General features: G+C 37.7%; 1 protein-coding gene across 6 annotated transcripts; it reads right to left on the reverse strand.

Moving 5' to 3' along the window:
• Positions 1-566: 566 nt before the first annotated feature.
• Positions 567-42,652, reverse strand: HERPUD2 (HERPUD family member 2). Of its 6 annotated transcripts, none has more exons than XM_082846678.1 (9): positions 42,332-42,652; positions 41,710-42,127; positions 19,665-19,742; positions 16,978-17,091; positions 14,361-14,515; positions 5,811-5,933; positions 2,703-3,026; positions 1,879-1,996; positions 567-1,421 (listed from the first exon to the last, which is right to left on the reverse strand). In XM_082846678.1, exons 2-9 carry the CDS (start codon positions 41,854-41,856, stop codon positions 1,260-1,262), a joined length of 1,221 nt encoding a protein of 406 aa, XP_082702804.1. In that variant the 5' UTR covers positions 41,857-42,127; positions 42,332-42,652; the 3' UTR covers positions 567-1,259. The 6 variants fall into 6 exon arrangements, with proteins under 6 accessions (XP_082702804.1, XP_082702803.1, XP_082702805.1 ...); XM_082846677.1 differs by lacking the exon at positions 42,332-42,652 and adding an exon at positions 20,680-20,840 and having other exon boundaries at positions 41,710-41,823; XM_082846679.1 differs by lacking the exons at positions 41,710-42,127; positions 42,332-42,652 and adding exons at positions 20,680-20,840; positions 21,281-27,735 and having other exon boundaries at positions 2,766-3,026.
• Positions 42,653-72,089: the final 29,437 nt, after the last annotated feature.

Here is a 72,089-nt window from a genome sequence, read left to right on the forward strand (position 1 = left end):
TATAAGTATTCATCTATATTTTTATTAGTAATTTCATGGTTGAACTGCTCGTATTCAATCATGATGTTTTGACTGACATCTATAAACAGAAATCTAATTTTACTTTTCAAAGGGTTAACCAGTTACCCTTGAAATGTCACCTTTAACACTGGAAGTAAAAAACTTAGAGAATAATTCATGGAGTCTTCTTAATTTTATATTTTGTTCCATTATCTAATCATATATTACTGTACCAGTACCATATATTACTTTAAAAAACATATCATGTGAGATAAAAGTTCTTCCATAGTAAGCTCTCCTATCCTCATTTATTCAATTTTAAGCTACCCTATAAGAGACTTACTCCTTTCTTAAGAAATACTGAATTAACTTTCACAGGGATTTTTAAATAAACTAATAAGGTTTCAGACTACCTGAGAACTAGAAGATATCCATCTGGAATGGAAAGAGGTGAAAATGACCTTGAAGACTTTAGCAACCCAAAAAACTACTGAAATTTACATAGATTTTTGCATGTAATGGGTACATTATGGAAGAGTTTGAATAAATAGCCCATAAGACAGTTTACCATAATTGACCTTTTATTTTAAAAAATTACAGGGAGCAATTTCCAGAATCTTATTTTATAAAAGTACTGCCTATATCAAACATTTTATATCACTATTAATTCCATTGAAGAGCTGCCTTTTTTTTTTAAGGTACTAATTCCAATCGATGGGATATGCCCTTAAAATAGAAAGTTTCCATTTATTCAAATGTCAAAATTAAGATTATTGAGAAGTTTATTGCTTTATGGCTGGGCAAGATGCTACTAGCACATTTTAGGTAAATAATATTCTTTGTTAAAAACTATGAGGTCATTCTGTTTAAAATTTTCAGGATAATTCACAGAAAATAGATATATGTATTCAAATTATACATTGAAGGGCTGAGATATTAGCTAGACATTTATATGTGAAGCAGCTCTTTAAAGAAGACACACAAACAGGTCTGTCTTGGTATAATATACATAATTGAAATTAATAAAACCTGGAAGACCAATATTATGCTATGTTCTGTTAAGATCTTTAAAAAAAATCACACATTTAGTAGTCCATTTGTGCTTAAAATATTCATATGCATGAGAAGCTTAAAGAAAAAAGAACACCTCTATACATGATGATGAAAAGAAAGTAATAAATTTTTTTGAAATTGCACTGTTATTTAGAACACTTTCCTAAATTCAGACCCTCCTTTGCAACTGGCACAGTTTTTCAGGTCTAATTGGCAACCTGGGGAGGCCCCTCTGGTATTAGTGAAGTAAAGAAGGTGGTGATAAAAGACCAAGCTGATGCCATTAATCCAGGCCTTTGAATTGCACTGGCATCTTCACCTGCATCTTCTCCACTCTCATCTTCAAGCCCTTCATCCATAAGACGCTCCTTTCAAACAAAAGAAGAAACATGTTCCTAAGTGATCTGAACAGCTACCATTAACTCATGACAGAAAAGGAGAGAGCTAAATTCTTCCCAAAGGAGGAATATGAGCATATAATAAGGAAGTGGAACTTCATGGTCATTAGAAATCTTCATTAAATCCAAAATTGATAAATTCCTCGTTCAAGTTCAAAGGGATAACTGCCAGTTTAATATAATAAATTCTCACTGTGTGCATAATTTTCTTTTTAGACTATTTTTGGGAAGAATGATATTAGTTCTTTCCACTTAATTCTAATATATGACTGACAGTATTATAAGTTCTCCTAGATGAAACCACACATTTACATGTTAACTTTCCTTCAATACTATGGAATACCCCAAGAGTCTTTTATTATGTTGATCTCATACAGTGCTGAAGAAACATCTATATTTAAAGGATATGAAAACCTCATTAGCATACCATTTCTTCAAGTTCTAGATTGTTTGCATTCTGCACATCATTGTTGACTTCGGCATTATTGTTGGGAGCCTGTTGCTGACCTCCTTCTTGCCTAAAAGGAAACCATCCAGCTTGGTGTCTGCTCAGTAAAATAAAGAGAAAAGAAAATAAGTCACAACTGTTTTTATTTGTAACACTATCAAACATTAGTGTCCTACAAGAGAAAAATGATTAGAACTATGATAAATGAAAAGACCAAATCTCCTACTTCAGGCCAAGAACTACCCCTCTCAAAGCAGTGACAGGAAAACAGGAATCAATTTAAGTCTAAAGTTTATCATGAGCTTAACTGACTCTATGCTAGATATTAAGACAAGTCAGGAGTCATAAAATCATTTTTTGGTATTTTTCAAAATGAAATTCAACTAGATACTTGTTTGCCTCTTGGGAAAAAGGGGGGGCAAGGGACAGTTAGTCTGCTTATGAAAAAAAATCTGACCTATACCTATAGGACTTACTATTGATAACTATAATTAATTAAAAAGCATATCCTCTGCAAGACTGCATCATACACACCTCAAGTTTTAAATAATTGATAGAGCATGTCTAACTGAACTAACAATTTTTATAAAAGACAGTAAAGGAAAAAATCTGCTTCTAGACAATTCTGATAAATGTTCTTACGTTACATAACCTGCTTTGCTTCTGATGCCAGATATCTGAAGGCCAACATTGATATTCCTTGACTCAGCATTCACAACAGACTACCACATGCCAGATTCCGTGCTGAACAGTTTTAGAAAGTAATTAAAAGAAACCACACAAAGTGAATGAACATCACTCACAAATAAACCAGTAGCATGGCTCCCATTACCATGATAAACCGACTAAAAGAAGAATAGAAGTACACAATGCTAAGGAGAATTGCAGCTCGTGAGAACGTGTACATCCAGTCTAGCCAGTCTCGATTGAAGTCTTCTTCGTTTAGCACTGGACCTCCCTGTGCATTCATTTGAACATTCTCATTCATGGGTCGATTTTCTTGGGCCACTAGGTTTGGAGCTGGTGGGGGTTCTTCTCCGGGAACGTGTGCCAGATTTAGAGGCTGTGAAGCAGCAGGCTGGGCTGGGTTGGCATTTGATGTGGCCTGAGCTGAAACTGCAGCTTGACTGAAATATTCACCAAAATAAATATTAAAAAAACCCAAACATTTATATACTATATTTTTCAAAACTTCCTGGGAAGTCATATGTATTTGTCATAAACCTAATATAGAATATCACAACTCCCGCACCTCATTTCCTAGGTAAGCCTAACTCCCAGTGGAAAAGTGGAGCCAACATGGATGGCAGGAGTAGCTCAGGAAAGGATGTTCTCCCAGCCTGGTAGTCTAGGTTAGCAGGGGAGAGGTGGAAGAGATAAGAACAGCCATGTGATCACTACTGTTTCTCTCTTTCACTAAATTATAAGGTAATGACCAGATCTTTTTCCAAAACTTTTCACTAATGGCCTCTTTTGCTCTTCTACAGAGGATAAATGACCCCCACACCCACCCCCTGTTCCTTAGACCCGTGTTTTGAAAGATTTGTCTAAAAAAGTACATTAATCAGGGCTTCCCTGGTGGCACAGTGGTTGAGAGTCTGTCTGCCGATGCAGGGGACGCGGGTTCGTGCCCCAGTCTGGGAAGATCCCACATGCCGCGGAGCGGCTGGGCCCGTGAGCCATGGCCGCTGAGCCTGCGCATATGGAGCCTGTGCTCCGCAACGGGAGAGGCCACAACAGTGAGAGGCCCGTGTACCACAAAAAAAAAAAAAAAAAGGACATTAATCATTACCCTGTGTGTCCACTCTAAGTGATAAATGATTTGTATTAGTATTTTAAAATATTAACGAGATCCAGGTAACAATCCCTCAACCCCAATCCTGACTTTTGGGAACTCCATCTGGAGAACACTGGTGTAGGTCCTTATCAAGTTATGAAGAACTGTGGTCCTAAAGTTTGCTTATAATTTGATTGCTTAAAAGTCAGAATAAATTTTCCTTTAAAAGACTCCCGGTAAAATGATAATATATCTGAAATTTGCTTTAAATTATTTAGCAAAGGGGGGAAAGTTGTAGAACCAGACTGTCATGAATTGATAAATGTTGAAAAGCTGGGTGATGAGAACACGGATTCATTTCACTCTTCTATCTTTTTATATGTTGAAATTTTTCTACAATAAAGTTTTAAAATCAAGATAGCAATATAAAATAGAAGTTTTCTAGGGTACAAAAGCCTATATTTAAGCCAGTTATCTAATACATTGTATATGTAGAGGGGTCTTTCATTTCCAAAACACTTCCTATCTCATGGACATTCTGATTCATAGGTGAGTTATTTCATTAAATGTGAAAACTTGAGGCTCAGAAGTTAAATGATGTACATAAGGTTATATGATTCAGTAGCAAACTACGATAAGCCCCACTTATCTTACACAGTTCTTTTGAGGTTATAAACAAGACAAGGGGTGTAAAGCATCTAGTGGAGTACTAAGGACAAAGCAGTCACTCAAATGATAACCATTACTATGGCGACAGGTAAGGTATAAAGAGCCTTCCTGTAGCCAAGGGGTTATACAGGAGAGCATTAGGATATGAAGTTAATAAAGCAGGTAGCTTCCTGGGGTAAGGTCTAGAGGAAGGATAAGGATACAGACTTCACACTGTAGGCAAGAGAGCCATCAGATGTTTTAGGGGATGGAGAATGACAGACTCAATTATGTGTTACGCAAATTAACCTGGCAGTAGTACAATGAAATATAGTAAAGAGCCTAAAAGGAGAAAAAGTGATTGCAGTAAAGTGGGTCTAACATTAGAAAAGATCTTCACAAAATATTGAAAGTAAGATATAGGGAAGGACGGAAGCTAGAAACAACATACTAACTCATCTTGGTAAGTTGCTGGATTCAGGGATAACAGAAGCCAGAATCAAAGCTGACTAAGGCTAAGAGCTTGGAGGATGATTAAGAAGAGACAGTATCACTGACAAGGAAGTCAAGAAGGAAAATGCACTTAAGAGGATGGTGCAGTTAAATTTCAGACATGCTGCATTTAAGGGAAAGGCAAATTTCTCTATGGAAATCTCCAACAATTAAGTGGAGACACAAGAGGAGGCACAGAAGATGAAGAACGGGAGTCATCACAGAGAGCTAACAACTAAGGCCATGGAAAAAGGAAATCCAAGATGACTGGCCCAGGACTGAATCCTATCTTCCCTACCAGACTATCACAAGGCACATGGTAGGTATACAAATACCTAACTGAACAAGAAATGTTACCATTTAGAAAAAGGGAAAAAACAAAGGACACAAAATGAGTGATCAGAAAGAGAAAAAGAATGAAGAGGATGACAGAATCACAGAAACAAGGACAGGAAAACATTAAAGAGAAGCTAGAAATGTTAAATGAACACACAGGAAGTCCAGAAGAAAGAAAACCGAGAAACTGTATTTGGTACTAAGATTGTTCCATGCCGATCAGAAGCAAGACTTACTAAAATACCAACAGTCCAGAGAGCATATTAGCCACAACTGAGCCCTACATCAATATGAGCCTCCCTGACATATGGTTCTTTCTATTCCCTTTTTTATTCGACATCCTACCTTCATGTAGATTTGCTGCCTTCCAGTGAAACTTTCCTAAGTTTTCTCCTCTTAAATAGATAAAATGTTCTATTAAAGAAAGCACCTGAATACTGCTAAATATAATTAGGGGAGAGAGAGAGAAGCAAAGAATAGGTTTAGTTGATGTGAACAGGATGTGAACCCTTTTTCCTTTAGCCAAATACTTTAAAATAATTTTTAAAAACCAATGAAACACATCAGTAAATGAAATCCCAAATCAACTTACTTAGAATCAGAAAGAAAATAAAGCAAACACCACAATGAGTAAAAAAATAAACTCAAATTAACTTACTATTGCATATAATACTGATGCACATACATCTGTTGCCACCATAGCATCTGCAGTGGGCTGAAAGCGGGATACACAGGGAATCCAGCCGGAACAGCCTGCCCAGGAAGCTGGTTGTCTACATTTCTAAAATCGAGTAATAAAGAAATGTCTTTTAATGCTCCAGAAGAAGTTGAAAGCATTTCTCTACATTTTTATTTCTGGACTACAAGTAATCCATTGACAAACGTATTAAATCTTAATGAAAAATACTTATTTTCAGCATTCCTCAAGTAAGACATTATAGCTTATGTAAGATGACCCTGACCCCAAGTATACAGAACAAGTAACATCACAGCCCAATTTTAATGGAAAAATAAAGCAAATGTGCGGCCAGATTAAACATCTGCTATCTTCTCATTTCAGCACAGAAGTCAAAAAATACTTTCATTACATTTTTAGTACATTCTTCTTGAGAACCAAAACCCTAAATTTGGGGGAATTAGCAAAAGGATATTTTACATTAGTAATAAAATATTATTTAAAACATAGCACCTATCAACTGTAAAATAAAAAATGAACATTATTAAAATCTGTAAAATATTTTTTAGTTAAATAACCAAGATTAGCAGACATATTTATACATGCATTCCTAAAGTAGATTAAAATTCTATTAATTCAGTAAAATTTGTGGGTGGTCACATTTAACTTTTCTTTTTTTTTTTTTTTTTTTTGTGGTACGTGGGCCTCTCACTGTTGTGGCCTCTCCAGTTGCAGAGCACAGGCTCCAGACGCACAGGCTCAGCGGCCATGGCTCACGGTCCCAGCCGCTCCACGGCATGTGGGATCATCCCGGACCGGGGCACGAACCCGTGTCCCCTGCATCAGCAGACGGACCCTCAACCACTGTGCCACCAGGGAAGCCCACATTTAACTTTTCTATGCCTCAGTTTTCTCATCTCTAAAATGGGGCTAATAATAGAATCTTCCTCACAGGGTTGCTAGTCCGTACTCAGTAAATGTTAGCTGTTTTTATTTTTACTCTCCCCTACCACTAACTCTGAATATGACTTCAAAGTGTGTAATGTGAGGTTTGCAGAAATTCGCATACCTCAAGACAACTACAGGGATAAACATATAAGTAAATGCAGAATTTGTGAATTTTGTAACTCTCCTTTTCTTCCTATTACTTGAATTTTATCTTAGCTAATATTAGTTTGATCTATCCAGAGTGAGACAAGAATAATTAACAAATTCATGAACTTTAATTTTATATTCTAAAGAATGTTAACATACAATTAGTAAAAATTGATTATAGAAACCTAATTTAGAAGAGCTTGGGAGGCTAAGACTTATCAACAAACTGTACTAAAGGCAACTTGGTGCTAGATTAAGGCATCAACTCTCCTGCATGTAACCTGAAATTTCCTCATCCTTGGAGGAATAATAGGAGCCATACAGTGGCTCCCATCCTCAGAAGATCCTCCTGCCTCCTGAATGCAGCCCTCCCCACTACTTCCCAAGCCTTCCCACATACTGAATGAAGAAGGAAAAGCAGAGAATCCTCCATGAGAGTTCCTCCCAGCTCGTGATAAACAAGTCCTGTATAAGAAGAGGAAAAGAACCTTACCCCACCTATACATTTAAAAAGATATCAATTAGTGATCAAATCTGGAGAGAAAGCCATACCACTGGAGCAGAGACGTATTATAAAACATTTATATAAATGTTTTGGCATTTGTATAAATGCTGTTAGCATTTCCCCCAGTGAACTGATGCATCTGAGCAAAATGAAAACTATCTAAATCAAGTATTAGCCATAATATTAGTCAGTATCTAGGTATATATTTAAATTTTCTTAGTATTTCCAACTAAGAAAAAACTCATCCCCCTAAAAGTAGAACTCAACCGATCTCTACCACTAAGAGGAAATATAACCTCACACAAGTCCATTACTTCAACTGTTAAATGTGAAGGCTGGACTTTGTCACTGTTTTTAAAGGTCAAGGGAAGAAAAGGCCTCTAACAATCACTTAGAAAAAATTACTATAGCTTCCCACCTCACCTTCCTGCAGCCAAAAACATAAATGTGATTACTGAAACTATGTTGTCAAGAAAATAAATTAATAAATTCCCCTAGATGATTCCCATATGCTTCTTCCCTTTCTCACCAATAAGTTAAAAACTACTGGACTGTATAATTGCTAAGGTACATTCCAGGCCCAGGTTGGTATACTACAATTTTCCATTGTGTTAATTATCCTTCAGACAAGATGTTATATATTTGGTACTCTACAGAAAACAAGAAAAAAGAGTTTATTTGATATGAAATTATAAAGTTACTGTTAAAGCACATAATAATAGAGTAGTGAAACATATTACATAAGAATTTAATATATTCTAGAGGATGCATCATTAAATAACACAATAGAGAATTATTATTTGGAGCTGGGAAAAGTGATGACCAAATTGGTGGTTGGGGGAAGGGAGTTTAAAGGTTCACCTCATTCCATATTCAAATGAGTTTCAAGTAGACTAAAATAAAGTATTGAGTTAAACCACAGAAAATCTAGATGCAATTAGAATTGACTATTTACCAAAACTATGGAAGGAGGAAGACTTTCCTAACTTATAAACAATAGAAGAAAGCACAAAAAAGATAACGTATTTGACAACATAAAATTTAAAGATACTGAGCTTAGAAAAAAATGTTTACAATAAATATTAGTTAATATCTTTTCTATATAAAGAACTCATAGAAATTGAAATAATCATTAGGACACCAAATAAATGCAAATAAAATAAAGATAGGGATTTTTTATCTGCCAATATCCAGTGTTGGCAAGGGGTATAAGTGAAACCCAACTCTTTCATCGCCAGGAGGATAAATTGGAATAAGGCTTTAAAAAACAATTTCATAAAATTAAATACCTTTAAAAATGTTCACTTATACTCAACTGCCCAAGTAATTCTGCTCCTGAGAATTGCTTAAAGAAATATGAAATATGGAAAAAATTTTCACATGTCTGCCCTTTTAAGCCTTTGTACGTACTCATCCCTCTTAGGAACCACACACTCAGCCTACTCCCACTCCCGGCCTCCTTTCCCCTAATAACAGAGAGAAACTGAAAACAAGGACAGTAGCTCATGATTGAAAAGAGAGAACCTTATCATAGCACTTATCAGCATGCTTACGTCACCTGTTTTTAATTCCAGTCCTATGAAGGCATTTATTCTCTGATCTATCTACTTTGACCTACTTCTACTTCTAGGAGTCTATCCTAAATATAAATGGCAAAAATCTGAAATGATATATGCACAAAGCTATTCATTACAACACTATTTGTAAAAGTAAAGATGGAAAATAACTCAAATATTCATCAATAGGAGAGTGGATTTCACAATTTATGCAGTCAGTGAATTGGTGTGCAGATGTAAAAAGGAATGAAAATCTCCATATCCTCCCACAGAATGACCTCCTGTATATTCTGTTATGTGATATTTTGTTAAAAAGCAAGGTGCAGAATATGTATAATATGCTATCTTTCATGTTAGAATGAAAAGGATATATTTATATGTGTGTATACACATTGTGTGTACGTGTGTGTATACACACTTTCTTAAATTTTCACTATGAAACAGTGGAAGGATAAACCAAAACCAAAAAGTCATAAAAGTAGTTACGTATTATGGGGAGAGAGAGAACAGGAAAAGGGAATAAAACGAAAGCAGGGCTCTTAATGTATCTTGTTTTATAGATTTGAGACTGGAACCATAGAAATGTTTTATGCAATTAAGAAAAAAGCTAAAGAAAAAATAACAAGACATAAAAAAAATTCAAAGATACGGAAACAAATGAACTCGTGTATCAAGTCTGCAGCATATCACACAGAGAAGATTTATTCTACTGACTTCAAAACATAGTATTTTAACTGTAATAGGATAAATTCTAAAGACAAAAGAGAACCATACTTGGGGGAAGGGAAACACTCAACTCCAATCCCCTCTGCCCATCCTGTCCACCTAAGGGGAAGGAATACTGAGAAGCACCAAGTAGGTTAGGCTCTGATAAACCCTAGCATGTGATGTTCTGGTAAAATCGTTTCTCCTGAGGGCAGACCTTGTTAAGAAGAACAGAAAGGTCTGGCGTTATTTCAAAATCATTTTCTTTTCTCCTCTGCTTGCTAGAAACGCGAAGGAATTCCTCTCTGGTATTTACTGTGAGGACCTGGTCAAGCTCCTAGAAGCATCTCAAGTCTTACATTCAAGTCAAATTCATTTTGAGGTAACTTTTTTTTTTTTTGGCCATGCCCCACAGCTTGCAGGATCTTAGTTCCCTGACCAGGGATTGAACCTGTGCTCTTGGCGGTGGAAGCACGGAGTCCTAACCACTGGACTGCCAAGGAATTCCCATTTTGAGTTAATTTTTAAGTATGGTATAAAATAGTAGTCTAGATTCATTCTTTTGCATGTGGCTGTTCAGTTTTCCCAACACCATTTATTGAAGAGACTGTCTTTTCCTCATTATATATTATTGCCTCCTTTGTCATAAATTAATTGACTATATATGTATGGGTTTATTTCTGGGTTCTCTATTCTGTTCCATTGATCTATGTGTCTGTTTTTATGCCAATACCATATTGTTTTAATTACTGTTACTTTATAATACCGTTTGAAATCAGGGAGTGTGATGCCTTTAGCTTTGCTCTTCTTTCTCAAGATTGCTTTGGCTATTTGAGGTCTTTTGTGGTTCCACACAAACTTTAGGATTGTTTGTGAAAAATATCATTTGGAATAATGATAGGGATTGACTGAATCTACAGATTGCTTTGAGTAGTATGGACATTTTAACAACACTAATTCTTCTAATCCATGAGCATGGAATATCTTTCCATTTATTTGTGTCTTCAATTTCTTTCATCATTGTCTTATACTTTTCAGTGCATGGCTCTTTCACCTCCTTGGCTAAACTTATTGCTAATACACCCTTTAAATGTTGTAGATTTATATTTGATCTGGAACTATGTCCAGGCTACACTATGCTTTTTTAAATGGCTTATAAAATAAAATAGTATGATATTTCTATTTAAAAAGCATACTTAGAAAATTATTTGGAAGGAAACTACAAAAATGTTAGCAACAGTTATTTCTGGGTGGTGGGTTATAAGCGATTTTTACTATTAAAAAATCGGATAACACAGAAGGGTACAATGAGTAGGTTTTCAGTTTTAGTAATTATAAAACAAGGTTGTTACTATTTCGGGGGGGAAATTGAGTGTACATAACAGTGGGTATTCTATAAACCAGTCAGCAGTTTTTGGAGTTAAATATGACAGCACAGCACACTGAGTCCAAAACAGTCAGTCAAGATTTATAAATGTGACATTATAAATGGATAGCCAATGTGGTGATATACATGTACTGTTTGGTCTTCTCATGTTTCCTCAGGATCTTGATGGGCAAATTATCACCTGCATTAGAGCTTCTTAAAAAGTGAGGTTCCCAGAATGCTGTTAAGTTGGCAGATTCCTAAGCACTACCCTAAACCTAGTGATTCAAAAACTCAGGGAGTAGGGATCACAGTTTAGCAATTTTAACAAGTTCACTAAAGATTGAGACCTACATGGTGGAAAACACATGTGACTAGTTAAACATAAGCTGTACTGAAGTCTAAAAAAGGTGTGCAGAGATTATATTTTGTTGGTGAATTCTTCAAGGTCACTAAATTACTGCTCTTGTACATTTAAGGCTAAGGCTATGTTCAATAAAATTTACTTAAGGACAGATGTAAAGTCTTCATTAGTAAAAAATTACAACTATAAGATGAAACTAAATCACGTTCATTGTTGAACTGAATAACCTATTTACTGAACTTTCACTTAAATTGTTTTGTAAATCACAAAGTGCTCTTTCCAAATATAGATTCATTTTCCAGCACCTAGCACTGGCATTCATGCAAATGTTCAGTGTATCAGACTCACAGATGACTATAAATCTGTTTGCTGAATGAATGTACAACATTCATTTATAAATATGAATGAATTTATAAATAACTGCTAACACATCAGTAAACACTTTACATACATGAACTCTTAATCCACACAGAAATCCTGTATGATAAGTACCGTTATCTCCAGATCATGAGCAAACCGAAACAAAGTAGAGAAGAGACTTGCCCAAGTTAGTCATGGTTAGGGCCACTGGTTAGGGCCACAAACCAAGGCAGGATGGCTCCTGAATCTGTACATCCACTAAGCTATACTGCCCTCCTGATTTAAAACATTATTCATCTAGTAATAGACTCCCTAAGTGAAGCTCAAATCTTTAAAGATTTTATTGCTTATCATCTTAATACTCATTTTTAGCAAAATAAACACTATTTCAGATTTTCTAATCTGTTTTATATACTTCTAAGAGCTAAATGCCTTTGTCTCCAAAGTTTGTTGATTTTCTCAACAGCCTAAAGAAATTATTAATCTTTTCCCAAGATAACCATGGTCTTATTCTGAAGATATGCAACTTTACATACTTTGTTTTGTTTATTACAAAATATATTCACTGTAAGTATGAGAAAGAGTTAAAAATCTTACTGTGCAGAGAGTTAAAAATCTTATTGTGCAGAGATAACTATTATTAACATGTCATTACATATTCTTCCAGGTTTATTATATCCATAATTTTCTCACTTTCTATCACTACCACCGTATTTGGTAAAATATTAGTAAAATCACTCTGTATAAATTAAGAGGAACTGAACTGTCTTACTCTGCAAAAAAGACAGGAAAGGAATCACTGTCATAAGACAGAAAGTATTTTAAGCCATTATTCTATAATGTAAACCGTGACAACACTGTTTTTTATAAATAACTAAATTTTGCTTTGTAATAATCATTTTCTGAAAACAAAAATATTGATAGTTTCATAGGATGCTTCATAAAAGTCTACAATCAGCCTAATCTAAACACTTATTTTTAGAAGAAAAACTCAAGAATATGAGACAGATGAGTCTTTTAAATATTTTGCTATATACTCCGCTTTGTTTTTCTGCATTAAGAATTGAATTAAGTTTAAAGTTCTAAGTAGAAAGTACCTGTATGTTATTACATCCTGTTTGGCATAACAATCAGTGGCTACTCCTTGGTTATATCACTTACTACCATTCTGAGGGGTCCTAGCCATTTCCTTATTTCCAGCCTCACCATCATGGATCTGGAGCACTGTCACACACTGCAGTCCCACAGCATGATATGCAACACAAAACAACTATCGCTACCTATTATTCATGTTTCCTTTACTTCAGAAGTACTCTGGTTTCAGACATAACCCAGGTCTAAACTGTATTCTCCAAGATCCTCCTTTCTGAGCTGTCTGAAAGATATGCTGTGGCTGTCGACTGCATTCCCCCCTGGAACTGCCTAACCCAAGAGGCCTGCTGTAATTGCTAAATATAAGGTAGCCATAGCAAGCTTCTTGAGTAAACTCCTCCAAGAAAGACTCTGGATAACATGCAATGGTTAGCATATCTTCATAATACATCACAGTTTTATTCTACCTCAGTTGTTACCTGGCTGATCATAAACACCAGTGGAAGTTTTTAAAAGCATATTACTGGGCCCTATACTCTTCCAAGAACACTCTTATTCACCCATCTGCTCCCCAGAAGACTAATTTGCATAGACCTATAGTGAGACTGAGTAAAAACAAAAATTTTAGTTACCTAGATCCTTGTTATTCAAAGTATGTTCTAAGCATCAGAAGCATCAGCATCACAGGGGAGCTTGCTGGAAATACGGAATCTCAGGCCCCATAAGACCTACTGAATCAGAACCAGCATCTTAATAAGATCCCCAGGTGATTAGCACAAACATTAAAGACTGAAAAGTACTGCCCTAGACAATTCTAATGTACAACCAGCTTTCAACAGCACTGCTCCTGGGCTTCCCTGGTGGTGCAGTGGTTAAGAATCTGCCTGCCAATGCAGGGGACATGGGTTTGAGCCCGAGTCCGGGAAGATCCCACATGCCGCAGAACAACTAAGCCCGTGCGCTACATCTACTAAGCCTGCACTCTAGAGCCTGTGGGCCACAACTACTGAGCCCTCACGCCTAGAGTCCGTGCTCCACAAAAAGAGAAGCCATCGCAATGAGAAGCCCGTGCACTGCAACGAAGAGTAGCACCCGCTCGCCTAAACTAGAGAAAAGCCCACGTGCAGCAACAAAGACCCAGCACAGCCAAAAATAAAATAAATAAATTAAAAAAACAAAACACCATTCACTTAAAAAAAAAAAAAGCACTGCTCCTGGGAATTCCCTGGCGGTCCAGTGGTTAGGACTCCATGCTCTCACTGCAGAGGGCCCGGGGTTTAGTTCCTGATCAGTGAACTAAAATCCCACAAACCGTGTGAGACAGCCAAAAATAAAAACAAAACACTGCTCCACCTAACCCTCTAATTCTCAAAACATATAATTAGGTATATGAGTAAATTTCAAACGTACTTTGATTACTGAAGGGGGCTACCATGAAAGTCTGGAGTCACGGATTTTTAAGAGGCCCACAGCTATCAGTTTCACTCACCCTTGCATTACATATGGGAACTGATGACTCTGTGCTGGGTCGGTTTGTGCTTGTGGCAGGGTTCGTTGCCTCAATCCTTCTGAGGACGAACTGGTAGCTAAAGACAAGGTTTCTTGACTGGATGATGGAGTTGATGATCCTGACAGATCTGAACTCTACAAACAAAAATGTAATTATTTTTTCAAGGAGATTTAATTCATTACAATCACAGTATTATAGACACATTGCTAAAAATGCACTTATGAAATCCCTCTGCAAAGAGTGAATTTTAGAAATTTACTGATTTGACTCCTGTGCCCAGCTTAATAGGTAGATATTTTAATTCTTACGAGACTGAAGAGTTTAGAAAATCAAAATCACTTAATTACACATTAGTCCATTTCTCAACTATAAAGGGCTGAGTAGTAATTATATACAAAAAAATAGCACACAAAATTTGTGAAAATTAAATTCATACAAAGCTCTTTTCATGATGCTTAACACATAGGAAGTGTTTAATAAATGGTACTCATAACTGTGTCACTTAAACAGTTACTATGAACTACTACTGTATAACAGCTACTGTATAACATGCTATTAGTAGTATACTCATTTAAAATATTGAGGAACATGCTAGAACTTTGTGTTATCGCTGACATTAACAAGGAACATAACCTTAAAATTCACTTAACCCCTGAGTCTCAGCTTTCCTATAAAAAATTAGATTGAACTAGATTTTCAAGATTTCTTTCAGTTGTAAAATTCTATTAGTTTATAGATACCACCAACAAATATTGTTTTTTTACAACATGAACAAAATACCAAACAGGATTTTAAAATTCTCATGCTTCAGTGATGTCAGTAACTCACAGATTCAATAACCTCAAACAATATAATCTCTTGAAGACCACCTCAATTTGCTACTGCTTGAAAATAGTTTGTCAAGTGTTTTATGTAAATTTAAAACACAATTGCATTTTATATAAATTCCCCACTTTAAAAAGCTTCCAAGTTCACTAAAATTGCATTTACCTGTACTGCCTTCCTATTTACAGCATGTCTTTTTGCCTCTCTACCTTCCTTAGTCCTGCCATGTGAAATGGCCCAAGGACACACTGGTCTTTTGCAAAACTAACAAAAGCTTTAAGATGTTATTCCACACCACACAGACACCAGAAACCTTACTAGGGAGCCTGATTGTCAGGCACATGACCTGGAAAGTGTTCTTTTTTGGCATGATTTCTTGTTAAACGGACCATCAAAATATGGTGTTCATTAAAAAATTAATAGAAGAAAGCCCTAGCCATTTGGCAGCACAGCCTAATTTCTCTAGAACTAATTACTTCTGGCCTTATTGGATAACTCTTTCATGAACAGATTTTTAAGACATTTTCAAGTCCCACTGAAATTTATCTGCCATAAAAAATTAAGAGGAATTCAACTTAATTCTCCTTTGATACTTTTTAGATTTTTATAACACACCTTAAAAAAACTGAATATATATACTAATGACATGAAATCATGAACGAGGAACCACTAGAAAAGTGAGAAGGTTCTTTGTCAACAAAAACAGGAGCAACACAACTGTGTCCAAAGACTATACACAGAACTCTATGCCAATGCCAGGGTTTTGTCCCTTCTTATGCAAGGTAGGAAACATAGAAAGACCCTTAGGTTTATTGACAAAACATATCTCAATTTAATGTAAGCTAAACTCCCATGGCTGGTACTAGAAAATACCATTGAGGCTATGCTAATTAAATACAGCAACTAGAAGATCTAGTTTCTTAAAGAAGCAGTTAACTGGCAGTATCTGTATCACCCATGCCATTCATCCCCTCCTTAAAGTTTTGGCTAGATTCTTGGCAAGAAGGAAAGTACACTTAGCAGTACAAAAGTTCCCTGCCCAGGAAGTTTTAAGCAAGCTTCCACTCATCCAGTCCTTTCCTTTCACCTCCAAAAGTGTCACATAAAGCTTTTACGGGAAACCAAAAATAATTTAATATAAAAGATTTGAGACGGTGTCTCTAAAACTTGTAGACAATATCTAAGTTGAAAAGTTCAACTAGTTTTTAAATTTTCCAAAATAGTTTTAAGCAGATGGAAAAATAAGAAGGGAGAAATGGATACTCAAGTCTGAAAGAACTGAGTAGGTTAAGTAATTATTCCTCCCACAGTTGGAATATAGGCTCAAATGCAATCATTTTAAAAAACAAAGTTCTTGACTAAGCAATCTACCAAGAAGATTTAGCAAACTTAAAGTTTAAATAATTTAATCTACCTTGATTAAATATACTATATCAAATACTTTAAATATTTCTGAAATACTCGCCCTAGAGTTTATATTATATAACCATATCATAATTCTGTTTTTTGAGTATTTCAGTAATTAAACCCCTGAAGATTGGATCTATTACTGACCTGCCATATAGCAAATTATAACTCATGGGGAACAGGCTTCAGGGGATAACACTGTGTATTGGATCTCTAAAAATGAAGTTTAAATGCTTAACTTGAGCTGTTCAAAACACAGTCTCACAACCCACAAGAGCGAATTGTTCTGTTTTCCACTTAGTTTTTAAAGGCAAAAAAGGATAATCAGAAAACTTCAACATTTACTCTGCCCAAAATAACTCACAGAATTGCTGCTGGATGTCAATGCTTCATGACTTTCTCTACTGGTGCTGGATTTTGGAGAACTGGGAGGAGTCCGAGAAGTACATACTAGATGAACCATATGATACTCATCTTGCTAAAATTAAAGAAGATTACAGTTAAAGAGTAGTACTGGAAAATACACAGCTCAAAAATGTCAGTAGCTAAGTAGAAATACTTAATTCAGAACTTAAGTTCCTTCCTACCACAGCCATTTTATTAGTAATAAATTGCTGTCATTAGGACCCTTGTGAATTCAATATTTTGTCCATGCTTAGAAAATGGTCTCAATACTCAGGAATTGCTATGTGAAAAAAATGATTATTTTGTATACCAAGCTGTTTTGAAGCAAACACTGCTGTAAAGTTGTGTCAGCACTATCTATTATTTCAGTATAAAAACATCTAGCATGTTAATATCAGAACTGTGATAGTCACACTGAAGTTTTGGCCTACAAACTTTGAGTAGTGAAATGTTTTCATTATTTGAGACCTTACAGCGATAAAGAAACTCAAGTAACTTCACTATAATCTCATTTGTCTTAGTTTTAGCAATAGTGTTTTATTTTTTAAAGTCAAAAACTGTTTTTATCTATAACACTTATGCACAGACATAAAGCATATATTTGAACTATATTCTGTAAATATTCCAAATGTGTTGCTATAAATCTACAACTACGACTGAAGGAAAATGTTCTAAAAATGATTAGAATTGGCATTTTAGCTTAGTGATTTCATGAGTATATTTATAGTTAGGCATAAAGCAAGTAAATAAGATGGAGAAAGGAAAGAGAATAAAGGGGGGCAGAGAAGAACAAAGGATGGCTCAGCAATTTTAAAAAAGAAAGAAAAGGGACTTCCATGGCAGTCCAGTGGTTAAGACTCCACCTTCCAATGCAGGGGACGTGCGTTCAATCCCTGGTTGGGGAACTAAGATACCACATGCAGCATGGTGCAGCCAAAATCAAAAAAAAAGAAAAAAAGCATGTAGGATCTTAGTTCCCAGACCAGGGATCGAACCCGTGCCCCCTGCAGTGGAAGCGCAGAGTCTTAACCACTGGACCACCAGGGAAGTCCTGAGGCATTCTTCTTTTAAGTCTTCTGGTTGGAAATGATTTCTGGCAGCAAAAGCCTTTTTAAATGTATGCATGTGCAGCCTCTAGCTATACTTGGGTAAAATAATAAATATATATTTCAAAGAGCATATAGCAAAAAGGTTTTTAAGGATAAAAACAGGGAAAGAATGAAGAGGTGAAGCACAGAGGATTTGGGGGGTAGTGAAATATTCTGTACTATAATGGTGGATACATGTCATTTTACATTTGTTAAAATCTACAGAATGTACACCACCAAGAGTGAACCCTAATGGAAACTATGGGTTTGGGGTGATAATGATGTCAATGTAGGCATCAACTGTAACTACTATACCACTCTGACGTGGATGTTGTTAGTGGGGGTAGCTGTGTATGTGTGGAGGCAGGAGGTATATGGGAAGTCTCTATACCCTCTGCTCAATTTTGCTGTGAACCTAAAACTACTCTAAAAAATAAAGTCTAGGGGCTTCCCTGGTGGCGCAGTGGTTGAGAGTCTGTCTGCCGATGCAGGAGACACGGGCTCGTGCCCCAGTCCGGGAGGATCCCACATGCCGCGGAGCGGCTAGGCCCGTGAGCCATGGCCGCTGAGCCTGTGCGTCTGGAGCCTGTGCTCCGCAACAGGAGAGGCCGCAACAGTGAGAGGCCCGCGTACCGCCAAAAAAAAAAAAAAAAAAAAAAAGTCTATTAAGAAAAGAAATGGGGGGGTGAATCTGCTGCAAATTCCACTATTTTTGAGAGGGAAAGAGAGCGAGGGAGACAGGTTATTAAACCACTTTGGCAACCTGAAACTACGTGATTAAAATGAAAATGACAGCAAGAAGTCACAGTGGCAAAACTAAAATGTCAACTATCTAACAGAAGGAACATACCAGTGTAAGATTTTTTAAAGTTTCCCACAGGTGATCAATAAACATACAGGAGAGGATAGAGAGATTAGGGATATCCAGAAAACACTGAGTTAGGTCAAAGATCTAAAGCAAAACATTAACAGCTATATATTCAATTCTGCTACACTCACAAGCAAAAAGAATCTCAAACATTTGAAAAGTTCTAAAAGTATAAATTCCACAAATAAACAGGAGCTAAAAAGCTGCCATTAAAATAACTAGCATTCAATCTGTCAAAAAAACTATATTCAAATATATTTAACTCTGAGTACCAGCATTCAAAGTTTGCTAACTGATGGACCAGTTGGGCTTCATTCTATTTTCTGTCCTGAAATTAAACTCCTAACCGAAGTTAACTTGTATTAAAACGTAGTTTGGTCAAAAGGGTATTTAAGAGAGGAGACTATTATCAATGAAAATCCTTCACCACTACTTGAGCACTCTACTCCTGCACAGTTTACTGATAACTCAGTACTGCTTTCTTACACAAGATAACAAATCCCTGAACACAAATATATAATCCTATTTTAGATTTAGCTATCAGATGGATATACAAAACTGTTACCTAAACCCAAAAGAGTTGATCTTAAGTAACTAAAAACTAAACTGGTTGGATATCAATAAAACTTCAGAATATATCTCCTCTAGCACTCTGAGTATCTGGTATCAAATAGTGGTAGAAAAGCTTACTTTTCTGAGAATGTCTTTCAGCTGCAGGTGATCGGGAAGCAGTCTGCCAGAATACACCAACCTCTGATCCTTTGTCAACTAAGAAATGGGACAAAGAAAAGAATTCAACTTTTTCTAATTATACAAATTTAAGGTTGGGAATAAGATGCCTTACAATGGGTAAAGTAAAACTCCCTTTAGGCACAAATAAGCAGAAAACTGACATAATTAAGAATTTTGTTTTTCCAAATTCCACTTAAGACATTAAAAGTTCAGCATATGGTAGCATATCTACTGTAGATATAATAAATACAGATAATTATCGAATTATTTTTAAAACGAGGAAAACAAGGTAAATTGGAAGTTCGTACTTTCAGCCATAATGCAATCCATGTGTGACTGTCATTAAAAACCTTCAAGATTATAAATGAGAAGGTGGCTGACTTTCTATTAACAGTCAACAATGGGATAAAATTCCAAGGTCACCAGTGTTGCTTTGCATTGTTTGTCAGTATTTTTAATCAAAAGTAAACATAAGATTTAGTTTACTCTTTACTAACATCATGCAGGACAATTTATTGGTTTTAATTCCAAAGCCGTTTGGATTTAGTTACAGCTTTAGGTAACTATTCTTGTTTTTATTATTCCTGCCATTCTCATGAATACCTTCGTACATTTTTCAAAAACACAAGACTAAAGAAAAATCAACTCAAGTGCATGGAGATTCAAGTGCCATTTCCATATGCAACCCAAAATAGGAAATATGTTCTGGTTATCTTTGCCTTATTCTGTACTTAAAATAAATCTGCTAAGTGCTCACACTACAAGTATTAAGTATTTTAAATAAAAGCATTTATGTAGAGTCCCCATAAGACCTCCTATTTCATAACTGAGAAACAGGCAAATGTTCCTTGAATTCTATTAAAACAGTTAAATATTAGCTATATCAACAATTACTAAACATGCCAAATCCAAGCAATAACTATAACAATCTTCAGACTACATATGCAACATGGCTACTAAAAAAAAGTCTTACATTAAAAATAACCATAGTAGAAAGAGTCACACTGAGTAATATCTGTGATTCAGGGGTCCTTAGGTACCAAAGATCAAGGGAAGATATAGTTGTCCTTCCAAGATACTTAGCTTTTAGGCATAATTTAGCTTCCCCTGGAAGTATTTTTGAGTGTACCATTCCTAAAATGCACATATAAAAATTCTTATATTAACAACCAAATACAACAAAGGATTTTTTTAAAAATACATATCACAAGTCTTGAAACTTCAATCAATACATATAAATATTGAGTGGAGCACAAACAGTAAATTATATAACATAAGTTAAATGCTAAGTAGATAATGACTGACTTAATCCCTGGACAAATGAATTATGTAATGCTTTGTAAGTTTCCAAAATATACTTATTACTTCAGCTGCAACCTAAAGAAGTTTCTTTGATAAATACTACAGTCATCATAAACTATCATTCTTTCACCAGCCCAAACATTTAATAGATACTTCTCTGTCATATCATTCTGTATAAAAATTATCAGTTCTTTCCTTACGATTTTTTTTTACTTTACTTTGAAACTTCTCAAACATACATAAAGTGGAGAGAATAAAATGAAACCCCTTACCATCTTCAAGAATTCCCAAATATCCAGCTCCAACAATTATCAACATTCTGCTGTTCCTGTTTCATTTACCCACCTACCCCCATTTTGTTTTTGGCAAGGAAGAGAGTTTTAAAGCAAATACCACATATTTCTTTTTGCCTGTAAAAAACAGAATGTATCTGTAACAGTTTTTTTTTCCAACTACCCACAATATTACCACATTCAACAAAATAAATATTAATTCCTTATAATGTGATATCCAGCCCAGCTCAATTTTCCCCACTTGCTCAAAAATGTCTTTTTAGGAATGGTTTGTCTAAATCAGAATACAAACAAGGTTCACACATGGAATGGGGCTTTTATGTCTCTTGTAATTTTTTAACAGGTTCCACTTCTTTAAAATATTTCCCTAGCTATTTGTTGAAGAAAACATGTTGCAATCTGGATTTGGGTGACTATGTCCTCCTGGTATTGTACAGCATGTCTTGTACTCTCTGTATAATGAAGTTAGATCTAGAGGGTTGATTAAATTCAGGTTCTTTTTTGTTTGACAAGAGAACTTCCTGTTGCGTCATATTATTAGCACACTGGATTGAGTGACTTACTTTTAGTCATGTTAAGTTTGATCAGTGGGTTCAAATGTTGTCAGCCAAATTCATCCCTTATAAAGTCTGCCATCAAACATTCACCTTATTAACAACCTAGATCCAACTGCCTAGATCCATTATTTCATTAGGGGTAGAAAATATTTTCTAATTCTCTAATTCTTTCTGTATTAGCTGTGCTTCTTCTAAAAGAACTTTACCTCATCGACCATTTGCTTACCTAGATTACACAAGAAAGACAGCAAAAATGCTCAATTTATTCCCTTTATCAGTTTTCAGAATGAGTGCCCAAGCAACCTCCAGAAGTGACCAAAAAGTTTTGGTTTAAGCATCATTGTGAGCTTGTGGAATTTTATGTTTTTCAATGTACTGCCACCTGGTTGTTTTTTGTTAATCCTCAAATTGCACCATCTTTGGCCAGTAGGAGTCCCTTCAGGTTGGATCCTATGTCACTTTGACATGACCTCTAAGAGCTTCCTTGCTTTCGGGCACACCAGGTTCATCTTCCACATTTCTTTCCCCAGGCCTGGAATCAGCCACTGTTCCAGGGGCCTTGATTCCTTTTAATGGGAAATGGCATCTAGAGACAAAATCTGGGGTCTAAGAGTGCTTATTGTTACTTGCTATTATTTCTAAGATTCTTCATTGAGGAGAGCAAGAAAATATGTATTTTTGAGAAAGAGAAACTTAAACCCTGAGTATATATTCATATTTCCAATTTTAATTAAACAGTATATGGTTTTTTATTTGTATCTCTATCACCCTGAAAATCTTTCGTGCTAATGATATTAACAAACGTATGCCATTAGCAAAAGTATTTATATGCTTTATCCTACTATATATAATCTCAAATAATAATAACAATATTGGATGAGGTTTAAGATTTCTTGTCACTTTTTTCCGTCCTTAGATATATCCCATTAGGGATATGCAGTCAAAATACAGTTTTGAAATTACTTGTAATAATTCTTCTTACAGTTTTGTCACCATCCTGACATTGTTAAATTGTTTTGTTACCATTTAGGAATTTTTTTCTATTTAACTTTTTAAAATTATATATAACATACATGGAAACAAAGTAAAAATTATAGAACAAGGTACAAAGAGGTTTAGCTTCTGTCCCTACCCTCTTTCTCTATAATTCTGAATTACCCTTCCGTCATTTTTTAACAACATAACAAACCTGAATACAAATACACTTGTATTTCCCTTCTTTTCTCACATAAAAGATAGTACAAGATACTCCTTTGTACCTTGTTTTCTCACTTACTGTGCCCTGGAGATTACTCCTTAGCAGTATAAAGATGTCTTCCCCATTCTTTTTGACAGATGCATAATGCTCCATTACACAGAAATACTAAAGTTTACAATATGGATATTTGAGTGTTTCCAGGCTTTTGTTATTAATCATAGTGTCCTTCTTTCATACTATTTTACTTATTTCTCCATTCCCCCACTATATCCTGGAACATGGAGTTCCCTGGTGATCTTCATAAAAGCAATCTTGGTGGAAGAGTAGGGTAAAAACTTAACTGGAATGGATTCAAGAGAACAGGAGAGGAGTACAGATACAGTGAATATTCATAATTTATAAGGAGTTATGCACTAAAGAGAGGAAAGAAATAAAGCAACAGCTAGAAGGGAAGTGGAATCAAAGAGGGTCTTGTTTGTTTTACTGTTTCATGTTTTTGTTTTTTTAAGAAGAGAAAAAAAACATGTTTGTATGCCAACAGGAATAATCCAGTAGAAAGGAAAAACTGCAGATGCAGGAGAGAAAAATAGAGAATTTCAAGAGCAATGTCCTTGAGTAGCTATTAAGGGGTAGAATCTCATGTGAAGGAGCTGGACTTAGAGAAGAATATGGCAGATAGGTGAATAAATGTTGAGAAACTTGTACATGATCCCACTACCACCTGTCTGTGTCTCAGTTTTCTTAACTGAAAAATGAGGGCAATAATAGTACCTATTTCACAGGGATGAATTTTCACAACACTGAAAATGCACACAAACCTCTAAGAACAGGGCAGAACACCTAGTAAACATTCAATTAGCATGTGATACTAATCTCTAATACCTGCTTCTCTTACATCATGCTGTTTCCTGAGGATCTAATGAGAGATTATGTGAAAGTATTGATAAGTTGTATGACTAATAGCAGACTATCTTCATTATGTATAAGAACATGATTAGGACACTACTAAATAGGTTTGGTTAAAGTTGCAATAACTATCAGTTTTAATGACTAAAAAAGCAAGCCCTAATCCATGTTTGAAGAGCTTTCAAAAATCAGTTTAAAATGACATTTATAAATAACAAAAGGAAAGCTTTTAATTAATTTTAGCTTCTCTAAACAGAGAGAAAAGTAATTTGACATTGGTAAAAAGAAGTCCATGTCCAAAACATAAGTTACTTACCTTCAGATTTTTAGTGAAAGGATGTATTGGGTGCTAAGATGAAAGAAGTATTTACCAACTACTGCTTCAAAATGTAAGAAATCTATATATATTACCTGCTTTCTACATAGGTAATCTCCATTTTACTATTAAACTGTAATGGTAATGGAATTAATCATGTACTTTATCACAAGTATCACTTTTAAACAACATGGGGCATAAAAATATGCTATAACACTCATTATTTTGGACTACTGACAAATATATATATATATATATATATATATAAATTAAGTACAATGGCAATCAACTTAGACAGTTTACTCCTGTAATTATTTAGTAGGTAAGTTTAAAACAATTTTTTTTCACAGAAACAATACAGATCACCATCAGTCAGCAACCTCACAGATTCCAGAAGCCCATGCTTGAAAAACTTAACCATACAAATTAAACATATTTAGTATGATCACTTAATTTAAAATGCAGGTACTAAATCTCACAAGAGTCAGCTACAAAGTAATCATCCTGTTATTTATATTGATAATTTTTACATCAAGATAAAATTAAAGATGTTGGAGATTGGTTCAAGATGGCAGAGTAGAAGGACGCATGCTCACTCCCTCTTATGAGAGCACTGGAATCACAACTAACTGCTGAACAATCATCCACAGGAAGACACTGGGAACTCACCAAAAAAGACACCCCACATCCAAAGACAAAGGAGAAGCCACAATGAGATGGTAGGAAGGGCGCAATCACAATAAAATCAAACCCCGTGACTGCTGGGTGGGTGACTCACAAACTGGAGAACACTTAAAACACAGAAGTCCACCCACTGGAGTGAAGGTTCTGAGTCCCATGTCAGGCTTCCGAAGCTGAGGGTCCGGCAATGGGGGTAGGAATTCCTACAGAATAAGACTTTGAAGGCTAGGAGGATTTGATTGCAGGACTTAACAGGACTGGGGGAAACAAAGACTCCACTCTTGGAGGGCACACACAAAATAGTGTGCGCATCGGAACCCACGGGAAGGGGCAGTGACCCCAGAGGAGACAGAACCAGACCTACCTGCTAGTGTAGGAGGGTCTCCTGCAGAGGTGGGGGTGGCTGTGGCTCGCCATGAAGACAAGGACATGGGCAGCAGAAGTTCTGGGAAGTACTCCTTGGCGTGAGCCCACCCAGAGTCTGCCATTAGCCCCACCAAAGAGCCAGGTAGGCTCCAGGGCTGGGTCGCCTCAAGCCAAACAACCAGCAGGGAGGGAACCCAGCCCCACCCATCAGCAGACAAGTTTTACTTGTCTTTACAGACAAGTTTTACTGACCTCTGCCCACCAAAGCAACAATCATCTCTACCCACCACCAGTCCCTCCCATCAGGAAGCTTGCATAAGCCTCTTAGATAGCCTCAGACACCAGAGGACAGACAGCAGAAAGAAGAAGAACTACAATTCTGCAGCCTGTGGAAGCAAAACCACATGCACAGAAAGATAAACAAAATGAAAAGGCAGAGGACTTTGTACCAATGATGAAGGAACAAGATGAAGGAACAAGATGAAGGAACAAGACAAAACCCCAGAAAAACAACTAAATGAAGTGGAGATAGGCAACCTTCCAGAAAAAGAATTCAGAGTAATGATAGTGAAGATGATCCAGGACCTCAGGAAAAGAATGGAGGCAAAGACCAGAAGATGCAAGAAATGTTTAACAAAGACCTAGAAGAATTAAAGAACAAACAAACAGAGATGAACAATACAATAACTGAAATGAAAAATACACTCGAAGGAATCAATAGCAGAATAACTGAGGCGGAAGAACGGATGAGTGACCTGGAAGACAGAATGGTGGAATTCACTGCCATGGAACAGAATAAAGAAAAAAGAATAAAAAGAAATGAAGAAAGCCTATGAGACCTCTGGGACTACATTAAACGCAAGAACATTCACATTAGCGGGGTCCCAGAAGGAGAAGAGAAAGAGAAAGGATGCGATAAAATATCTGAAGAGATTATAGTCGAAAACTTCCCTAACATGGGAATGGAAATAGCCAGCCAAATTCAGGAAGCACAGAGAGTCCCAGGCAGGATAAACCCAAGGAGAAACACGCTGAGACACACAGTAATCAAATTGACAAAAATTAAAGACAAAGAAAAATTACTGAAAGCAACAAGGGAAAAATGACAAATAACATACAAGGGAACTCCCATAAGGTTAACAGCTTATTTCTCAGCAGAAACTCTACAAGCTGGAAGGGAGTGGCACAATATATTTAAAGTGATGAAAGGGAAGAACCTACAACCAACAACACTCTACCGGCAAGGATCTCATTCAGTCAACAGAGAAATCAACAGCTTTACTGACAAGCAAAAGCTAAGAGAATTCAGCACCACCAAACCAGCTCTACAACAAATGCTAAAGGAACTTCTCTAAGTGGGAAACACAAGAGAAGAAAACGACCTACAAAAACAAACCCATAACAATTAAGAAAATGGTAACAGGAACATATATATCGATAAATACCTTAAATGTGAATGGATTAAATGCTCCAACCAAAAGACACAGTCTCACTGAATGGATACAAAAACAAGACCCATATATAAGCTGTCTACAAGAGACCGACTTCAGACCTAGGGACACATACAGACTGAAAGTGAGGGGATGGAAAAAGATATTCCATGCAAATGGAAATCAAAAGAAAGCTGGAGTGGCAATACTCCTATCAGGTAAAATAGACTTTAGAAAAAAGAATGTTACAAGAGACAAGGAAGGACACTATATAATGATCAAGGGATCAATCCAAGAAGAAGATATAACAATTATAAATATATATGCACCCAACATAGGAGCACCTCAATACATAAGGCAACTGCTAACAGCTATAAAAGAGGAAATCGACAGTAACACAATAATAGTGGGGGACTTTTAACACCTCACTTAAAACCAATGGACAGATCAGTGAAACTGAAAATTACTAAGAAAACACAAGCTTTAAATGACACAACAGACCAGACAGATTTCATTGATATTTATAGGACATTCCATCAAAACACAACAGATTACACTTTCTTCTCAAGTGCACATGGAGCATTCTCCAAGATAGAACACATCTTGGGTCACAAATCAAGCCTCAGTAAATTTAAGAAAACTGAAATCATATCAAGCATCTTTACCGACCACACGCTATGAGATTAGACATCAATTACAGGAGAAACAAACGTAAAAAACACAAACACGTAGAGGCTAAACAGTACGTTACTAAATAACCAAGAAATCACTGAAGAAATCAAAGAGGAAACCAAAAAACACCTAGAGACAAATGACAACGAAAACATGACAATCCAAAACCTATGGGATGCAGCAAAAGCAGTTGTAAGAGGGAAGTTTAGAGCAACAAGCCTACCTCAAGAAACAAGAAAAATCTCAAATAAACAATCTAACCTTACACCTAAAGGAACTAGAGAAAGAACAAACAAAACCCACAGTTAGTAGAAAAAAGAAATGATAAAGATCAGAGCAGAAATAAATGAAATAGAAACAAAAAAAATAAGAGCAAAGATCAAAGATCAATAAAACTAGAAGCTGGTTCTCTGAGTAGATAAACAAAATTGATAAACCTTTAGACAGTCTCACCAAGAAAAAGAGGGAGAGGACTCAAATCAATAAAATTAGAAATGAAAAAGGAAGAGTTACAATGGACACTGCAGAAATACAAAGCATTCTAAGAGACTACTACAAGCAACTCTATGCCAATAAAATGGACAACCTGGAAGAAATGAACAAATTCTTAGAAAGGTATAACCTTCCGAGACTGAACCAGGAAGAAATAGAAAACATGAACAGACCAATCACAAGTAATGAAATTGAAACTGTGATTAAAAATCTTCCAACAAACAAAAGTCCAGGACCAGATGGCTTCACAGGTGAATTCTATCAAACATTTAGAGAAGAGTTAACACCCATCCTTCTCAAACTCTTCCAAAAAATTGCAAAGGAAGGAACACTCCCAAACTCATTCTATGAGGTCACTATCACCCTGATACCAAAACCAGACAAAGATACCTCAAGAAAGAAAATTACAGACCAATATCACTGATGAATATAGAATCAAAAATCCTCAACAAAATACTAGCAAACAGAATTCAACACACATTAAAAAGATCATACACCATGATCAAGTAGGATTTGTGCCAGGGATGCAAGGATTCTTCAATATATGCAAATCAATCAATGTGATACACCATATTAACAAAATGAAGAAGAAAAACCATATGATCATCTCAATGGATGCAGAAAAAGCTTTTGACAAAATTCAACACCCATTTATGATAAAAACTCTCCAGAAAGTGGGCATAGAGGGAACCTACCTCAACATAATAAAAGGCCATATACGACCAACCCACTGCCAACATCATTTTCAATGGTGAAAAACTGAAAGCATTTCCTCTAAGATCAGGAAAAAGACAAGGATGTCCACTCTTGCCACTTATTCAACATAGTTTTGGAAGTCCTAGCCACGGCAATCAGATAAGAAAAAGAAATAAAAGGAATACAAATTGGAAAAGAAGAAAAACTGTCAGTGTTTGCAGATGACATGATACTATACATAGAGAATCCTAAGGATGACACCAGAAAACTACTAGAGCTGATCAATGAATTTGGTAAAGTTGCAGGATACAAAATTAATGCACAGAAATCTCTTGCATTCCTATACACTAATGATGAAAAATCTGAAAGAGAAATTAAGGATACACTCCCATTTACCACTGCAACAAAAAGAATAAAATACCTAGGAATAAACCTACCTAAGGAGACAAAAGACCTATATGTAGAAAACTATAAGACACTGATGAAAGAAATTAAAGATGATACAAACAGATGGAGAGATATACCATGTTCTTGGATTGGAAGAATCAATATTGTGAAAATGACTCTACTACCCAAAGCAATCTACAGATTCAATGCAATCCCTATCAAATTACCAATGGCATTTTTACAGAACTAGAAGAAAAAGTCTTAAAATTTGTATGGAGTCACAAAAGACCCCGAATAGCCAAAGCAGTCTTGAGGGAAAAAAACGTAGCTGGAGGAATCAGACTCCCTGACTTCAGAGTATACTACAAAGCTACCATAATCAAGGCAGTATGGTACTGGCACAAAAAAAGAAATGTAGGTCAATGGAACAGGATAGAAAGCCCAGAGATAAACCCATGCACCTATGGTCAACTAATCTATGACAAAAGAGGCAAGGATATACAATGGAGAAAAGACAGTCTCTTCAATAAGTGGTGCTGGGAAAGCTGGACAGCTATATGTAAAAGAATGAAATTAGAACACTCCCTAACACCATACACAAAAATAAACTCAAAATGGATTAGAGACCTAAATGTAAGACATGACACTCTAAAACTCTTAGAGGATAACATAGGAAGAACACTCTTTGACATAAATCACAGCAAGATCTTTCTTGATCCACCCTCTAGAGTGATGGAAATAAAAACAAAAATAAACAAATGGGACCTTATGCAACTTAAAAGCTTTTGCAAAGCCAAGGAAACTACAAACAAGATGAAAAGACAACCCTCAGAATGGGAGAAAATATTTGCAAATGAATCAACGGACAAAGGATTAATCTCCAAAATATATAAACAGTTCATGCAGCTCAGTGTTAAAAAAACAAACAAACCAATCAAAAAATGGGCAAAAGACCTACCTAAATACACATTTCTCCAAAGAAGCCATACAGATGGCCAAGAAGCACATGAATAGCTGCTCAACATCACTAATTATTAGAGAAATGCAAATCAAAACTACAGTGAGGTGCTCGCTTCGGCAGCACATATACTAAAATTGGAACGATACAGAGAAGATTAGCATGGCCCCTGCGCAAGGATGACACGCAAATTCGTGAAGTGTTCCATATTTAAAAAAAAAAAAAAAAAACTACAGTGAGGTATCACCTCACACCAGTTAGAATGGGCATCCTCAGAAAATCTACAAACAACAAATGCTGGAGGGGGTGTGGAGAAAAGGGAACCCTCTTGCACTGTTGGCAGGAATGTAAATTGATGCAGCCACTATGGAGAATAGTATGGAGGTTCCTTAAAAAACTAAAAATAGAATTACCACATGATCCAGCAATCCCACTACTGGGCATATACCCTGAGAAAGCCATAATTCAAAAAGACACATGCACCCCAGTGTTCACTGCAGCACTATTTACAATAGCCAGGTCATGGAAGCAACCTAAATGCCCATCAACAGACGAATGGATAATGAAGATGTGGTACATTATTCAATGGAATATTACTCAGCCATAAAATGGAACGAAATTAGGTCATTTGTAGAGACGTGGATGGATCTAGAGACTATCATACAGAGTGAAGTAAGTCAGAAAGAGAAAAACAAATATTGTATATTAACACATATATGTGGAACCTAGAAAAATGGTACAGATGAACCGGTTTGCAGGGCAGAAACAGAGACACAGATGTAGAGAACAAATGTATGGACACCAAGGGGGGAAAGTGGCAGGGGTGGTATGATGAACTGGGAGATTGGGATTGACATGTATACACTGATGTGTATATAATGGATGACTAATAAGAACCTGCTGTATAAAAAAATAAATTTAAAAAAAATTAAAGATTTTGAAAATTCCTAGTCCTAAAACTATGAATCCCAGTTTCAGAAATACAAATACTAATCAAACCTTTAAACCTAATAGCACATAATCTATTTAACCCAAAATATAGCCAATTGAAATAGCATTACTACAAGCCCAGAGGCTGATAATCCCTTTTTCCCATGTCCTAGTTTTTTAAAGCCTATACCCACTCAACAGAAAAGCTGGGCAATGGCTAAGCAAGTCCCTCAGCAGGATGAGGAAACAGCATGACCAACAGCACCCTGCAAAAGGTTTGCAAGAAGAAAAGACCACAGCATTCACCATTTGCACCTCTGGAAGAGCAATCAAGGTTTAGAAAATCCATTAAGAGGCATTTGTACATTTTATTCATATCTTTAGCCACTGTCCCTCTCCAGTGTCTTTTGCTAACTTTTCCATCCAATTCTAGAATTTAAGGAAGCTTCTTCAGCTAAGATGCAAATTTGCTTTTCTATCCAAGGCCTTTCGCTCCCTCTCAGACCCAGATCCAGATATCCAACTGCTTGTTAGACATCTTACACTTTCAAATATCTTTTTTTTTTTTTTGGCCGCGCCAGGCAGCATGCGGGATCTTAGTTCTTGGACCGGGGATCAAACCCAGGCCCCTTGCAGTGGAAGCACGTAGTCTTAACCATTGGACCACCAGGGAATCTCCACCTTCAGATATCTTAATAGGCAACTCAATATCAAAACATCTACAGTGGTTCTCAATTCTTGGTTACCCAGATCTTTCCTCTTGCTTGTTCCCTATTCCGTAACAACTTGCCACCAGTTGTTTAAGCCAAAAATCTGGGCATTATCCTCAATTTTTCTCTCACCTTGTCTAACATATCTAACCACCAGCAAATCTTACGGACTCTATCTCCAGAAGTCCCTCTCAGTCCATTTCTTTCCATCTCTATTGCCATTACCCTAACCTAACACCACCTTTCCTGAACTTCTGTAATAGCTTCTTAACTGGTCTTCACACTGTGTTCTACAGTCAGTAAATAGAGTGATCTTTTAAAAATGTGAATCACTCCTGTGACTCTCTAATGGATTCCTACCACTCTGGATTGAATTCTAATTCCACACCATAACCAGATGGTCCCAGCAGATCTGGTTTCTCTCTCTTTCCAACCTCCTCTGATCATAATCTTTCCTCCTCACTCACTAGCCAAACTGGCATTCACTTAGATCCCCAAATATGCCAAGTTCCTCCCCAACTCAGACATCCTACCTGCAACAGTCTCTCCCAGCTCTCACAGGGCTAGCTCTTAACCATCTTTTGGGTCTTAGCTTTAAAGTGACCTCCTCAGAGAGGTCTTATCTGATTTACAAATTTAAAGTAGAGTATTTCCTTTCACACACCCGGTTAGTTTCCTTCATAACACAAGCCATAATCTGTAATTACCTGCACGTTTATTTCCCTAAGTGGTATATGAGTGCCAAGAATAAACGAGGGTCCATGTCTGTCTAGCTCATCCCCTTACTCCCGGAGCCTAGCACTGTGTCCTGCAGAGTAGATGCTAAATGCCGATTTATTAAATGAAGTGTTATGAGTCCAAAAGGGCTTACACAGATTTGGAAGACACACTTACTTGAAGTTCATTATATCAGTTATTTTACATGTAATCATTAAGAATGGAAATGAAGTATTTAGTCTGTGAACCACAATACTAGTTTAAAACACTTGCTGGTGCTAAATTCATTTGGTTCATTTCTGCAAATGGTACTGATATTAGCATATTATTATACTATTGAAGGAGCAATCATATGTTAGTATCTTAGTATTAACTTTACTCTAAATTAATAGTCAACTTCAAGTAAACTTATATCTTTTCACAGCAAGGGGACATCAATTTTCAAAAAAGCAGAATATAACAAAATTACATGGTACTCCCCGAAAATATGTGAAGCAAAAACAAGTGTGGATGAGGATGTGAAGAAAGTAGAACTCTCATACATTGCTGGTGGGAATGTAAAATGGAACAGCCTCTGGAAAAGCTTGGGAGTTCCTCAGAAAGCCACCATATGACTCAGTATACATCCAATTCCATTCCTAGGTATATACCAAAGAGAACTGAAAACAACAAATCCACACAAAAACCTGTAAAGGAATGTGCACAGCAGCATTATTCATAATAGCCAAATAGTCGAAACAACTCATATGCTTTGATGAACGGATAAACAAAATGTGACATTTACATATAATGGAATATTATCGGGCCATAAAAAGTAATGACGAACTGATACATGTTATAACACGAATGAACCTTATAAACATTATGCTAAGTGAAAGAAGCCAGACATAAAAGGCCATATATATTACAGTTAGATTTATGTGAAATTTTCAGAATAGGTGAATACATATAGATGAAAAGTAGATTACTGGTTACCAAGGACTGGGGGACAGAGAATGGGGAGTGACTGCTAATGAGTATGGGGTGATAAAAATGTTCTGGAATTAGACAGTGGTGATGATTGTACAAATTTGTGAACTACTAAAAACTACTGAGTTGTACACATTAAAGGGCAAACTTTATAGTATGTGAATTATACCTTAATTTTAAAAATTGTTGCTTTAAATTGAATATTCAAATATCTTCAGATAATCAGAAGTAAAAGGAAAAAGAATTCTTTAATTTTACTTTGGGTGAAAACAGAGAAAAAGTTTTCATGTGCATAAATTAAGTAAGAAAATTTGAAATTTTTTCTACTAAAAAAATTAGTGAAAAAATTCAGTTTAAGTATCAGTGAATTTAATTTAAATATCTGGAAAACCAGTGGTTAGACATGATAACAAACCACACAATAATCAACTGAATTTTCAAGTGGTTTGGATTATAATCTACAATATTAGGAAAATAACAGATTTTGAGTTCTAACTTCAAATTCAGTTTAACTTGTAAAAGTGACACAATTTTATTTATCCAGACCTACTAACAGTATTTTATTTTATATTTTTTTGGGGTACGCGGGCCTCTCACTGTTGTGGCCTCTCACGTTGCGGAGCACAGGCTCTGGATGCGCTGGCTCAGTAGCCATGGCTCACGGGCCCAGCCGCTCCGCAGAATGTGGGACCCTCCCGGACCAGGGCACAAACCCGTGTCCCCTGCATCGGCAGGCGGACTCTCAACCACTGCGCCACCAGGGAAGCCCCTAACAGTATTTTTTACCTTGATGAAAAATCCATTTCTGTATTAGTTAGGGTAGTAATGCTAGCTGCTATAATGAACCTCAAGATCTCAGTAGCTTAACACAATAAAAGTTCATTTTTCTCTCAATAAAAAATGTTACATGGTATCCTTTAAATATAAGAATTCAGAAGACTCAGGATTGGAAAATCTAAAATGAAGTACTAATTAAATTGTCAATGAAAATTTTCTTCTGTTAAGATACTGGCTACACAGATTAACATATAAATATACTTGACTACCTCTGTTAACAACACCACCATTCTTCCTGTTGCTCACATCCTGCATCCAATAGTCAGCAAATCTTAATAGGTACAGTACTTTACCATCTCCCCTGCTCCACCCTAGACGAAGCCTGGTGATATATGGTAGAGCAGAGGCAGCTAAATTACCAAGTTGGAAACATTCTGTTGGCACTCTGAGTAGCCCAGAGACAAAACTATACCACTCCAAATAAACAGCTGCTTAACCAGCTGGCCCAAAAACTCTGCTACCCACTTAACAGAGGTTGCTAAAAACCAAGGTGAGGAAAGCTCACCTGCTAGTATAATATGCAAAAATAAATCCTAAACTGGGGAAAGATGTTTTCTTTCTAAAAAGTTTACATATATTTTATCTAAAGTGTCTGACTTTTTAATGTTTATTTAACTAGACAGCAAAAACAGATAAAATACCATGTATCCCTAATGCACTCAAAATATTCACAAGAGTCTAACAGATGAGTTTACAAACCGAACAATACTTTTATATTTCTGGAAAGTCACCTAGTTGGTATCAAAAGATTAGATTTTTTACGTGAAGGACTAAATGGGTCTTTCATAATTATGAATGGCTTAAAAAAATCATGTCCTTAGTATATCCAACTTCAACATAATTAAATAGCTCAGTAAAAGCAACGGTTAACTTACATATTAGTGCAAAGAACTACAGCCCAATTTCTTTTAAAGTGGTAATTATTAACATTTCAGTTCTTATATACAGTTCAGCCATCAGTGTCAAACAGCTTTAAAGAGCTGGTTCTCTGCACAAAATATCGTTTCTGTGGGAAATGAATCCAGTGAATTTGTACTGAACATATCTCCCTCCCACTCCCACTAAATCCACCCAATCTAAAGCCTCAGGAAATTCAGAAACATGTAAATGCAAGCAGAGCTTACCCAAACTGCCTCTACCTCTTATGCCCTTGCAACAACAGTAAACAAAACCAGCTTACAGAGCTTACACAACAATTTCCTCTGGAACTCCAAAGGGACATTCCCTGCTTAGCTGTTTCTACTGACAGGCCAAATCAGGTATACATACAACAGAGATGCCAAAATACATGACTGCTATGGTTCATACAAACAAGCAGGAAATGTGAAAAGACAGGGCAAAGCAATGTACTTGGAAGTCTTAAGATATTATGTTCCCATACCTTCCCTATAATTTATCAAAATAAAAATAACCACACACTAAGCTGACATGCATTAGAATGGTATTAAGACTGTGTTACCCATTCATCTGTAGCCTTTAGATGACAACCCATCTAAACACACACGCCTTTTTACAGTCCACTTACTTCTTTTTAATTTGCAAGTATATAACTGAGCTGGCCAAATCCCTAAATGCCTTTCTTCATCTTATTATATATAACCATCATATGGTTAAGACCTGAGGCTTGCCAAGTCAGACCAACGTGGGTACAAATTCCGATTCTACTACCTAAAGTTCTATGACCTTGGGCAAAAAAATCACCAAGCCTCAGTTTCCTCATCTATAAAACAGAGCTGATAACAGAACTCACAGCGTAAGCTGTCTATGAAGAATAAGTATGATAAACATATAAAGTGCTTACCAGAATGCCTGGTATACATAGCAACCTCTTAGTAAACGGCAGTTTAAAATCACAGCACCAAATATTACAGTTAAGTAAAAGCATTTAGGGGCTTCCCTGGTGGCAGAGTGGTTGAGAATCCTCCTGCCAATGCAGGGAACATGGGTTTGAGTCCTGGTCCAGGAAGATCCCACTTGTCGCGAAGCAACTAAGTCCATGCACCACAACTACTGAGCCTGTGCTCTAGAGCCCGCGAGCCACAACTACTGAGCCTGTGCTCTAGAGCCCGCGAGCCACAACTACTGAAACCTGTGCGCCTAGAGTCCGTGCTCCGCAACAAGAGAAGCCACTGCAATGAGAAGCCCACGCACCGCAATGAAGAGTAGCCCCCACTCGCCGCAACTAGAGAAAGCCCGTGCGCAGCAACAAAGACCCAACACAGCCAAAAGTAAATAAATAATTTTTTTAAAAAACCATTTTAAAAAAAAGCATTTAAGACCATCAAATCAATATCTATTATGTGTGGGAATTCCCTGGTGGTCCAGTGGTTAGGACTCCATGCTCTCACTGTTGAGGACCTGAGTTCAATCCCTGGTGGGGGAACTAAGTTCCCACAAGCAGCGCAGCGCAGCCAAAAACAAAATTATTATGTAAAGGAGAGAAACTTAAAGTTCTAAAAAAATCCTATTTTTAAAAGCACTGATGCATGATTAAACAAAACATTACCTTCGCAGTACTGTTATTTTCCAAAAAACACATTAGAAAAAGGCAAGGAGTTAAACAAAACAAATTTCAGTCAGCACTCATTTTAACTTTCCATCAACCTTTGACAAGAGTCTTATAAAACAAAAATTATTTGTGTGTGTGGATTATAGCCCCTTTAAGTCAACAGTTCTGAGGTGGTTAAGCAAGCAAATTTTAAAACTGACCTGCTTACTTATGCTAAGTGAAGTAAGTCAGACAGAGATAAATACTGTATGATATCACTTATATGTGGAATCTAAAAAATAAAACTAGTGAATATAACAAAAAAGAAGCAGACTCACAGATACAGAAAACAAACTGTGGTTATTAGTGAAGAGATGGAAGGGGGAGGGGTAATAAACAAGTAGAAGATTAAGAGGTACAAACTATTAGGTATAAAATAAGTTATAACGGGTATATTGTACAACACAGGGAATATAGCCAATATTTTACAAATTTTTAAAAAATGACCTTCCTAAATAAGGTAATAGAGAATTACAAAAATAAGACAGATATAAACCTCAAATTATATTATGAAAGCTACTTCCACTGACAATGAAAGTAAGACTTCCATCTGAACTGTAGGCAATTTGGTTATAGAATGTTATATTCTCAGAATAGAATCTATGCAATTGGTTCTATTCCTATTTCTTTAATTCTAACAAATCTCAGAGCAAGGGCACTATTTGAAAAGGTGCCAAGAGAGAGGAGGTCTATCCAGAACTGAGGGACATGTTCAACGGTCATTTTGACCTCAAGACAAAAATGGGAAGCAAAAGGATACAAGCCCCAGAAAGGTTTGCCTTCAAAACTGAATACAGGGTGAGTCAGGTCCATCATAGTTATTGTTTGTGTATAAGAACAAATAGTAAGAAACAAGATAATGAAAAAGGTGCCTAACTGGATTTAGAGGTTCTTATTTTTTATTTTATTTCTTATTTATAAAGTTTTCTCTAAGATAGTCCATTCTACTGGATAACATTAAGTTCAACCATTTTGATTTTTACATACCTAGTAAATAAGTCTAAACTAGACCAAAGTCTGAAACTACTCAAGTAAAAGTGGCCCTCTTGATATCTTCACCCACTAGCAGTAATTACCTAAATTTCAGAATAATTATTTCACACTACAGGCCAATTTTAGGAACTGAAAACCTAAAGTCATGAAGTAATGACAAATGTCATATTAGAATATGATTCACAATTATATACACTATCAACATGAACTGGTGCACTCCCCAGTTCTTAAACCAAGTACCAAACCAATTATCAATACCATTCAAAGTTAAACAAAACTCCACCAGAGCTCAGTTTCACACCTGAGGTTTTTAATAATGACTTTGTAATCTTCTGTGTAAATGTGGCAATTGCCTTGCTTCCTAACTAGAAAACACTTTCCCCTTTTAGCCCATTATGGAGCTATAATCCTTTAACATAGTACTATACTACTAAGTACTATAATAATATAAAGCATTTAGAATCATCAGTGCAACAACAGCTGTGAAAGAACAGTTAAAAAAAAGAAAAAGAAACTATGATCTAATCTGATTAAAACTTATTAACTCTTTAAGAAAAATGTCCCTGTGAATCTCTTCTTAAAACAGCTACACATTCCCTTACCCTCACTCCAGAGTGGACCATTCCCTTCCAGTGCTCCTACAGCACTCAGTATATCCCTCTTATATAACACTAGTACATAATATTGTAGTTATTTACTTATATGTCTGTATCCCCCACTAGACCTGAGCTTTTTAAGAGCAAAGGACTCTTACCACCTTTTTGCTTAGTATATACATAGACCTTCAAATGCCAGGTCAATAAATTCCTAATTAAATAAATAAATGAAGCCCAAGAAAGTGTGCTTTGTAAGGAGGGGTATATTTGTGGTGGGTTTATTGAGGGGAGGGGAGGTTGAATTTAAAATATCCATGCAAATGGAGATTATCTGTGATTAAATGAAGTCAATATCTGACCATAAAGCTAAAATCTTAAGATTTTACACACTGTTGCAGAGTTTAGCCAGAATTCCATTAACAGCATGTAGGCATGTGACCTATCCTTGTAGAGATCCTAAAAGAACAACTTCAAATCTCCATTCTTCTCCCTCCAGCAGCTCTCATTTATTTTCCTAGAAGCCACCGTCCACAGGGATCAAGGCCCTCTACCTCCCCTGACCCATCAGATGCAATAAGAGCAGTGTCTACGAAACTGTTCTACTTCACACTGGGGAACACTTGCTTCTACCAGGCACTAAACCCTTCTCTGCTTCCAAGTCCACCCACCTCCACCTTTCTTATGCGCAAGGAATCAGGCATAAGAAATGATCTGTTAAACACCAAACAGCACTTGAGACACTTAAAAACAGAATCAATGTTAAGTAGTCATTGTGGGGGGTCATAAGAATCTAAGCTTCCTTTATATTAAATCAACAATATAATATTGCTTATATTGTTAAATTTCTCCATTCTAAATAACAACTTTACAAGTAAACTTTAAGGACTCCAATTCCTATGCTGAGGACTACCTATGGCTTTGGAGTATCAGTAAACAGTTGGTCTGTTAAACAACTGTGATACTTCAAATCAGTTCTAAGTGATAAAAAAAGCTAGAATGTGAGTGTGTGAATAACCTTTCAAAGTTTTCAGTGAAGTTCTATGAAAATAAACACATGTGCGCTTCACTGGTTGCGCAGTGGTTAAGAACCAGCCTGCCAATGCAGGGGACATGGGTTTGATCCCTAGCCTGGGAAGATCCCACATGCCACGGGGCAACTAAGCCCGTGCGACACAACTACTGAGCCCGCACCCTAGAGCCCGCGAGCCACAACTACTGAAGCCTGTGCGCCTACAGCCAGTGCTCTGCAACAAGAGAAGGCACCGCAATGAGAAGCCTGCGCACCGCAACGAACAGTAGCCCCCGCTCGCCACAACTAGAGAAAGCCCTCACACAGCAACGAAGACCCAATGCAGCCAAAAATTAAATAAATAAATTTATTTTTAAAAGAAAGAAAAGAAAAGAAACACATGTACACCATCCCCACCTTCATTAACCTAGAAATAAACTTCAGATATTACAATTCACTTGGAGAAAACTTGCTGGAAGAGGAAAAAAGGTTTGCCACAAGGTTAGGTAATTAATAGGCTGCATATTATTTGGTATACCTTCCAAAAGTGTGTACTCCGGTGTGTACTAGAAGCAAGCAGCTTAGGAGGGCCGGGTGTAGAGAAGTTTGCAACTGATCTGTCCTCCAGCAGCTGACTGATCCACATGGGCACTGATAGCACTCCACTGAGATAAGTGCTAAGATGGCAGAACTCCTGCCAAAAACAGGCTTATCCCAGGAGCAGGTAAGACAAATAGGGTTCACACTCCTCTCTTACTTTTTAAAAAAGAAAAAGTTTCAGAAAAGTGATAACTCTTGTTCTATCACAGTGCAAACCAAGTCCCTTTTGGTTTAATCATATAATGTAAAAGATCCTCAGATAAGTATACACTTGAACATATAACTAAGTACTTAGATATATGCTCAATAATGTACTTATGAATGGCTATGTTATGAACACTACTATGGAAGTCTAAAGCTTTCAATTCTGCCTATCCTGAAAAGCTATTTTCTACTTTAAAAATGTGTAAAATGAGTCATATGCAATAGGAAATCTTTTGTAAAGCAGAAACTTTTAAAGAGAAATTGTTACCCCTGTGTAAATCTTACCTTTCAAGAAAAGATTTGAATGAGAGTTCCAACTATTTTGTCCCAAGTACTTAAATACTTCAGGGTTTTTATTTCTCCTACTAAAAATATTTGTAATCAAAAAGTACTGACAAACATAGCTACTGCCAACTAAGAGTTGTTTTTCTAAACCACCTGTTTTTGCAATAACCACCCTATTTCTATAGCTATTCTAGAAGCCTAAATGCCTAACTAAACTTAATACTGTAACACTGAAACAGTCCTAATTCATTAACATCTTAATATAGATCAAGTGCCTTCCTTACTTATTTGCACAAAACAAGTGTTAAGTAAAACCTAGAAAGCACAGTTGCCTTCCAACACATCCTTGCTGCTGGCTTAAATTTGCCAGATGCCAAAAATGTTTCCCACCCTAAAAATCCAAGCTTCTTCATTAATTAAAAAAAAAGGTTTAGTAATCACTGAAAACTACTTATTCAGGAATGAAATTTTTACACAATGGAGAACATGAAAGCCTAACTTTCATACACACTACACAACATTATACTTTTCTAAATTATTCCAAGATTTAGTTATCAACTGTGTTGATAACTTTCAAATCTAACTTTGGGGACAGATAGAGCCGTACTGTCTATTTTATTTATTACCTTTGCAATATCCAGATGTGATTCAGAATGAAAAACACTGCTGCAGTGATTTACAAATGGCTATATGAAAGGAATAAAATGATGCACCAAATGGTGGGGGTGTGGAAGGACTGTTCTCCTCTAAATGAAGAAAATTTCTGTGTCCTCTACAGGAGGAAAATGAGAGAGGAAGGGGCAGAAGAAAGTGAATCTAAAACGTATAACTCTTTGCTTCTTGAAACATATATACTAGTGTGTAAAGTATAACTTTCATAGGGGTCACATACTTATTTCAAAATTCGCTCTTCAGCAATGAGCAAATTTCTGGGCCAGATGTTGAAAGTAAAAAGGAATTTTAGTCTAATAAGCAATATAAGCTTGAGTATGGATTGCAGTGTTTATCTTTTTTTTAAAGGATGCACCTGTCATTCCCATTTTAGGTTGATGACTTTGAGTCCAAGGAAAACGGTCCTATTGTATGCCTGCCAATTCTCATGTGCCTTGATATTTCACTTACTAATTACACTTACTAATTAACTGGACCTCATCAGGAAGATATTAATGATGGTTCAGACACTCAAGAGAGTCGCATAACCTCCGAACGCAAAATACTTCGCAGTCAAAATACTTTGCAGTCAAAGAGACCTATTTGACTCAAGAGGGGTGGGGATAAGCAGGGAGTAAGGGAGTATATGGCACGAAAATCTGCTGGCCAGAGCAGCTGCGCCCAGGTTTTAGACACTTACTGGTTTGCTAGGGTACACGTTAGACAGATGCGTTTTTAGTTTCCCCACGGTCCAGTTCAAGAAGCAGCTAATAGTCTGGTCACTGTATTTCTGATTCGGTGCTTTAATGATGAGGGTCACAGGAATCTCCATCCCATTTTGGTCCATGGTGCCTCCAAGGTCGAACAGAGTCAAGAGGAGCAGCAGTTAAGCCCAAATGAGCCGAGGTGGTTACTGCCAGTGCGGCTGGGATGGGGACGGAAGCGAATGGGTTCTTATTCCTTGTCCAAGTCAGTCACAAGTGCATCGGGCGATACAAAGGCCATTGCCGGTGCCGAGGATGATGGCCAGGGGCGGAGGCGGCGGCGGCGGCGGGGTCTGGGGGCCCGGCCGGGGGTGCAGTTTTCCCCGCCAGGTTCGGGCTCCGCCGGGCTCCGGACTGCAGAGGGAAGCCAAGGGGAGAGAGAAAGCGGTGAGAAGGTAGAGAAGGGTGAGGGCGCGACAGCCCGAGCCACCGCCCCGCCCCGCCCCGCCGCGACCCCTAAGCTGAAACGCAACAAGGCCCCGACGCGACGGCCCCGCCACGCGGGCTGGAGAAGGGGACGGGCCGCTCAGGGCGGCCAGCCGCGACAGGCAGGGCTACCTGAGAGATGGCTGCGGGGCCCGCCACCGCCGCCCTCCTCCCCCGGGCACGGCCACCGATCACACAGTACGGCCGAGCGTCCTCCGCGGCGGCCGCTCCCTTCCTACTGCTCGGCGGCGCCCACGGCCCGGCCCTGGATCTCGCGAGGCGGCGCGGCGGCAGCGGGAGAAGTTGGCCGAAGGGCTCTCCGCCTGACCCCTCCGGCAGGGCAGCTGGAGCGCAAGGCGGGGCGCGGCCGAGACGGCGACAGGTGGCAGGAGGGCGGGGACTAGAATAGGGGCGCCGGCCGCGAGCGCGCCTGTTTTGTTGTTGTTGTGAAGAAGGTCCGGGTCCCCTTTAAGCCGGAAAACGCAGGGCGGAAGTGCGTCAGGGGCGGCTCGCCCCCGAGCGCTGCCCTCCAGGTCCCGCCGCCGACCGCCCCTGGCGGCCCAGGGCGGCCGGTGCCGAGTTCTGCGTCGCCTCGAAGTTAGTCGGGCGTGTAGAGCCCGCCAGGCCAGGCCATTTGCTCCGCATTGCCTCCCCAGCGGTACTCGGGCCTCCACTCGCTTCGCTGGCGTTAGCACATTCTGTTTTGACCACACCCGGAAGACTTGGGAAGTGTTCCTCATCCTTAGAGCTGTCTCTTCAAAAGTTAGTGTCCTTGCTGATGCTCAATCAGACTTCTGACCATAATTTCTTGTGTCGACTGTCTGCAAAGCACGGTACCTGGAGCTTCGGGGAAGGAGGGACTGGGGGTACATTGCATAAGGAGAAGGCTTTCAGTCTACCTCTACTTTCCGTGTGACCCTGGCTAACCTTCCTGAGCCTCAGTTTACTTCTGTAAATGGGGACGGTAATGGCCACCTGACTCTGTGCTGTTGATTAAATGAGCTATGTAGGTAAGCCATCTGGTACAGTTCTGGAGTATATCAGTCTCTCAACTAAATATTAATTTCCATGTATTTCCTCTCCGTTTTCTCAAAAGTTGGCAAGTGTTTGTTTACTGAGCACCTACTGTGTGTTCAGCACAGTGGGAGATGAAGACGGTTGGCAGTGTTATTTTTTGGTTTATGGTTTACACGTGGGAACGCGAAGTTTCAGGCTATTGCCCAAAGCCGACTTACTCTCCATTTTCTGCACAGGTTTAGGAGTCAGTGCAGTAAGTTGAGATGTGCATTTGCCCAGGTCCAGGCTTCCACTTATAGGTGAATACAAGCAGATAATGTAGGGGGCTTTGGGGACCTGGTCTCTTCCCCTCTCAGCTGCAGAGGAGTTAGTGAAAGTTAGAGACCAAGAGGAAATTCTTCCTCTCAACAGCTAGTGCCCCAGGATCCCTTACACCCTCTCCTCCTTCACCTCTTTCTTTGTGATAGGACACCTACCATATCTTAGCCATACCCTCTCAATGCTCTTCTAAAATAAGAGTGAATTTTCCTTTATTTCTTGTCATGGAATGAGAACAGTTTACTATGACTTGGATCTCCTGTAGCAGACCCTTTTTCTACCTAGTATCTAGTCATCTTAATAGAACCTTAACTTAATTCTAGCTACAAGTACTTTTTCTAGATCCCTTACATCTAGCAGCAGCCATTCGACACAGCTGTAGCCCATAAGATGAAAGGTGAAGTTGCTACTGGGGCTTCCAGGGGAGCTTTCAGATGAACATGTTCTGCAGACCAGAGCTCATCCTTGCCCTCTACACCTGTCTTTCTTACTGGAGGAATGTGATGCTGGCAGTGGGGCAGCCACAGCTCAGTCCTGAAGCAACAAACAGGAGAACAAAGGCCTGTATTACAAGGATGGCAGAACAGAACAATTGAAAGAGGATGAATCCTTTATAGCATAAGTGTGCCACCATATAAGTCCCAAGCTGTCTGCTCTAAGAATTCTTTCATGTCCAATTTCTGTTTAAGGCAGGAGGAAGTCTCCCCAACCGCAACTGCCACAAGCACCACCACCCAAGCCTGCGGCTCCTGTCACTTATACCTGTGACTCACACTTCCGGGAACCCCTTAGAGTAATGTGGTCATCCCTCTTGGCACTCTGAAATGTACATTATTAATGAGATATATATTAATAAATATTAATATTGACAGAATGTGCATTTCACTGGATAGACACTACTTAAAGTAGAGTTCATCAGAGGTTCACTAACATGGACAAAATCATTTTAAAATGTAATGAACATTCAAGAATTTGAAATATATGAGTATAAAGATGATAGAGTATCTGACAGAAATGATTTTTTTTTTTTTTTTGCTTTACAGCCACCTGAGTTAACAACCTAAAAATGCTTTTGATGCTGTGGAACTTGCCCACAATAAAAACAGTATGTAAATATGATCCCATTTTTGTTAAATTACGTGTATGTGTTTATAGAAAAATGTATGAAAGGGTAGTCCCTAGACTATTGATAGTGTTTAACTTGGAATTTGGAGTAGGAAAAACAGCATAGAGGGAATGCAAGATAGCAGTTACTTAGAGGCTGCTGTGAGCTGTTTGTTGTTCTTTGTCCGTGTTGCACATAAGAAGGGGAAATGTGAAAGAACAACTACACATCTCAGTTACCATTTGCTACTTAAAGACAGCCTCTAATGAGAATGCTTAAGGGGAGGATGCTAATAGATAATAAAGGATTTGTGATTGTTAAGGCCAAATCTACTTTAACAATATTAACTGTTCAATACACATAATTTTAGTAGCTAGTTCAGTAATTCAGGGTGATTTCTGCCAATGGAGTAACTTTCTTTGTTGACAAAGTAAAACACGTAAAGAAAATTATTCGTAAATAATAAAACTGATTTCCAGTATTTGTGGGATATTTACTTCTAATTCTTTTAATTGGGAAGGAGGACAGCTAGAAAAGCTTATATTGACTCCTTCTGTGAGATTCCAGTTTCTTTTAAAATTTTAAAGAAAATAAAGTGCTTATTACTGAGCTTTTCTTACTAAAATTTGGAATACCTTCCAGGAAGGTAAAATACTTTATGATGTTGAATAATATAGTTTTCAGTGTTTTGGGTTTTTTGTTTTTGTTTTTATGATAACTCTCTTGGGAAGAAAGATTTTAGTCAAGTGATGATCTTGCAGTTGCAAATTTCAAAGATGATGATAGCCATCTGGCTTCTGATTGATTCCTTCTATTTCTATTTACACCAAACTTGTCTTTTTTTTTAAGATGCTGTGCCACAAAGCATCTAATCAAATCTCAATCAAATTTATTGTTTAAAAACAAGTGAAATCCTACATTTCAAGCCTAGGAAAATTAGCTCATTTCAACACTGCACTTTCAAAATCTTAATTGGTCCCAGATGTTTGATTATAAACCATATTGTAGAAAATGGAATGAAGAAAACCACACATGCATTGAATGCCAAGTGGATGATTTAAGTGATGTGTCATTTAATGAATTTTCAGAACAGCCGTGAGAGGTAGTGAGGTCAGTGAAGCTCAGAAAGGCTAAATGTCTTGCCCCAAGTCACACAGCTAGTAACTTCCAAATAGAATTCTGATTCCTCTGTAATACACACTCTTTCCACTACACTGAACTTAAAGATATTCATTCATAACAAGACACATTCAGGAGGAAAAGGCTTTCAGGAACAACATCTTAGAGGTCATCTAGATCAGCTTTCCAAGTACTGCCGGAATCACTCTTAGGACATCTCTGAAAGGCAATCAGCCAACTTTGGCTTAAACTCTTCCAGGGAAAGGGAGCACCATAGTTTTTACTACAGCATGACCTATTGTTAAACAGCCATGGTTATTATAAGTGAATTAAAATCTGCATTGCTATAATTTGTCATTAGGCCACTTTTCTCCTCTTGATTAATTCAAAATATGTTTACGTTTATTCCACGTCTGCCCTTCAAATGGTTAAATGCTGTCTACATCTTATCCAAACTAAACATCCCCAGATTCTTCAACCATCCTTAAGAATAGTTTCCAGATCACTCAAAACAGTGACTCACCTTTGAACACACTACTTTGCATAGCCCTCCTCAATTATGGTGACCATAATGAGCATTTCGACCCATGATTTCCCTAGAATAGTCTTCATAAGGACACGTCTATATTTCTATTTCTGTATTAATATAAATCTTCATAAGGTAGTTTAGCAGTTGGATTTCCTGCTTTTCAGAAACTATGTATCTAGTCAGTTCTTAGAGCGACCATTTGGGTAAGACAGAAGTCTAATTTCTCTGATGAGTTAATCCACTGACTTATTTATCATAACACTTGGAGAAAATTGTAGCAAATAGCATCTCACTGACCTCCTTTAGGTGACCAGAGGAAGGGGGGGAAGGGGAAATCCCTTATATTTTTCATCCTCTAAAGAATTTTGACCTAAATATATGTATTAGTTATTTATTTCTGCAAAACAAATTGCCCCTAAAACTGGGTCAGAATTTTGGGAGTCTTTGCTGTTGGTTCTGGTTTTGAGTCTCTCTTGAAATTGCAGTCAGGATTTCAGCTGGCATTTGGTTATCGGAAAACTTGATTGGAACTGGAGGATCTACTTCCAAGATGGCTTACTCCTAAGGCTGGCAAGTTGGGCTGGTTTTTGGTGTGAAGTCTCTGTTCCTCCCCATGTGGGTCCCTCCACAGGACTGCTTTTGAATGTCCTTACAACCAGACAGCTGGATTCCCCCAGAATGAGGGAATCCTAGAGACCAAGGCTGAAGCAGCAATGCCTTTCATGACTTAGTTTCGGAAATCTTACATTGTCACCTACATGGTGTGCTATTTGGTCACATAGACCAGCCCTGAGTCATTGTAGGAGGAGAGTAGTATGAGCATGAATACTAGGAGGTAAGGACCTCCTGTCATACTGGAGGCCAGTTACCATAATGTACCTTACCAAAGCATAGCAGGTCATAATGGATACCCTGTTCCTTCTGTATGCAGCCATCCAAGTCCAAATCCCAATAGTAACCTTGCAGTTGGTTCACAACTGCATGCCCTTCCTCTGGCATTTAGCCTCTCTTCCCAGAGATGTTTCACCAAGTTCCTCCCCCCAAAATTAGAACTATCTAACTCTATTGGCTATATTTCTCAAATGTTTATCTTTTTTGCTAAAAGTAAATATAGTTTAGCTGAGTTTGGGAATATTAAATTTGCTACACTGCATTCAAATAAAGGTAAGAATAATCACTAAATTGAACATGGAGAGTAGTCATGGGCCTAACTCAGGGGTTCTTAATCTGGGTCCAGAGACATACCCTGAATTATCTATAGGACTGTGCATTTATCTGGAGGGAGAGTCCGTGGTTTTTATCAGCTATTTATTTATTTATTTATTTTTGGCTGCGTTGGGTCTTCGTTGCTGTGCGCGGGCTTTCTCTAGTTGCAGCGAGCCGGGGCTACTCTTTGTTGCGGTGCATGGGCTTCTCATTGCGGTGGCTTCTCTTGTTGCGGAGCATGGGTTCTAGGTGCGCGGGCTTCAGTAGTTGTGGCTCGTGGGCTCTAGAGCGCAGGCTCAGTAGTTGTGGTGCACGGGCTTAGTTGCTCCATGACATGTGGGATCTTTCTGGACCAGGGTTTGAACCCGTGTCCCCTGCATTGGCAGGCGGGTTCTTAACCACTGCGCTACCAGGGAAGCCCTTTATCAGCTTCTTGAAGGGGCCATTTGTAATGCCTTTCAGAGCAGCAACAAAATTTAGTCCTCATTGTAAGGTTTCTCCAGTTAAAGGAAATGGGTTTTTGAACCATTTACCAAGTTACTGCCTCAAGGGCCCCAAAACACTGTTCATTGCCTGCTTTGTGATAATAGAAATAAATCCTATAAGTAACAATACTTCTCCTTTTCCAGCTTTCATGATATTAAGCTTTGTCAGTAAAGAGCGCTGGAGGGACACTAGAGGAAGAATAGAATTCTCTACCTGTGTAGTGTAGTGTGCTCCCTTAGGCAGGCTCTTACAGCACGTGTGGCTTCTGCAGCTCTCAGTTCCAGCAGTGCCCAGTGGCCAGCAGTGTGTAGCACCTCCCGTGAACAGGCAACTTTGCAGGCAACACCCATGAGCATCTTTCCCTGGAACCCCATCAAATGGCTTCACATGGAGTACCACCAGTACAACACTGTTCATGAATAGCTTCCCCTCACACCCCTTAGCCAGCTTTTCTCCCTCAGCAAACTTCTCTGACATCAAATGAGCCACAGTCACTGGACTTCTTCAAGGAGGGTCTATCTCAGCCCTTAGGGCAGTAGATGATCACTATATCTGATTTTCCTATATTCTTTAGCATTCTCTTAGTTCTTTGCTATCCATCTCCTTATCACTCCAGTTCCTTGTTATAAATGGTAATTCTTTATATTTAACCTTCCATGTTCAAAATATTGTTTGATTTCTGTCTCTTGATTGGACCCTAACTGATACAGAATTGATATCAGTAGTGATCCCAGGAGAGAAACACACAAAGAATTTGAGGATTGCCTTGGTCATGCCCTTTGGCTGGGTTCCTCCCCATTGAGAAGTGAGATGAGGGCATTAAAGTAAGCAAACTGTCATCTGTGGTTGATCGTGATGACATGTCAGCTGAAGCAAGAGATTGCCCAGCTCCATGCTGCACTTGACCATTATGGCAGTTAAGATGTCTCTAAGGACAATAGTATGGCATAGAGTCTTCTGAGTGTCCTTTAGCACTTATAGAAAGGAAATCACAAGCTCATTTCTTTCAACTCTCAGCTCAAGCCACAGTCTAAGACCAGAAAGCTTCCATGATAACTATAAAAGAATCTTTTAGTTCTTTCAGACACAGGGGTGATATTGTCAAAAATCAAGCACAAAATTTTATTATATGGATTGCTGAATTGTAGCAATAGTTGTATTCGCAGTTCCATCAAATTTTTCACACAACAGACTAGCGGTTATCAGTGGCGGGGGCGAGTGGTATACAGGTGGGGGAGTGAGAGGTACAAACTATTGGGTATAAGATTGGCTACAAGGATGTATTATACAACATGGGGAATGTAACCAATATTTTGTAATAACTGTAAATGGAGTGTAACCTTTAAAAAATGGAGTGTAACCTTTAAACATTTTTAAAAGGAAAAAACAGAAAAGAATGGGCAGAGAAGAAAGACCAGGGTTACAGAAAAAAACAAAGTGTACTAGGCAAAAAGAAAAAGTGTGCCAAGAAAGAAAAAGGGAAACCCAAAGTAGGATGCAGCCTGCATTTTTTAACATCATTATCATCATCATTATTACTAAAATAAAATGGCTAATTTTTTTTTCATTTTTTTACATAAAAGTTAAAGCATTGAATGAGAAAGAATGGGATCCTGAAAATTGGAATGGGGAACAGCTGCTTGAACACAGATGAAGCTAATCATCTTGAAACTACAAGTCACTCCAAGCTACTTCTATTAAAGAAAGAAGTTTGCCCTCTGGAGACTAGCCTTCCTTTGCTTAAAAACTCTGTGAGAACCTCACCAGGGAAGATGCCTTAAAAGGGAATATTTATTCTCCACGAGACACACTATAACCACCCACTACTGCCCCTAGACCTAAAACTAGGGTTAAATCTCAGCATTCTCCATGGCGACAGGTACACACAGTGACCCAGGAAGAAATAGCTTACACACCAAGATAATTGCAAGACTTTACTAATCTATATCAGCAGAAATAGGAAGTATATTCTAAGAGTGTTAGACCTCGGAGGGTGAAATACAGCACTAGATTGAGCCAAATTAATGGATATAATGCACTTAGTAGATTCCAGGCTTGATGTGTTAGTTCAGGAAGCTGAAGGTAGCTCTCACGATTGATTGGTCGACTGAAACTTGGACTCAACCATGGCCTACATTTAATATAGCTGAGATACCAGAGCTATCTACATCATGTAGATAAAGGAATCCAAGGGCCTAGGGAAATAGGTATGTTAAATGTATTGTGTGTTACCTGCACACCCACCTGTCCCCTTCAACGTTCCATGAGAAGGCCCAGAAGATACTCACTTCACTAAGGCATTGAGAAATACATGAGTGAGGGGAGCTCCCACATCCTTGTAAAGCTCTGTGTTGCTCTCATTTGTAGACCAGGCCTGACTGAAGGGGATGCTGCCACTGAGATAAACTCCCTAGTTATAGTGCCATTTGGAAGACAGCACCCTGAAAGGATGAGAATCTGTTTCATAGGATGCAATATATCCTTTGGATCAGAGACCATTATATGCAGAGGAATGTCAGTTCTTAGCTCAACTGCAACAATACTTAATGTTCACCATTTACAGTAATAATATTTGTGCTACTCACAATAATAGAGGACACAAAGAACAGTAAGATATACTTGCCTTCAAGGGGTTTCCAACTTAGGAGAAAATAAGACAAGCCCACAAATGACTGTAAGACAAAATAGAGTAAGGGCAGTATCCCAGGCCCTTCTGCAACCCAGCCAGTTTATGTCTCAGCCAAAAGCAGAAGAGGAAAGTGAGGGATCTGCTGTATCGAAGTGGACTGGGGGCAATTTGCAAAAGGCAAACAATAATTTGACTTGACTCTTCCTTTCCTCAGCTTTTTCCAACTTTTTCTCACATTTCCCCCAGATTATATGCTCATTAAAACCAATCCACTGCCTTTCCACAAGCCCAGCCGACACTGTAAGTTCAGAGAGGTCTAGCTATGCCACAGGAGATAAGACGGACCTCACACTACCAGACATGCATGTCTACCTCCGCCTTCTTAAGGCCTGTTTTTCACTGTGCCATTCTTAAGGACAAGCCTCATCCTTTTTTATTACACTCTCCACCATCCCTCCCATTTCGCTTTCTCCACCATCCCTCCCATTTCGCTTCCAGTAACTGCAGCAATTTCTTTATGTTGGTGGTGGCTTCCTAATTAGTTGTGTTAAGATTCTGAGGCCAGATCTGGGATCAGCAGGATAATTGATTGATTTAACTGACATGGGTTAAGGAAAGGGAATGACAACTAAGTCAAGTGCTTCAAATACCGTGCACTAGAAACCCACTTCATTCATTCAAAGTATTTCACATTTCAAAGGTTTTGTACTTTCTATCTTATCTCGAAAAATATTGCCAAAAACATGCATAACAATTAAGTAGTTTCATAACTGGTCAATAGAAAAGGCCAAAGTTCTTGAGAAAAATCTTGTCTTCTTAGTTTCTTTCTTTGTGTCGTGACTCCCTAGGGTTTGTAAACTAGGCTGAATCTTTGAAACAGCAAACTAGCTTTGACTAAGAAAATTTGTTAAATTCCAGGCTTTAGAGCGTAATAGGACAGCTTCTTAAGTATAGTCTTTGTAACACTCATTCTTAAAGAATGCAGGATTTTATCTCCCTGAAGGAATTTATGTTTCACAACTTTGATGTTGCCCAGTGCAAAATGCTCAGCTCTGTTGCAAGAATTCGTAACTAAGATCATTCCAGAATGAAGACAAAGCAATTTAACATTAATCGAGTACTTATTACAGATGTGGAGTGTGCTAGGTGTGTTTATGTAGTGATCTCTTTGAATCCCTTCAAGATAAACCCTGAGCCCTCACTTGCAAACTTTCCCTGCCCCATCCTTAGATGTTTTGTCTGTACTTCTATGTGAAATCTATTTCATTTACCATGTGATAATTATCTCTTGATAAGTCTGTGAGCTCCCTGAGGCTAGATATCATACCTTAAACAAATTTTTTATCACTGTTACCCAGGACAATCCCTTTTTCATAATAACAATGAACATTATTGACTAAATGATAATACTCATTTTACAGAGAAGGTAAATGAGATAAGTAATTTGCCCAAGGTGAGTCAGTTAATAATTGATAGAGCTGTTGATACGAAAGCCTCTGAATTTTATGGCATTTCCTATTTGTCTGTGTTTAACACCACTTCTAACTTCTGTACCTGTAGGATTTGGGGTAACCATCTATGTCCTCTTTCATGTATGCAATAGCAGACAGTAGAGTGTCTGGGAAAACTACAGGACAGAAATCTGGGCCAAATTGAGGAATACCATGAGATCAGCAAAAGCGTCACAGGGACGAAGTTCAGAAGTGATGGGGGGGACATCCCTCTTCAGACATCTGCTAGGAATCTCAGGTAGCCAAAAGCAACATCCCTGATTAACTATAAACTTGCTCCTTAACTACGCAGAAAAGCAGAGAAAAAAAAAACACAGGAATTTCAGCATTGTACCTAATTCTTATCTCTTATATACTTTCCTCTGACATTTAATGATTAGCTGTACCACATGCATTTTCCTGCTAACTCCTCTGCCAAACTCAGTATTTTAATCTATTATATTTTATTGCACATATGACTAGAATCTCCTATAATTATTATACACTTGCAGCTTTTTATTTTGTGTCTATGAAAGTTATTCTTTGTTAACACAACCATTTTTATTCACTCTTATTCACTCTCACCCCAAATTGCAGCTTATAGAGTAACACTTCAGGAAGGGAAATATTTGAGGCACTCTCCTTATAACAACCTGCGTTTGTGAGGATGCCAAGAAACCTATGAAAGAAAATAAGCTTAAAGAAGGAAAAGAAACCTCAGCATAAATTACTACTTTTTCTCAGATTCATGTGAGAGATGGTCTTCTTTGCTCCCCACCATTTATGTATTGCTTCTCCAGGGTTTTTTTTTTGTATTTTTGGTTTTTTGTTTCAAAATTCATTTAGAAACCTCCGTTTTGGATAGGGGGTCTCATTTTGACTTATTATCAATAGAAACCATTTTTCTTATTATTTCATAGGATTTTTTTATCAGCTATGATTTTCTTTTATTTAAAACATTTTTAACTTCATAAGAAATTCTAGTCTAATTTGTATAGCCTAACCATCCTAAGTTAGCAACTATCATTATTTTTTATTTCTTCTGATTTTCATTATATCTGTATGCATATTTATAATGAAATTCATATGTATATAGTTTTATAATGTTGTAATAGTATGCACACACAATTTTAGAAATTCCTTTTTTCACGTAAAAGTGTTTTTATAAATTCTTTTTATTTCTATTTGGTTATTTTTTATTTCTACATAGTCGTATTTATCAGTGCTGAAGTTTCAAAATGAAATACTATATCAACATGCCATAATTTTATTTAACCATTTCTCAAGTCTTAGATATGTGAGTTCACAGTTTTTTATTTTTAAAAATAATGCTTCTATAAACATCTTGGTTTGCTTAGCCCTTATACTTGAAATATATTCCCAGAAGAATGATTACTAAGTCAAAGGATCTGAACTCTTGATATACATTGTCCATTATATTTTAAATCAACTGAAAATAAATTTAAATATTTGTCATTATTTATTTTAACTTGCTTTAGTCCAGCTGTTAATATATTATGTCATCAAATATTTTAAAATATGCTGAAAATATGTCATTTAGTTTATTTTGTTGCAAGTGATAATCAGCTAACCATCAAAAAGGCATGGCTGGATTCAGGAGTTTTCTTTCCCATTCTTCATTTATTTCCCAATGATATTATTGGTATCATTCCTTGTTGGGCTTTCTCCATAGTAGGAAAATGGCCACTGGAGATCTCAAGCCTAGTTATTTAAGACTATGGCTTCCATATATCAGATCTCATTGAAGGATTCTGATTACCCTTGCTTGACTCTAATGCCTATTAATCATTTTGTCCGTGAAGACATAGTACTGTACTCAGATTGGCCCATCTTGGTCAAATACTGACCCTAGGGGTATGGGGAGGTGGAGGGCAAGGCACCATGACTGACAGCCCTACTAGAACCATGGACTTGGAAAGAGGTGAGGGGCTTAGAGGGGCTATTGGCAGACAAAACCAACATATCCATTTCTTATATTGTTTCTAAACTTCTTCATATCTATAAATGTAAACGTAGACTTGCCCCTCTTTAAGATTGTGAAGTAAGAAGTTTTACTTTCTTGCTCCCTTATATCCCCTTTCTGCATCCTTCTCCTTTCTCCCAGACCTACCACCACTGTCCAGTGACCTAATGTTCTCGCTAATCTGTTTTCTATCAAAACCTACTTTCAGTTAACAGGAATTGAAAAGAATCCAAAAAAATCAAATTAAGACCCAGGACTCAAATTACTTTCCCCCATAGAGTTGGTTAGTTTTTAATCGAGGACAATCATACAAGACTAAGAAAGGTAGAATTTGAAGGGGAAGGGGGACACTTGACCACCTTCAAATACTCCCCTTCTACTAGGAATTCATTTTTCCCCCTTTAGATTGCTAGTAATATCTTTAGTGAAAAGAATGTAAGAGATGAATAGAACCCAGGATCACTAACTTGAATCCTGTCCATTCAGCTAGATCCCCAGAGGAAATACACATGTAGAAGACAAGGCTAGCCAGTGCATGCTCTTTATTACCATGAGGCTTTTGCCCAAACCCCACTATTTAACAAAGCAGACAAAAGTGGTCAAGAGCATAGGCTCTGGAATCAGCCCAACCTTTGCTCAAAAGTGGCTCTATCATTTATTACCTGGAGTCTTAGTACCTTGACTATAAAATGGGGATAGTAATTTCTACCTCATGGGGTGCTGTGAGGATTAAAAATAAATAAGTAATGCATACAGACTGCTTAGTTCAGTGCCTGGCACAGAGTAAGCCCTTATATTGACCTTTTTTTTTTTTTTTTTTGCGATACGCGGGCCTCTCACCACTGTGGCCTCTCCCGCTGCGGAGCACAGGCTCTGGACGCGCAGACTCAGCGGCCATGGCTCACAGGCCCAGCCACTCCGCGGCATGTGGGATCTTCCCGGACCGGGGCACAAACCCGTGTCCCCTGCATCGGCAGGCGGACTCTCAACCACTGCGCCACCAGGGAAGCCCTAAGCCCTTAATAAGTGATAGCCATTTGATGATGTTGATGATGATGAAGGATGAGAAGGAGGAAGAGGAGGAGGAGGAGGAGAAGAAAGGGAGGGGGAAGAGAACAGAAGAAAGAGGAAGGAGGAGGAGAAAGAAGAAGCCATCACCTTCTTACCTGAAAGGCCAAATCACATAGAAACCTCCTTGTCACTTGGCTGCAAGTTGGTCTTAGGACCTAAAATAATGGTCATCAAAAATTGTTGTCCTTATAACTCCAAAATAATTTTTTAAACTATGAACCCTCTCATGCATTTTTAAGTTAACATCTAAAGGTTTTCATTCTGAGTTTAAATAGTTATGAAATTATATTCCTGGCATTTTAAATACTGGCATTTTCAAATACAATTTTTATGTCACTTTTAGCTACCCAGTTGTTAGTGTCATTCACTCTCTTAATGTCCAGGGTTCCCAAGCCTATACCAAAATATCAAATAATTATTAATTACACCTCTTTTTCTTTTACTTAGAAGCAACTTATTTAATCTACTAGACTCAGGGAGGGAAATTTTAAATTTGTTAATTTCAATACGCCTTTGCCATTACCATATGCTTAAAATATAATTTCATGAAAATCTCAGAGCTACAGATTTCACTCATTTATTTCGCAGCACATATCTGTTACTTAATTTAATTACCAAAGCCAGCCCTTATTGCCAATCAGATGATTTTTTCTATAGAAAAAAGACTAGGGCTTCCCTGGTGGTGCAGTGGTTGAGAGTCCACCTGCCAATGCAGGGGACATGGGTTCGTGCCCCAGTCCAGGAAGATCCCACATGCCACGGAGCAGCTGGGCCCGTGAGCCATGGCTGCTGAGCCTGTGCGTCTGGAGCCTATGCTCTGCAACGGGAGAGGCCACAACAGTGAGAGGCCCACGTACCCCAAAAAAAAAAAAAAAAGACTAATATCCTTTTTAATTGATGTATACAGGCTAATGACGGGAAATGAATTCTGAGTATATGACATATACATACACACATACACATACGTCACATATCTATAGACAGTTGACCCTTGAACAACGTGGGTTTGGACTGCAGGTCCATTCACACGTGGATTTTTTTCAGTAACTGCGCACTACAATAATACATGATCCCCGATCCCTGGTTGGTTGAATCCAAGGGTGCGGAAGTGCAGTTACTGAGGACCAGTTGTAAAGTTATACATGGATTTTCCACTCCAGGGGTGGGGGGGCTACACCCTAAACCACCCTCCCACCTTGTTCAAGGGTCAGTTGGACAATACATTCATAGTTTGGAGAACCAAGTCCCATACCAATAAAAGTAGGCTGTACTGCGTTTGGCTCTCAGGCCCCTTTCCTCTTTTTTCCCCCCTTTCCTCTTAAACCTGCATCAAAGTCCAGCACAGTATCGATCTGACACTGAGATGATCAACTCATAGAAAAGGACAAGAAACTGAGAAAGCAACCCATTCCTGTACTAATGAGACACAAACAGTGTCTCACTTGTGTTGGACACCTACTTGGGCAGGTGAGGCTTCCCTTACATGGCAGTATAGGCCAAAATGCCTACAACTGTGTGAAATATCAGTCACAGAGAACTGAAATTCAAAACTAAATTATATTTTCAAGTACTGTCTAGGAATAAAAGGTACAATTTTACTACTGCCAACGTGTCATTTGATGTAATTCAATTTGATATTTTGTTATTAAGTCCATGAACCAACAGATTTCAGTTATTTCATGATCCTTCTCTCAGAAGGACACCTGTGGGAAAGGGACGATTTGATAATGCATGTCAAAATCTTAAAAGAGGACTGTAATTGGGAAGGGATGAGGATGTATTCTGGGGGGCCAGTAATGTTTTATTTCTTGACTTGGAGGGTGGTGGATACACTGTAGTTTATAACTGTTAAAGTATTCATGTAAGTATATTGCACAATTTCAGAACTGTTGCAAAATATACCTACTCAGTTATGCACTTTAAATAGTTTCCCCCAATTTAAACAAGATATAGGAATGATTTTAGCTCATTGTACATAACAGTAAAAAATGAAAACTAAAAATCTGATAGTGAAGGTTTGGTTAAATAAAGCATAGTATAGACATACATTGGAACACTATGCAGCTTTTTGAAAAGTATGTATAGATAAATAAGTACTAAAATAGAAGTTCATACATAAGGTGAAAAGCAAATTGCAAAAACTATGTTCAGGGCTTCCCACCAGGGAAGTCCCAACCAAAGTATTAATAGTGGAATTGGAGGAAACTTGCTCAAGCCTCTTAGATAGCCTCATCCACCAGAGGACAGACAACAGAAGCAAGAAGAACCACAGTCCTGCAGCCTGTGGAACAAAAACCACATTCACAGAAAGATAGACAAGATGAAAAGGCAGAGGGCTATGTACCAGATGAAGGAACAAGATAAAACCCCAGAAAAACAAATAAATGAAGTGGAGATAGGCAACCTTCCAGAAAAAGAATTCAGAATAATGATAGTGAAGATGATCCAGGACCTCGAAAAAAGAATGGAGGCAAAGATCGAGAAGATGCAATAAATGTTTAACAAAGACCTATAATAATTAAAGAACAAACAAACAGAGATGAACAATACAATAACTGAAATGAAAACTACACGAGAAGGAAAAAATAGCAGAATAACTGAGGCAGAAGAACGGATAAGTGACCTGGAAGACAGAATGGTGGAATTCACTGCAGCAGAACAGAATAAAGAAAAAAGAATGAAAAGAAATGAAGACAGCCTAAGAGACCTCTGGGACAACATTAAGCATAACAACATTCACATTATAGGGGTCCCAGAAGGAGAAGAGAGAGGGAAAGGACCCAAGAAAATATTTGAAGAGATCATAGTTGAAAACTACCCTAATATGGGAAAGGAAATAGCCACCCAAGTCCAGGAAGCACAGAGAGTCCCATACAAGATAAACCCAAGGAGAAACACACCGAGACACATAGTAATCAAATTGGCAAAAATTAAAGACAAAGAAAAATTATGAAAACAGCAAGGGAAAAATGAAAAATAACATACAAGGGAACTCCCATAAGATTAACAGCTGATTTCTCAGCAGAAGCTCTACAAGCCAGAAGGGAGTGGCATGACATATTTAAACTGATGAAAGGTAAGAACCTACAACCAAGATTACTCTACCCGGCAAGGATCTCATTCAGATTTGATGGAGAAGTCAAAAGCCTTACAGACAAGTAAAAGCTAAGAAAATTCAGCACCACCAAACCAGCTCTACAACAAAAGCTAAAGAACTTCTCCAAGTGGGAAACATAAGAGAAGAAAACGACCTACAAAAACAAACCCATAACAATTAAGAAAATGGTAACAGGAACGTACATATCAATAATTACCTTAAATATGAGTGGATTAAATGCTCCAACCAAAAGACACAGGCTTAATGAATGGATACAAAAACAGGACCCATATTTATGCTGTCTACAAGAGACCCACTTCAGACCTAGGGACACATACAAACTGAAAGTGAGGGGATGGAAAAAGATATTCCATGCAAATGGAAATCAAAAGAAAACTGGAGTAGCAATACACATATCAGATAAAATAGACTTTAAAATAAAAAATGTCACAAGAAACAAGGAAGGACACTACATAGTGATCAAGGGATCATCCAAGAAGAAGATATAACAATTATAAATATATATGCTGCCAACATAGGAGCACCTCAATACATAAGGCAACTGCTAGCAGCTATAAAAGAGGAAATCGACAGTAACACAATAATAGTGGGGGACTTTAACACCTCACTTACAACAATGGAGAGATCATCCAAACAGAAAATTACTAAGGAAATACAAGCTTTAAATAACACAATAGACCAGTTAGATTTAATTGATATTTATAGCACATGCCATCCAAAAACAACAGATTACACTTTCTTCTCAAGTGCACACGGAACATTCTCCAGAAGAGATCACATATTGGGTCACAAATCAAGCCTCAGTAAATTTAAGAAAATTTAAATCATATCAAGCATCTTTTCTGACCATAACACTATGAGATTAGAAATGAATTACAGGGAAAAACTGTAAAACAACACAAACACATGGAGGCTAAACAATACGTTACTAAATAACCAAGAGATCACTGAAGAAATCAAAGAGGAAATCAAAAAATACCTACAGACAAATGACAATGAAAACACAACGATCCAAAACCTATGGGATGCAGCAAAAGCCGTTCTAAAAGGGAAGTTTATAGCAGTACAAGCCTACGTCAAGAAAAGAAAAATCTCAAATAAACAAACTAACCTTACACCTAAAGCAATTAGAGAAAGAAGAACAAACAAAACTCAAAGTTAGTAGAAGGAAAGAAATCGTAAAGATCAGAGCAGAAATAAGTGAAATAGAAACAAAGAAAACAATAGCAAAGATCAATAAAACTAGAAGCTGGTTCTTTGAGAAGATAAATAAAATTGGTAAACCATTAGACAAGATAAACAAAATTGGTAAACCATTAGACAACCATTAGACAAACCATCAAGAAAAAGAAAGAGAGGACTCAAATCAATAAAATTAGAAATGAAAAAGGAGAAGTTACAACAGACACCGCAGAAATACAAAGCATCCTAAGACACTACTACAAGCAACTCTATGCCAATAAAATGGACAACCTGGAAGAAATGGACAAATTCTTAGAAAGGTATAACCTTCCAAGACTGAACCAGGAAGAAATAGAAAATATGAACAAACCAATCACAAGTAATGAAACTGAAACTGTGATTAAAAGTCTTGCAACAAACAAAAATCCAGGACCAGATGGCTTCACAGGTGAATTCTATCAAACATTTAGAGAAGAGCTAACACCCATCCTTCTCAAACTCTTCCAAAAATTTGCAGAGGAAGGAACACTCCCAAACTCATTCTATGAGGCCATCATCACCCTGATACCAAAACCAGACAAAGATACTACAAAAAAAGAAAATTACACACCAATATCACTGATGCATATAGATACAAAAATCCTCAACAAAATACTAGCAAACAGAATCCAACAACACATTAAAAAGATCATACACCATGATCAAGTGAGATTTATCCCAGGGATGCAAGGATTCTTCAATATATGCAAATCAATCAATGTGATACACCATATTAACAAAGTGAAGAAGAAAAACCATATGATCATCTCAATAGATGCAGAAAAAGCTTTTGACAAAATTCAACAACCATTTATGATAAAAACTCTCCATAAAGTGGGCATAGAGGGACCTACCTCAAAGGCCATATATGACCAACCCACAGACAACATCATTCTCAATGGTGAAAAATGGAAAGCCTTTTCTCTAAGATCAGGAAGAAGACAAGGATGTCCACTCTCACCACTATTATTCAACATAGTTTTGGAAGTCCTAGCCATGGCAATAAGTTAAGAAAAAGAAATCAAAGGAATACAAATTGGAAAAGAAGAAGTTAAACTGTCAGTGTTTGCAGATGACATGATACTATACATAGAGAATCCTAAGGATGCCACCAGAAAACTACTAGAGCTGATCAATGAATTTGGTGGAGTTGCAGGATACAAAATTAATGCACAGAAATCTCTTGCATTCCTATACACTAATGATAAAAAATCTGAAAGAGAAATTAAGAAAACACTCCCATTTACTATTGCAACAAAAACAAGAAAATATCTGGGAAATAACCTACCTAGGAAGACAAAAGACCTGTATTCAGGAAACTATAAGACACTGATGAAAGAAATTGAAGATGATGCAAACAGATGGAGAGATATACCATGTTCTTGGATTGGAAGAATCAATATTGTGAAAATGACTATACTACCCAAAGCAATCTACAGATTCAATGCAATCCCTATCAAATTACCAATGGCATTTTTTAAAGAACTAGAATAAAATATCTTAAAATTTGTATGGAGAAACAGAAGACCCCGAATAGCCAAAGCAGTCTTGAAGGGAAAAAACAGCTGGAGAAATCAGACTCCCTGACTTCAGAGTATACTACAAAGCTACCATAATCAAGGCAGTATGGTACTGGCACAAAAACAGAAATTTAGATCAATGGAACAGGATAGAAAGCCCAGAGATAAACCCATGCACCTATGGTCAACTAATCTTTGACAAAGGAGGCAAGGATATACAATGGAGAAAAGACAGTCTCTTCAATAAGTGGTGCTGGGAAAACTGGACAGCTATATATAAAAGAACGAAATTAGAACACTTCCTAATACCATACACAAAAATATACTCAAAATGGATTCGAGAACTAAATGTAAGACCAGACACTATAAAACTCTTAGGGAAAAACATAGGAAGAACACCCTTTGACATAAATCACAGCAAGATCTTTTTTGATCCACCTCCTAGAGCAGTGGAAATAAAAACAAAAATAAACAAATGGGACCTAGTGAAACTTCAAAGCTTTTGCAAAGCAAAGGAAACTACAAACAAGACGAAAGGACAACCCTTAGAATAGGAGAAAATATTTGCAAACTAATCAACGGACAAAGGATTAATCTCCAAAATATATAAACAGCTCATGCAGCTCAATATTAAAAAAACAAAGAACCCAATCCAAAAATGGGCAGAAGACCTAAATAGGCATTTCTCCAAAGAAGACATACAGATGGCCAAGAAGCACATGAAAAGCTGCTCAACATCACTCATTATTAGAGAAATGCAACTCAAAACTACAGTGAGGTATCACCTACCACCAGTTAGAATGGGCATCATCAGAAAATCTACAAACAACAAATGCTGGAGAGGGTGTGGAGAAAAGGGAACCCTCTTGCACTGTTGGTGGGAATGTAAATTGATACAGCCACTATGGAGAATAGTATGGAGGTTCCTTTAAAAACTAAAACTAGAACTACCATATGACCCAGCAATCCCACTACTGGGCATATACCCAGAGAAAACCATAATTCAAAAAGACACATGCACCCCAATGTTCATTGCAGCACTATTTACAATAGCCAGATCATGGAAGCAACCTAAATGCTCATCGACAGACAAATGGATAAAGAAGTTGTGCTACATATATACAATGGAATATTACTCAGCCATAAAAAGGAACAAAATTGGGTCATTTGTAGAGACATGGATGGATCTGGAGACTGTGATACAGAGTGATGTAAATCAGAAAGAGAAAAATATCATATATTAACACATATGTGTGGAACCTAGAAAAATGGTACAGATGAACCGGTATGTAGGACAGAAATAGAGACACAGATGTAGAGAACAAACGTACGGACACCAAGGGGGGAAAGTGGCAGGTGGGGGGGGAGGGTGGTGCTGTGATGAATTGGGAGATTGGGATTGACATGTATGCACTAATATGTATAAAATGGATAACTAATAAGAACCTGCTGTATAAAAAAATAAAATAAAAATCAAAAAAAATAGTGGAATTGGAATTTTGGTGAGGGTTTTATTTCTTTTTGCTTACTTATATATTCTAATTTTTTTAAATGAACTTTACTATTTTGATATGAAAAAAATATTTTTAATTTTTAAAATCTCATCCTTGAGTCAGCAGAAATCCCTGTTGGCATTATCTCAGTTTTGATCTTTTTATTTTTTAATAAAATATACATTTTACAAGGATGATCAGTTCTCTTCACAAGCCCTTATATTTTGAAATATTAATGTATTTTGTTTATTGACAATTGGGGTGGAAGTAGACATTTTCAAGTGTTAAGGTAACTCCATATTTTAAGTTTTAATCTCTTTAAAGACTATTTTCTGAAATGAAAATTGATACTGAAAAAAGAAACCTACTTGATGGTTTTTTTTTTTTTTTTTTTTTTTTCGGTACGCGGGCCTCTCACTGCCGCGGCCTCTCCCGCTGCAGAGCACAGGCTCCGGACGCGCAGGCTCAGCGGCCACGGCTCACGGGCCCAGCCACTCCGCGGCATGTGGGATCCTCCCGGACCGGGGCACGAACCCGTGTCCCCCGTATCGGCAGGCGGACTCTCAACCACTGCGCCACCAGGGAAGCCCTACTTGATGGTTTTAAAAACTATAGTTTAAAAAAAACTAATTTTGGCAGGATTGGATGATATTTTTCTTTTACTCTATTTTTTAAAATTGCTTGTTCACAGATTCTTCAATCTTTTAGACAAAGACTTAATTTAGGAGTGATATTCAAGTTATGAACTTCATCTTTACTATTACATTATTAAATTTTCTTAGAGATACTTAGTGTCATGTTTTCAAGAGGAAATACACTCATCTGTAAAATAGGAAACGGACAAAATGCTCCGTGAAATGCACTATTGCTGCGGTTAACTATGTTAGCCACTGGGTGGCTCCACCTTTTCACTGCATTCACTATCTGGTGATGGAAGTTTCCAATGAAAACAGGAGATGAAGGAGGCTTTATTTACAGAATGCTTAATTGGGAACTGATGCAGCATTTACATTCTAGACATTTATTTAGAAACAGTTCTGCTCATGTATGGAATATTTTCTTGTGTTCTTTGGTAACTGGGCATTTGACTTGCCAGGGAGGGGAAGGCAAAGCTGTATTTTTTTCCTTTATATCACATCATTTCCTATTCTAATTTTTTAATCAGAACCAAAACTTCTTCATTTATGACATCTTGTCTATTTTGATAGCTATTATTTTCAGAGTCCTATAATAAAATGACTCGAGGAAAAACAAGAAATTACCACTAGTCAGGAATATCGTATGTTCGCCTTTTGGAAATGTAGAAAGCTACATTGCTGGTAGCTTCTATCTCTAAGAGATGTCATTGTATTCTGGTAAGGGCTGGTGAATAGAAGAAAGAGATAAAAATAACCCACAAAGATATAGAATTGGATTCTGGATAAGGGATCTCTAAAGCTAACTCTCCCTGGGGTCACAGAGCTACACCTTGGGACCGATCACAATTTAGAAACTTGACCTCAATTTATATTTCTAGATGCCATTACCTTTGCATTTTGTGCATTTATGATAAACTTTTTCTCCATCCTGACTTCTTTTATTCTAATTTTTCTACCCTATACCTATTACTGCTGTGTTTTGGGTTCCTTTTGCAATCTCCTATCCCTATTTTTATCTTTTTTTTCTTCCTGTCCCTTTTCATTTGCTAGGTTAAACGTATAATTTCTGAATGACAGTCATTGTTTTAAAAATTCTACTTTAGCCCTGAATCATTCCATCAGAGGAAAGAAATTCCAGAAATCCAACAAATGGTTGAGAGATTGAGGTGCCCCTAAATGTGAATACAATTAAATACTTGAGCTAGTAATCACTGTTTTTTAATAAATTAGCTGTATAACTAATTTCCTTATGTCCTTGGGGGAAACTAATGAATGGTGGAATCAGATGAAAAACATTTGAATTCAAACAACAGTGAATTAGAGAGAGAACATGTTTTTGATTCTAAACTATAAATAGAGTAACTAAAAACAGAACTTGGTGTAGATTACAGAACTCCAAGTGGGAAAGTAGAATTTAAGTATCAAATTCACCTTATCAGGAAAAAATACAGTCATGAGTTAGAGAATACATCATTTAGAATATATGCAAATAGGGAACTTCCCTGGTGGTACAGTGGCTGAGACTCTACGCTCCCAATGCAGGAGGTCCGGGTTTGATCCCTGGTCAGGGAACTAGATCCCACATGGCTCAAGCAACTAAAGATCCCATGTGCTGCAACTAAAAATTCCACAAGCTGCAGCGAAGATCCCACATGCTGCAACTAAGACTTGGCACAGCCAAATAAATAAATAAATATTTTTTTAATAATAAAATAAAATAAAATATGTTCAAATAGATGAGTAAGAAGTAAGGTAGGGTCTTGGATCCTAAGTTAGAGAATTAAAATCATGGAATTCAGAGTTCTCTGCAGAAGGGGAGAGGAGTAAAGAATCTGACTGCTGATCGGGGAGAGAGGATGAATCTCAGCTATCCTCCTACTGGAAGACAAATCCACACAAAACCCTACAAGCCCAGTCACGGGTCAAAGCCCTTTTGTGGCTATTACATACATCAATTGCACTATCTCTCCTGTCGAAAAAAGAGTATTTACAGAGTGTGGGAGCCAAATGGGAGCAGCCACTTCCACCCCAGAGGCTTCATTATCTCCCAAGGCTTCTGGGATTAGACTTAGGTTTTGTTGAATCAGGCTCTGCAGTGGCTGAGCTCCATGGAACACCAGTTTATATTTGAGTTACATAACTCTTGAATGGGGCTAAATCTTAATATTCTTCATCTATAACTAGACTTGTATAAAGATTTAGATTAAAAACTTATTTAAATATTCCTAAATGTCTAATGTATTGGTACAGATATATTATCCCCTCTTTCTGAAATTTGAGTCCATCATTTTTTCCTTTTTATTTTAAGAATGAGGTGTTTCCAAAATACAGAAAACTATAAAGAATCATATAATGAACTTCCAGGTACCCAGTATCCAGCCAAGTTAATTTTTTTTTCTTTAACATTTTTTTAAGATGTTTTATATATTTATTTATTTTTGGCTGCATTGGGTCTTCGTTGCTACGCACGGACTTTCTCTAGTTCCCTTGAGCAGGGGCCACTCTTCGTTGCGGTGCATAGGCTTCTCATTGTTGTGGCTTCTCTTGTTGTGGAGCACGGGCTGTAGGCGTGCAGGCTTCAGTAGTTGTGACACGTGGGCTCAGTTGTTGTGGTGCACGGACTTAGTTGCTCTGTGGCATGTGGGATCTTCCTGGACCAGGGCTCGAACCTGTGTCCCCTGCATTGGCAGGCGGATTCTCAACCACTGTGCTACCAGCGAAGCCCAGCCATGTCAAATTTTAACATTTTCCTTATTTGCCTGATCTCTTTACCTAGAATTTTTTAAAAAAACGTTTAAAACATTTCAGGTACAAATGAAATCCCTTGTAACATCTCTCCCGACCCCACTCCCTATCATCCTGCCCTAAAAGTAACCACTACCATGAATTTGGTGTTTATCATCCCATGTATGTTCTTATATTTTGCAATGTAAGTATGTATTCCTAAACAAAAACAAACAAAAAATATATAGATAAATGAATGTTTTAACCTTTTATAAAAATAGCACCACACTGTGTGTGCCTTCTACAATTTGCTTTTTTTACTTAATCTCATATTTTTAAGATTTATCCATTTTGGTACATTCACCATCAATCTTTACTTGTTTTAATTTAGACCCATAGCTCAGTTTTCTCTGCTTTTGCTTAAATTGTTGGACAATTTGTCCATATAGAAATTTACCATCTAGTGGAAAGAGTGAAGAATATTTTGAAACAGACAAATCTTTTGAAACATAGCTATGATTTTAATCCCATCTGTTTACCGTGAAGAAACTGACTAAGAAAAAAATGTATATTTTCACACTTTCTCATGTAGTTTTTAAAGATGACCTGAGCTATTCAAGTAATTTCCCAACAGTTCTTCTATTTGCTATGAAGACCAATAAACATATCACTGAGCTGTTTGACTTGGATAAGGTGGAGAGATCTCATCCTAGGAGTTAGTGAGTGGTCCTACAGTCTAGTCCTGACTCTGGTATTTTTGGCAATTTATTTAACTTCTCTGGACTCTAGTTTTCCTCATATATAAAATGAATCAGTTGGACCAGTGCATCTTGGTGCTAATTTTCAATGATCTATGGAATATTTAAATAAAAATTATAAAGGCTTAAAATTTAAGTCATATGCTTCACTAGAATTTCATTTTCTGTATGAAATAAATTTTTACTACAATAGTTTGATAAGGAAAGTACATAATGTATGAATACCCATTCTTTAAGGACATGGACTATATTTAACTATTTAAATTCATATATATGTATATAGTTATAATTTTGCCTTCATAACACATTTTGTTCACATCTATAATCTATTTATTTCTGAGTCCTTGGTGATAGCCCCTACCCCAATTATGACATTGCTCTTATGGGGAAATAGGATCCACTTCCATGATCCATTTCATCATGTGGATTCAGGAGCACATTGTAGGGACTCTCTACATAGGCAAATTATAAGGACTATGGATGTGAGCATATGGTGTTAGAATCACCCTCAGATTATTTGGCAGTTTCGTTTAGTATTCCTGGGCCCTTCGAATACAAGGATAGGGCTCTTTTATTAAAGCTGCAATCTGCAGAATCCTCCCTCGATTTTTTTTTTTTTTTTCGGTACGCGGGCCTCTCACTGTTGTGGCCTCAGCGGCCATGGCTCATGGGCCTAGTCGCTCCGCGGCATGTGGGATCTTCCCAGACCGGGGTACGAACCCGTGTCCCCTGCATCGGCAGGCGGACTCTCAACCATTGCGCCACCAGGGAAGCAACCTCCCTCGATTTTTTATCAGAAAAATAAAAACATTTATTTTAGAGGATTTCTAAATTCCTAATTGCAGATATAAATAACTATCGGTTTGGAAAATGGCTGAGTGTAATCAAAAATATCATCTTCCTTATAACATTGGAAGTTTTGTAGTAACCAGAGATGCTGCCCCTCTACTTCCCTCCTCCTCCTCCTCCTACTAACTCCTGTCCACAATTCAAAGGAGGCAATAGAAAATCCTTTTAAACCGCCATTTAGCTAGAAGTAAACTTAAAAGTGTGATCAGGAATAGAAACAATATAAGTGCTTAAAAGCTGTGAAAGTAAATTTTGATGATTGCCCAAGTATCTAGTAGCTTTTGTGTCAATATTCTACTTAAAAAATATAAATTTAGGGCTTCTCTGGTGGCGCAGTGGTTGAGAGTCCGCCTGCCGATGCAGGGGACACGGGTTCGTGCCCCGGTCCGGGAAGATCCCACATGCCGCAGAGCGGCTGGGCCCGTGAGCCGTGGCCGCTGAGCCTGCGCGTCCGGGGCCTGTTGCTCCGCAACGGGAGAGGCCACAACATTGAGAGACCCGCGTACCGCAAAAAAAAAAAAAAATATATATATATATATATATATATATAAATTTACATGAATAATGAATTATTATTATGATTTGCCTTTGAACAGCCTGTTTCCCCTAATTTATTGCTATGGGGAATTGCACTATTTTGCCTTATTTCAGAAAAAAAAACATCTGCTTTTGTGGAAAACCATCCTCATCCTGTAACCTATTAGTCCTTTTTTTCTCAAGATTTTTGAACTTGTAAGCACCAATTATAACATCTCTTGGGGATATGATAAAATTATGTTTAAAACTCACATTAAAGCTATAGACTTCCATTAGTGCTCTGTATAACAGCCTTATCCCCACAGACTTTGCAAATTATATTTAAGGAATTAGGGAACTTCCTTTCTTAATTTTATTCTCATTAATTCTTCTAGGAAATTTATTCATTAAATAGGATGGGTTGTTAAACTATGTCCATTAATTGTGTAAGGCTTGTTACTAGTCAAATGTCAGGGCTCTGAGTAGGTAGGATTTCATGATCAAGTATAGCTTTCTTAATACTCACGATCTCGTTCTCACATTCCCCACCACCAAAGTCTTTCATTTCACTATTTGTTCTTACTTGCTCCTACTAGTAACTCCACTTAGATCCTCTCATCCCACCTCCTTTCCCATAACTCTTTCCTCACAGTAAGTTTCATTTTTCCCACTTACATTTAGTCACATCTGCTCTGATCTGTAGATGTATTTTGCCTTAAACCCTAGGCAGATGAACAGAGGCAGCACTGTCAACCTGTCCAAGAACACAGCAGTTGTGGAGGGTAGATAAGCAGGTGGTAACAAGAGCATCCAGTGAATCTGGGCCAAGCCTGGGGACCTACTGAGCTGGCACAGCTCAGAGGCAGTAACGAGAAGGCAACGTGAAGCAGGAGACATTACCTTTACTGTAAGTTCCTAGAGCAGGAACGAGGAGGGTGCTCCTCCTTGGGCATCAAGGGGGAAAGAATTCTCAAAGAAAAAGTAGAAAGCCAAGATTGAAATCCCAGGAAGATCGAGTTCCAGCGGTGTGTCCAAAGAGGAAGGACCAAAGTCAGTGCGGCAGGGTCAGGAGTCTATCTTGTGCTCTGGCTTTATCGGTGTGTGGGTGTGTGCCAGTGCCATCAGCTAAGCCGATAGCTGCCAGGAGAGGCAGAAAGCAAGGGTGCTGGGGAAAATACGATGGCAGAAGAAGACACCACCGGAGTTGTTGAGGCGTGGGTTAGGAAGTAGACAACAAAACTGGCAGAGACGGCTGGGCCTGAGCAGGCACCAGGACTGACAGAGAGGCTGGCACAGGTGAATGGCAGCTGCTGGGCATGACAGACCAGATTGGCCAGTACCATAGCTGAGGCCATGTGGGCTTTGACTCAGGGAGGATGGGGCACTTATGAGAAAGTAGAAGAGACGCAGTAGATAAGCCAAAGTAGTGAGTGGTCAGGATGAACAGAGACAGGGCAGGCCAGATGGCTCTTACTGTGTGTCCAACTTTCCAGCTGCGATCAAATAACCAAATTAAAATAAGTCCATTTAAGCCAAGGTCAATTTTAATTCTATGCTTTACTGGTAATACAGGATCATTAACTGTATCAATAATGGGTTGATAGAGTTAATGGGTTTAGCCCATGCTAAACCCATTTTGAAATGGGGGCAATCGTATCCTCTATTATTGGTCTGGATATGTTCAACAAAAAAGGAAAGGATGAAGGCAAAACCATGCAACTATTTTTTAAAAACTGATACACATTAATAAGGTCTAGGGAATCTTGAGGAGATCTAACTGACAATGTTGAGATTTATGTAACTTTATGTTGCGAATTCATTTTCTAGGAATAATTTATTTCAACCGGTCATTTTAATCTTCCACTAAAGTATAAATTTAATTTAATGAAAACTACCATTTAAATATCAATACTAATATAATCTTTTTCTTCATACAAAACATAAAAAAATTATTTATGTATGTGTACATGTATGTGTCAAGACTGAAAATTAAACATGGGTTCAAGTCTTTGGCTAAGAACAAATAATTGGCAAATTCACAAGTTAGAATTTATAATTCCATTGTGAAATTGACTAACTTGTTAGTGTAAATAAGATTGTCAGCATATAAGAAAGGTAATCCTGTCTCAGTTGTAGCTATAGAGTGCAAATCTTGTGTCAGTTCACATTTTTGTCAACAGATACTAATGACTTTACTGAAAGCACAAGATAATTAGAATGAAAATGGAAGTGTAAATATAACCCTAGTTGAGTAATATGCTCATTGTACTTCCTTATTATGATACTAGCAAATATTCAGTCTTTAAGTCGATCTGTGATATATTCAACTGTGTCATGGGAGCATAATTTTTTAAATGGTTTGTCCAAAGTTTCTGTCAATCCATCCTAGCAACAGAGCCAAGTGTTAGAGTTATTGCTGCCTGAGTTACAACAGCTGCCCTGGGGAATCTTGTCCACATAGCAAGTTAACTGCTATTCACAGTAATATCTGGTCTTTCCCACCCCCAAACATACACAAAAGATTTTTGTCATTCTTGGCATTGGGCAATAGCAGTAGCAAGACATGCCTGTAGAACTCTAAAGGCACAATGTCCTTCCACCTGTTTTATGCTGTAAGACAGACTTCCAAGTGCGAGGCGGTGTGGAGGGCTGTTTCCTTGAATGGCAGCTGAATGTGCCAGCAGGATCTTTGGCAGCAATGCCTGGGCACTGAAGCTGGGCATTCAGGAGAACTAAATGGAGAAAAGAAACTTGAACACACTGCTTCCTGGAACACTGAGAACCTGAATGGGAAATTAAGAAGTACCAGATTCTCTCTATTCTTACACCAGCCAAGGTCAGATTTCCAAGCTCCTATTTATTCTAATCTTTCCCCAAAAAAGTGCTATTGCAATTTATGAAAGTAATGAAAATGCTCTTTTTTCCTTTTAGAAAATAGTGTTACTTACTGTTGTATTATGCTCTTGCTTGAGAATTTTTTCCCCATCCTGAAGTAACAGCTTCATACCACAAATCAAGCAAAACCCTGGTGGAAAGGTTCAAGGAAGACATGTGACTTTTTCTACAACTCAAAGGGACAGTGAGGGCTAGGTGAGGGCTCTGGATAGACCAGCTTGCCTGTTGACCATCCAGCGATGTCTTTTTAACAGAAGGCTGGGACTAAAGTCTGGCCTCTACCTGCTTGGCAGACAAAAGTCTCATCACTCATCAGGACACCTAGACTTAGGCAGGAATAACTGCCGCAGTAGAGCCTTTATTACCAGTAAGGAGGGTAAATCGATAGCAAAAGACCTAGAAGAAGTCACAGGCCTTTGTTAAATGGGTGATATTTTCTTGGTGCCCTCTGGAACCTAGTTTCAAACCTAGAATCCTACCAGTTTAGGAAAATAATCACCACCGTCTAAGGGGGCAGGGGAGAATTTCTTTAGCTATTTTCAGTTTGTCAGGAAGCTTAAAGTAATTGTTTACTCAAAATCAAGCCTCAAGGATGACTTTTAGTTAGGAAAAAAAAAAACAAAACTTGACTCCTTGGTTTCCTCTTGGGAAGATAAATTCATTATTATTTAACAAATGTGTTTGCTTATAAACAAATTCTTTCAAAACAGAGATTTTTGTGGGGGAAATCATATTAAAAGGGGTTTTCTGAGAGGAAGAGATTAGGAATCACTATCCCCGTGAAAATTGTTTAAGGGATGTAATTTTTCAAATTGTTTTCATTAAAAAATTGCAAACAGTAGCTAACTTCCCATTATACCCTGCATCTAATTCAATCAAAGTACTAAAGATTTTAGAGGATTGTTAGAGGACTGGCTGTGGGAAATTCCAGAGCAGCTGCCACCTGCAGAGACTTCCTTTACTGAGTGTCTCAGAGCCCAGACACTGCCTTATTTGCCAGAGCTGCAAGGAAATGGTAGAAATTCAGTAAAAGTAGTTCTTGCTTAAGCCAGGGTGACTTCTCATACAGTTGTGGATCCTTCAAAGACATTTCACCAAAACAGAGTCAGAGCATGCACATAGACTTCCACAGATGCAAGAAATGTAAGCACCGACGTGTATTATTAGTCTTGCTATCATTTCATCAGCAAGAGCAAAATCACTT

Source organism: Leucopleurus acutus (assembly GCF_964270905.1).
Source record: "Leucopleurus acutus genome assembly, chromosome: 9".
NCBI lineage: Eukaryota > Metazoa > Chordata > Mammalia > Artiodactyla > Delphinidae > Leucopleurus > Leucopleurus acutus.

Bases quoted from the DNA above. Each gene is read 5' to 3' on its own strand.
- HERPUD2 (XM_082846676.1), bottom strand. From the start codon at position 21,326: ATGTTGATAATTGTTGGAGCTGGATATTTGGGAATTCTTGAAGATG. The intron at 19,743-20,679 runs GTAAGACTTTTT...CCCATTTCTTAG, and splicing joins CTACTATGGTTATTTTTAAT to TTGACAAAGGATCAGAGGTT. The intron at 5,934-14,360 runs GTGAGTGAAACT...ACTCGATTTTAG, and splicing joins TTCCCATATGTAATGCAAGG to AAATGTAGACAACCAGCTTC.